This window comes from Camarhynchus parvulus, chromosome 5, assembly GCF_901933205.1.
Source record: "Camarhynchus parvulus chromosome 5, STF_HiC, whole genome shotgun sequence".
NCBI lineage: Eukaryota > Metazoa > Chordata > Aves > Passeriformes > Thraupidae > Camarhynchus > Camarhynchus parvulus.
The window spans coordinates 18,852,556-18,924,644 of NC_044575.1; the positions used below are offsets into that span (position 1 = coordinate 18,852,556).

The 72,089-nt window shown below is 38.8% G+C and overlaps 3 protein-coding genes across 15 annotated transcripts in view; 2 read left to right on the forward strand and 1 right to left on the reverse strand.

Moving 5' to 3' along the window:
* RAG1 (recombination activating 1) overlaps positions 1 to 634 on the forward strand; it is a 3,123-nt gene extending 2,489 nt beyond the window's left edge. Inside the window, exon 1 of the mRNA XM_030949170.1 lies at positions 1 to 634. This exon is cut by the window's left edge and continues 2,489 nt beyond it. Within this exon, the coding sequence (XP_030805030.1) occupies positions 1 to 634 (634 nt within the window).
* An 8,039-nt stretch (positions 635 to 8,673) lies between these two features.
* RAG2 (recombination activating 2) lies at positions 8,674 to 10,281 on the reverse strand. The gene has a single exon (XM_030950123.1). It carries the CDS (start codon positions 10,279 to 10,281, stop codon positions 8,674 to 8,676), a length of 1,608 nt encoding a protein of 535 aa, XP_030805983.1.
* Positions 10,282 to 10,531: 250 nt separating this feature from the next.
* C5H11orf74 (chromosome 5 C11orf74 homolog) lies at positions 10,532 to 50,350 on the forward strand. 13 transcript variants are annotated; one of them, XM_030950453.1, is made up of 11 exons: positions 10,532 to 10,701; positions 13,594 to 13,643; positions 14,743 to 14,817; positions 19,248 to 19,343; positions 21,683 to 21,838; positions 33,484 to 33,641; positions 35,182 to 35,253; positions 36,178 to 36,232; positions 42,464 to 42,594; positions 49,119 to 49,245; positions 49,428 to 50,350. In XM_030950453.1, exons 5-11 carry the CDS (start codon positions 21,730 to 21,732, stop codon positions 49,481 to 49,483), a joined length of 708 nt encoding a protein of 235 aa, XP_030806313.1. In that variant the 5' UTR covers positions 10,532 to 10,701; positions 13,594 to 13,643; positions 14,743 to 14,817; positions 19,248 to 19,343; positions 21,683 to 21,729; the 3' UTR covers positions 49,484 to 50,350. The 13 variants fall into 13 exon arrangements, with proteins under 13 accessions (XP_030806313.1, XP_030806316.1, XP_030806317.1 ...); XM_030950454.1 differs by lacking the exon at positions 10,532 to 10,701 and adding an exon at positions 10,874 to 11,007; XM_030950456.1 differs by lacking the exon at positions 13,594 to 13,643 and having other exon boundaries at positions 14,667 to 14,828.
* Positions 50,351 to 72,089: the final 21,739 nt, after the last annotated feature.

The following is a 72,089-nucleotide window of genomic DNA, read 5'->3' on the forward strand; positions in this document are numbered from 1 at the left end:
GCAGTTGACTCTTGACAAACACCTCAGGAAGAAGATGAACTTGAAGCCTATGCTGAAGATGAGTGGAAATTTTGCTAGAAAGCTCATGTCCAAAGAGACTGTAGAGGCAGTATGTGAATTAATTAAGTGTGAGGAAAGGCATGAAGCCTTAAAAGAACTAATGGACCTTTATCTGAAGATGAAGCCAGTGTGGCGATCCTCATGCCCTGCCAAGGAGTGCCCAGAACTGCTGTGCCAGTATAGTTTCAATTCACAGCGTTTTGCAGAGCTCTTATCTACAAAGTTCAAGTACAGATATGAGGGCAAGATTACAAATTATTTCCACAAAACACTTGCTCATGTCCCTGAAATCATTGAAAGAGATGGGTCCATTGGGGCCTGGGCAAGCGAAGGAAATGAGTCTGGAAACAAACTGTTTAGGAGGTTCCGAAAAATGAATGCCAGGCAGTCCAAGGTCTATGAGATGGAGGATGTCTTGAAGCACCACTGGCTATATACCTCCAAGTACCTCCAGAAGTTCATGGATGCTCATAAAACATTAAAAAGCCAGAACTTCACCATTGATTCAGGGGGTAGTTTAGGTGACTCCTTGCCACTGGAGGTCTTGGAAAACAATGATTCAGCAGAACTCTAAAGGTACAGCACCTTTGGTATTGGGTTTGTGATGGTGTCTCCCTGCAAGGAATCAGATTCTTCTTCAAACCTGTAGAGGTACAGAGAAGTCTGAAATTTACACTCCCTCCCAAGGTGCTGAGAGGAGTTCATTTAATAAACACCGTGTGTGTCGGGCATCTCCAAGAGCCAATGCACTGGTGCATTTACCAGTTGTTATATGAGATGAAAGCAGAAAAAATCACAAAGAAGGGTCTTTGTTTTGCTCTGATCATATTGTTTCTAAGGGATAAAATCAAAGTAAACAAGGTTTTATAGCAAGTTTTAGCTGGGAGGGAATATGATTGTGGAGAGTTGTGACAGTTGTTGCAAAGGAGCATTGCTGTTTGTTTTGTTTGCATTTCGTTGAATACTTAGCTATTTACTTTTTAAGAGGGCTTGATTATTTTCGTGATGGTTCTTTGGGTTTTGTAAGTAAAGATTCATCAGTGAGACAGTTGGATAATTGTTTTGAATAAAGTTCAGTTATTTTTGTAGAAAATACTAAAGATGCAAACTTTGATGTCACATACTCTAGAAATATTATTATTTAACATATATATTGTAGTACTGTTTAGGAGCAGATGATGGTATCATCATGCTAATTTACTATATGAAGATATAGGAAAGGTAGCTGAAGTTTTTAGAAGATATTTTTATCATAGCCTGTTTACTCTGAAAGGCAAACTTGTGCTCCTAAATCAGGATTTACAGTACCTTGTGGTTATCTCATTATGTAAAGTACATTCAAGCTCTGCTGTGTAGCTTGTTGCTTCATGAGCATTTTAGACTTCTATGGTAACTTCAGTATATAGTACAATTTGCATCTGTACAGTTTTATTGAATGGATTCCTGGCCTTACTGGAGTCACCAGTAAATCCTCATAAATACCAGTAGGTGCACATTTTCACCAAGTGACTTTAGTCACAGCAGTCCCATTTCTCAGGAGATGGTTATTACCTTGATCAGATACATGCCAGCAGGGTATTTCCCCTGACTGCTGCTGCTGTACTCCAGTTGTATCTGATACCAAACTTTTTCTCACCTGAGATATACCACATGCACAGCCTCATTTTCCAAATCTGTAAAAGAGGGATAATATTTATTAACCTCAAAGATAGTTGCTTACATGACTAGTTAAAAAGCAATAAACCCTCTTGAAATTTCTGCATGCCATATTTTTCACTATTACAGCAGTGTTTAGTTGGTATTTGTCTTTCTGAATTGATATTTAGTATATTCATAATTCATAAAATTATGACTTTAATTCATTGACATATTCATGAAACATACTCAAGTACCTGAAATGCCTCCAAACCATCCAGCCTTTCAGATCTGCATCTGTGGCTAGGGTGTTACCGTGTTTGCAGTAATGTTTCTGAAACAAGATTAAATGTGGAAACAATCAAAGCACAGATCTAAAAGAATTCACTTTTTTTTTTCATTTTGATGTGGCAGAAGTTGGTTTCTGAGTGTAAGTGAACAATGAATTTAAAAGAATTAATGGTCTGAGGTTTGTTTTGTGGTATCTTGTTCATGTTGTTTACTTTATCTTTAAGGGTCTGGCATTTACCATTTATGGACAATTAAAAAATAAAATTAAAAGCTAATTATGCCTTTCTTTTGGTTTCAACTAATTAAATCACTATTTAAAAATAGTCTAACTTAGGATTTTAGTTTAACATGATTTCTTAAACATAGTTTAACTCAATGTCAAAATCTGCAGTTGGAAATAGTGTCTTTTTTCTAAGCAGTCATGAGGGCTACAGAATTTTCTGTATCATTTATATCTGCGCTTCCTGAGTGTTCATTTCTAGATGATTTTTTTTTAATTTCTTTGAAAACAAGTATTTCCTATATAGCATAAAAATAGTTTTGCATAACTATAATTCTTTACTAATAAATGCAGATCACCAATAGATCTGTTTCCTAGGGAGTATAAACAGCAGGTATAAAGAACATTCTCTAGCAGTTCAAGTTTTGCAGATATAGTTTTCATATTTGGTCAGCATATATTTAATTATGCACACTTTCATTTTTTTCTCTTTATGTGTATTTGGGACAGCTGTTTTACCTTGTGTTGTATCCTTGAGTTTGCTTTAATGAATTAGGGGTTTGTTTAACAATCTTGACTCATCTCATGGTGATTTTCACTCCATTTAAGTGGTATATACAGTTTTCAATGCCTTTTGCACAGGAGTGGATTTCAAGTAATCCCAAGTCATTCATGGTAATGCATTATTACCAATATGCATTAGTGGCATGGAGTGAGGGACCAGACTTTGTTTATTTTCCACATGTCATTTCAGTGACTGAAACATGGTCAAATTCCAAATTCAATTTAACAGACTGCTGATATAACAGCAAGTGATTGGTCTCCCTGTCTGTGAAACAGCTGAGTCAGTTTGATCCTTGCATACATGGTTTCTTAAGACACGCCTTACATCTTGGGGTAACTCATCAAAGTGAACAAAATGAGAGTGGGGACAGAGGAATGCAGAGCCATGTGGCAATACTCTTTTGTGAGATATTTTAAGCTATAAAGTCACATTTCACACTCTGCCAGCTCTGAGCAGGATAACTGACACAGGGAGGTACTACTATTTTTTTTCTCTTTTCTGTTTTTTCAGACTTGAATCTAGTTTAATCTTCTATTTCCCCATTGTTGACATCTTTCTGTAAGTGAGTTGAGAATTTTGAGCTCATTAGAACAAACACTGAAGGGTAGGTACCTGCAAGTGAAGATTTTGTAAACAGAGCTGAAATAATGATGCTGCATGCACACAGCCATGCACTGGAAGGCCAACAAATCCTGACTGCAGGCAGGTGCAGCATTTGGATATGCAGCCTGCTGTTAAGCCTTCTGACTTAGAAGAGGCTTTAGAAATATGGAGAGACTTCTATTCATGGTACTCTTTCAAACCTTTACATTCTGTTTTTTACTGGTGCAAATCCTTCAGTAATTACAGTAAATAACTACCACCTTGTTCTGAAATTGTATTGACTGTAGTTTTCATACAATCACATTATGTAACTTGTTTTGCTTGGTTTTGTTTTGTTTTGTTTTGTTTTGTTTTCTTCCAGGGTTTGGTATTGTGAATTGCCATGTTATAAATGATGTGAACCATGTTAGAAGCCACGATTCTGCTATCACATGTTTTTCTTCCTCACAGGAATAATTATATTGTCTTTACACAAATTAGCTTTGATTTTTAATCAGGTAGCTCAGAAACAAACTAGATATTTACAGGATCTTAATTTCTGACTACACTGAGTTGTTTGCTTTGTTTCACTGCATGGCTTCATAATTTTACTTTTTCTTACTGTATGACAGTTTCTTATTTCATTAAACTACTTTAAAATAAAAGTCTTATAAATATTTAAGTTTCTGACTTTTTATTTCTTACAGTTTTTCAATGATGCACATAATTTCCTAGTGGTAGTCTTAGTTTTCATTTAAATTGTGGATGATTTTCACAGTTAGGGTGCTCTTATACCCAGAGGCAGCTGTAATTCCATCCCTCTTCTGGAAGTCACTAATTTAACACAAATGAAGATTACTCTGTGAATCTCAGCAGTACTTTCAGCACCCCTCCTCACACACAACTTTTTGACAGAACAATAAACTGTTATAAAACCAGTTTTATTTAGTCTGTAAATGTCTTTTGGTTAATTTACAAATACCATCCCAGATTTTATGTAAAATCAGCCTTGCACTTTTATCACCATGCTAATACATTAAGTATCTTTTGCATCAAAGTTTGGCTCCTCACTAGAGGTTAAGCTGTAAAGATTAGTTCCAATCTACCATTATTTGTAGCTTAGCTTTATTTTACTCCAGAAAAATCTTTCTTTCTTCCTTACAATGATAGCTACAGGTTAAGAGATTTATGTGAACCAACGGGTTTGAATGGAACCAGTGATGAGCAAATTAAGCTACGTGATTTCCTGTGTAATCAGACAACCAGACATCTAATATCTGGACTTATATCACCAACTTAGCTTTTCCATCTGGCCTCAAGTAAAAAAATTGTTGGATGGAAAAAATAAGAGCCCATATAAAGCAAAGACCTAAGCCTCACACAGTTTTCTGGTAAATGAGGATGATGTAACTCCTTAACTCCTAAATCTGTAGTAACTGACTGAATTTTACTTTCCATGTAATCCCATGGAGATAAGATGAAGAATAATGAGGCCTGTCACATCTCTTCAGAGTGCTGCTTTAGGGGACTGAATATGGTGTAATGGTCAAGCAGCTAACCAGCTACAGCTACGAAGTGTTTCCTTAAGTATTTAAGGAGCTTTTGTACCTTTTTCATCAAGCTTAAGATTGTCCATGATACAAAAAGACACATTAGAGAGGATTTAATTAGCAGCTTTTCTAGCAGCATCAGGAGAAGGTCAAGAGAGGCATTTTTAATACTCCTCCTCTGGAGACAGGCATTCTGAGCAAGTGGGCAAGTAACTATCACCTCTACAAAGGTGTCCTGCACATCTGTGGAATGGCCAGAGCCCAGTGCTTCCTGTACATGTTTATGCATTGAGAAACTGCAGAGTTTATAAGGTTAACCTCTTGCTTTTTTTTTCCAAAGTAAACATGTACTCCACAGTGCCACAGTTTTCAAAGTAGAGAGAACAAACTGGAGTTTGATTTTCAAAGGCTCAAGCCTTTCCCAAAAGTTAGTCATGTTTGAAATGGAATAGGGTAGGAAATTAAATATAGAGGGAGCTCAAGCCACCAATCATGAAAAAGAAGTAAGCCAATCTTTCTGTCTTTAATACATAGGGTCCAGCATTAAATAACTTAAGAAATTCCTTTTCAATCTGAATTCAATATTTTCCTTTTGCTTTTGGCTCCCACTTGCATTATTTCCACTCCTTTCAAAGGTCCATTGGTACAATGAGTCACTCTGAGCTACAACACATGCTTTAGTGCTACCAGTAAAATTTGTGCTGTGCTTTTCCTGTAAATTAATCAGGTACTTCATGGTCCAAGCACCTTTCAATAGCAGTAAAATCCATATATTCTTCTCATAGAAGCTGATAATAGCAATACAATGTTACTAAAATGTGTCTGGGAACCATGATGCTGCTTACTGTGGTTACAAAACACACAGGTCAATTGGATGCAGATACAATAGAGATTTACTTCTGCACTTAAATCTACTTCATCTTATCTGTTAATTCTAACCTGCCTGAGCAAGAAACATCTTGTATTGATTAGCTGGTTTTGAAGACAATGAATGCTTTTGGAGTACCTGACTCAGGAAATTAGGTGCTTTCTGCAGTCTTGAGTGCTATGTCAAGTGTCTTCTTCACAGGCTGAATTTTGTATATCTCTTTATGTTCAAGTCCTTTCAAATATTTTCTGTTGTACTTACAACTTCTTTCTCCTGCAGTAGCTACAGCCTCTGAGATGTGATACAATGCTGCTTGTACAGCCTTTCACTGTGAAGCTGGGACATGCTTTAACCAAGCAATTTTCCCCTCCTACTCAAATAAACCATACATTTTAAAAAACCAGTTCAAATACACAGTACCCTTACGTTATGGGCCCAGTGAGATATAACATAAAGTCTGACTGTGAATTGCTTTTTTCATAGCCACAGTGTTAAGTAAAGAACAACAGCTCAGGTAAGAACTGGAAGGGACCACAATGTGTGCTTGTGCTCCCAGGGATTCAGGGAGTCACTGCAGCTGCAGGAGTCAGCTCTGGAAATTCAGAGCTGCTCCCAGCATGCTGCAGCCACACCACCAGTGCCTGAGCCACAAGGCTTTATCTCAGGCGACATGTCACTTTTGCTAGGCCAGTGTCAAGCTTTCCCATTACAAAATATTTCCATTTCTTTATTTGTCTGCACTAGTAGACAAATTTGTCATACAGTGTGCTGTCCAAGGAACTTGAGATAATGACAGTAACTGAGAGAGGTAATGGGCAAAAACTCAGACTGGGTACTGCTAGGGAATTCAATAATTATGGGCAGCTCAGTAATTGTGGGGATCCCTTTGTTGTTCCAAAATGGCAAAGTGGCAAGGGAGGAGTTTTGTTGTGTGAGTATATTGTCCCTTTTTGCTGGTGTTGAGATGATGTGGCTTTACTGTAGGTGTGGATTTTTTTTGGCTGATGTAAATAAGTGCATGATGAAGAAATATTTTAATGACAATTCAGCTCTCTAAGACCTATGACTAATCTACAAAAGGGGACATTGACTATTTAATTTCATCAGTTTGAAGGGACTTTGGATGATATTAGCTTACTCTTTGGAAAAACATATAGCACTATATACTCTGAGCTAACATAAAGTAACATAACAAAGGAAATGGGAAGCTGGCATTGAAATCTATGAATTTATACCCATATACAGGCTGTGGAGAGGGCAGTCAGGGTGATATACTTCCCCTTTAGAAGCTCAATCCAAAATTTAAGCTCCCTCAGCACATGAAAAGTTTGTAAAAGAAAACTTTGTACAGTTGCCCTTTACTCTTTTTCGCCGTTCACTTGGGGTGGTAAGGTTTTAAGGGGAGTACTGTGCAGATGCGTCTGTGCTGGCGGGAATACTGCGCTTCACACACTGCTTTGTAAAGGAGTGGCTGCTCAGGGTCTGCACATAGTGATCAAATAGCTGACAGCTGCTCCTGTTTTTCTTTTTTATTCAGGGATCCAGCATGAGATTTGGATTGTGAATACTGAGCTATTATTGTTGGCTCACAAATGTTGAGCTGCTGGTATTGATTTTCTGAAAAGCTGTTTAGAGCAGAAACAAAAATAAAAAATAACGTCAAGAATGATGAGGCTTCACAAATAGCCAATAAAAGAATCCACAAAAATCTTAGTAAACTCTTGGGCTATTCAACCTTGACACTGTCCTTTCCAATCTGAATCCAATCTTCTCCTCATGTTTTGAGAAGCCAACCGCATTTGTTTCTACCCTCACAATGCTCCACTGGCTCAATGAATCCCTCTGAGCTACAGTTTGCACTTCTAAGCTTTCACACTCTACACAGTCACCCTGGGAAAGCTGAGAAAGAAATGGGCAGTGAAGGACCTGGAGTCCTGGATAAAAGTCCTGTTCATCAGAAGGAATTTTTTCTGAAGTCAATGGGAGCTCACAGCATGGGGTGGCTGTCCAGCTAGACCCCTCATCAGGCCTCATATGGACCTCCCAAGCATACATGCTGTCCTTTTGTAAACTTTAGGATTTACAGTATTTGATTTACCCATGAATACATGAAAAAAAACCCCACAGTAATTTTTATTATAAACTTTATTATGTTACTAAATTTTAAAAAATACAAAGAGCAGTTGATGATCACAGTGGTTTAAAAAAAGCAATTTAATTTTTACTGTGAGATGATATTCCTCAACTGTATCCAAAACTGGCATATAATCATTCCATAACTCTCAAAATAAAAAATTAATTATCCAGAATTAAATGCTCCATATGTAAGCTTTCCATAATGGAAGTCCCTGAAGAAAACTGACCCTCACTATCTGAATATTTCATTATTTCTGACACAAGGGACTTAAAACCACTACTTTTGTTTAAACCAGAATAATTAGTCTCATTTTATTTTATTACATCAACATAAAACTAGAGTAATGCAGCTATAAATTAGGTCAAATATTGCTAGAACTACTGACTAAGATAAAAAATTTAAATGGGCAATATAATGTTCTTAAGGGACAGATGGTAACAGCACTGACTACATGGGACAATGTCTTACCCTACCAGCAGTTCCATTAAACTTACTGGGGAGTAAGTTATAGCATAAAATACAGTTATAGCATAAAATTCTGCACACAGTTTACCAGTGTCTGTCTGTGCTCTCTAAGATGGGATATTACAAAAATACACATCAGAGACAGAAAAAATTCATGTGCTTTGAAATGTAACAAAAACATTGAGATAACTGAAACAATAAGATCTCTTCAAGCTCCAATAACCCATATTGCTTCAACCATTGTTGCCTTTGCCTGTGATTTCATTTCCTCCCAGGTGCATACAAATCAGCAGTGTAAATCTATTCAAAGAGTCTCCGAAGAAAGGACTTTTTCGCTGATGTTGATAACTTCATGGTTTTCTTTTTGCGCAATGGTTTCATGGGTGGCTTTTTCAGACACACCACCTTTTGGGGAGTTTGTAGCCCTTTATTAAGGTCAATGTGCTTGTTGCAGAAATACTTGACATTTGCTTCTGAAAGACGTAGAAGCACGGTCTCTGAGAGATCCATACACTGTGCATGGACCCAGTGGCCAGCCCCACTGGAGCACAGGATCATTGCAGGCTTGTTGAGTTCTGTCGAATAGAAAGGGACCCAGGTGTTGATGTCAATATTGCAACTGGCACAGCAGGTGATCCAGTAGCCTGTTTCTGACTCATCTTCTTCATCATCTTCATTGTAAGTATCAGCATCGTCAGCATCAAAGCTATTGGCTTCAGCACTAAAACAAAACTCCTCCGAATCTTCAAATGGAGTGGAGTCTCCAGGGTCTTCACTGGATGTCTGACTGCAAGTTTGTGTTATCAGTTCTTCTTCCTTGTCCTCTTCTGCTCCTTTGCATCTCAAAATGTAAAAGTAGTTTGCATCTGGGATTATTTGTTTGTTGGCCCCTGGAATGCCTAGCAAAACAGACCCTTTACCCATATCACAGCCAAACCACATTCTGCAGTGTTTAATATCTGGTGTCCACTCTGGGCCCACACTTTCAACAATCTCTATCTTATTATCTTCCAGAACTATGGTGTTACACGCCAGCCGTTTCTGGTTGTCTGAGAGGTAGCCACCGACAAGGACAAACTCAGTGTCACTGATCTGGGTCACTATAGCACTTGACACTGATATCCCCCCTGGCAGGATGGTGCAGGTCACAGCCGGGCTGCCCAGGGGCAGATCAACTTTTAGCTTGTACAAGCTGGGGGGCCTGGTGTTATTTTGAAGTGAGTGGCCTCCCAAGATGTAGATTGTATCATCTTTGGCAATTGAAACGTGGAAAGAAAGTCCATCTTGAAGCTCAGGAAGCATGTATGATGTACAGCATCCAAACTCAAAATCAATGAGAAACACAGATGGCAAACAGTCGACTACACTGTTCCATGTTTCAGTGGTTCTCTGTGCAAGAGGAGTATACGACCTCCCTCCAAACAGAACACTCATGCTTTTTCCCCGGCTGTGAACTATGTTAATTGTATGCCCATATCTAGCTTCAGGCACATCTCCACCCAGGTCTTTCTCAATGCATTGGAATGTCATTTTCTTGCTAGTTTTGCTTACCAAACTGATAAAGTAAATCTTATCAGAAAGGTCATTGTTAGGTGTTTTACCACCATGGATGATGTACTGGTACTCATCAGCCCTTGCATCGCTTCTGAGCATGCAAAGAGCAGGGTAGCGGAGAGGGGGAAGGTAACACGAGTCTTTGGAGAAGAAGACAGGTTTCATTTTGAGCTCATTCTGCTTTATATCGAGAAGGAAAACACCAGTGGGGCAGGATCTCTTTGGCCATCCTTTCTGACCAAAAAAGAAAACATGCCCATCAAAATTCAGGAGAGAGAAGCCTGGCTGAATCAAGGATGAGTTACTGACAGTGGATACCATCTGCAGGGACATTCTGTCTGTTGACTGGGCCATACCGTGGCTGAGAAAAAAAAAAAACAAAACAAACAGATCAAATGAATTCTATCACAATTATTGTGATTAGATCCTATTAACACAATTTGAATAAATCCTATGGAAGTTGTGCTGCAGTTCACTTCTGAAACCCACACAGACATGCTTTTCTGCGTCTCAAGACGTGAGTCAAGCACGAGGTGTGCATCATTTCCGCGGTATTTTGGGGATTTTGTGCACACCATAGGCCGCTGGGCCCGCACACGGCGCTGCGCTGCGGCGGCTTCCCGGGGCGGGCGCGGCCGCTCCCATGGGTCGCGGGCCCGCGGGCTGCTGGGGCCGGTAGTTCCCGCTGGGTGCCTGGCCCGGCCCGGCCAGGCCGCCGCTTCCTTGTCCCGGCCGTGGGGAATCGGGACCCGCGGGCTCAGCGAGCCGGCGGCGGTGAGTGCGGCCGCGGGGCCGGGCCGGTCTGCTGCCGGCGGGGCTCGGCCCGGGCACGCCCGGGGCGGAGGGAGCGGCGCCGGAGATGCCGCAAGCCGGGATTTCCTGCCCGTTGTCGCCCCGAGGCGGCCGGGGATGCCAGGCTGGAGCCTCCCGGCTGCTGCACGCCCGGGGCCCCGAGTGCGGGAGCCTTGTCCGGCGGGGCTCGGGCCCGCCCGGGGCGGCAGGAGGCTCCGGGCCGGGAGCCTGCCCCAGGGCCCCGCAGGCAGCGGGCTGGAGGAGCGGCGTGCACGGAAACCGGGGATTGTGCGTTTTGTTTACAAGGAAAACGTCAGGATTTGTTGATTGCATTAGAGGGGGGAGGTGCCCGCTGTCTGTGCAGCCATGCAGGGCTGGCTGGGGCGGCAGGGCCCGAGGTGAATCTCAGCTTGTGCTGAGCAGCCCCGTCGGGGTCTCGGGCTTGCGGGTGCCGCTGGGGCTCCGGGGGGCGCATCCTCTGCCTTTCATCTGTGCGCTTTGCTCAGGCTTTCATGAGTAGGTTTCAATGGGTGTCTCTTGCTCTCATAAACTTGTTTGTTTAGACTGAAGGAGTTTATGTAATCAGCCTGGATATTGATTGCGAAAGAGCTTTGGAGAGCACAGACACTAGGAAGGGAAATAACTGGCTGATTCATTGGCAGTGTCCTTTTGTGGCAGCAGACTGATGCTCTTTAGTAAATGTTCAAGTTCTCTGTCCCAGCCTTTGCCAAATCCCCAGAATTTAAAGGTGTGAACGAAATCTAAGAAAAAAATAACTAAATCCTACATTTAAATATGTAATTCCTCTTTTTTTTGGAAAGTTTTAGGTTTTGTATTTTCCTTGCTGCTTTTCATTTTTCTGTGACACCAAAACCAAGACACATAGGGTTTCTTTTTTAAGGAAGGATTGGTATCTTCTAGTTATGTGTCGTCAAAACCTGGGGGGATCTGAACAACGTTGTGTTTGCTGTAAAAAGATGGGAAATGATGATGCTGACTGCATCAATTGCCATATTGTACCATACTGCTGCACTGCCTGCCTGCAGACTGGTATGGGAACTGTTGTGCTAAAATAGGGATCTGCCATGGAATGTTTTTCAAAGGTGAGGTGTTTTCAGGCCAGAGCACACAGACAGGGTAGACATAGCCATTACTGAGTCTGTTTTGAAAAACAATCCGTGGAATGGCTGGCTTACCTTGTGGAATCATCCAAAGATCATGGTTGAGTTCTGTTCACTGTATAGCCTAATGCCTCTGCCCTGAAGGTGCTAGTTTTTCTACATTTAGATTTCTTTTTAGAAGTACTACACTGTGGGTGAAGTTCGGTTATAAGTTAATTAAATTAGTGAACCCTTTTCCGAGCATGTTGGTATACACAGCAGGTTGTGTCCTTATTATGCATGAAGAAAGACTTATGAATTTATTTACCTTCAGGTGATATGCTAAACAGGAATCTGCTGCTTGTTTCTTACAAGCATTCAAAAATGGCATCATCGGAGGAGCTTGCACTAAGCTAGACTTACTTGATTAGATGTCATTTGTCTCTTCTTTTGTATTGTCTGGTTACCTAGCTTTGGTTTTACAGGATCTTTAGAAAAGTAAAATGTCTTCCATACTGAAGATGCCATAAGAAAATTTCTGTTTTACATGAGAAAATTAGACTTTATCTTCTACCTCTCCTGTTCTATATTTGACTGCTGGTTTATATTTGAAGTCTAACGGGAGTATTAAAAGTGGCAAACAATTTAATTGACATATTGTTACGCATCTTACATTTTTACATATACTTAAAGAATCTCCAAGTAGGGCAATTATTAGTGTCTACAATGTCACAAACTATTTCCCAGATATTGAGCAGTACTCACGTCTGAAGAGCTCTCTATCTGAAGAGTCTGCAGATACAGAGTGGAGAAAAGATCAGTGAAAATTATTTGATTGATAGACATACAGAACATACTGGTTAAGAGACTTAAACACATTTCCTTGTTGTCTCTTAATATTTCTTGAACTTTATATAAGCAAACAGTTCAGTATGTAATGGAAGGAATGTTTATCTGAGATTATTGGACAGAAGTAGCTCTTAGGCACTGGCTGGAATTGCTTTAGCTTTCCATGTATTTTCCTGCTAATTACAGTGTGTCAATACAGTGTGGTTGCTCTCTGGCTATGCTGACCTCCAACTCTAACCTTCCAATACCACTGATTCCTCTGGGCCATGGCTCTACTAACCCTGAACAGCTTTGGGGAACCCAAAAGATCTAACCTTATAAACAAAGAGTTTAAAGTGCCTTTTTGTGGCTTTATGCTCAAAACTGAAGTTGGATTAGCATTACAGCTGATGCAGAGATAAACAGACAAATGCCTTTGTTGTGGTGCAACACAGGATACCGGGAGAGAGACACTACAAGGAGTAAAGACAAATAAGAAAGAAGGGGGAGTTACATAAACAATTGCCAGTTATGATGACTTGAGTCATGCTTCATCATATTTGGTGTTTTTATAGAAGGTTAAGCTTGTAAGGATTATACAAATAAATGAGAATCTCAGCATTACTTTTATAAGCCCCCTATCTGGGAAGCAGTAGACACCTGAGCTAGAAACTAAGCAAACAGAAAGAAAAAAACTAATATTCTCCCTGTTTATTTTAAAATCAAACAGTATTTTGAGCAGGTTTTTCAGATAAGAGTTGTTTATGTGGCAAGAAGAGATTATAAGGAATTCAGATTTTGATGGATGCATTGGGAGATACATTTATAGAAGGATCAGATGAAGACAGGAGGTGTTTTTTAAAAACAGTAGCTAATGTAATTTGAAATGTGCTTACTATGGAAATAGATGGACATAGTTACGATTTTGGGTGATGTACCATTTCAGAAACCCTATGAGGTGCTCACAGAGAAGTACAGGATGAACATCTTTTAAAGGTAAGGGGTAGTGTGAGTGACCTAAACAGCAGCTAACATTTCATATACCTTTGGATAGTCTTCCTTGTCTTCAGGCTTTTCCTATGGAAGCAAGTCTGCCATTGTTCTGTGTCCTAGATCCTAGTAAATCTAGGCTTCATGAAATGTCACTAGATGACAGTGTTTAGGCACTGAGTCACTCACAGGCTGTGTTTATTAGTTACTGTCCTCTTTGACCCTATGTAGAAATGGTTTGTTCACCTATGTGCTTTGCCTGTTACCTGTTAGTTAGGCAACAAAAACATTCTAATCAGGAGAACAATGACTAATCAGTGCTGCTGTTTAGTGTGACATCTCATATTTTCAGCATTGAAAGTATTATTTATAGTAATTTCACAGTAATTTGAATGCTGCAAAATAATGAATGACTAATGAGTTGATCTTATGAACTGTAGCAAACACAAAGAACCTTTTTTCATTTATACAAAAATAAGATATTTGAGCTGTACTGATTGGACACTGAGAGAATGAAATGCAGGATATAATGGAGTCTTAGCTGGTAAACACCCATTGCTGACCGTTAATTAGTTTGCAGTTATTTTGATGAGAACATAGATACCTAGTATAGGATTAAATTGATTTTGCAGTATTGTGGGTTTTTTTCCTTTGATAGATCTGTTTTTTCATTTCCAAAATGAAAAAACGTCCCCCTGAAAAGCAAGTGCTGTTTCCAAATTGTTCACAATCAAAATCATATCCAGACACACACAGAGGTTTGAAGTCCTCCATAAAGAAGCTTAAGGAAGGAAATTTTTTACACAGTATTTCTCAAAACATTTTCTAAGTGTATCAACCAAGTTTGCTTTGGGCAAAGCAGTAATTCAGACGTACCTGGCTGACAGCAGTTTTTTGCGTCCTCCGTAATCTTTCTGTGTAATTGGGATTCAAATGTGAGCAATGTGAGGAATCTTCTGTGACAGCCCAGGGGGCTTGTGGCATGGAGAGACAGCCTGATGGAGGGGATTCTATCTGCTTAATTTGCAGATGTGCTCCTGAGAACTCGATCTACTGTGGCTAACTGGCTGTGACTGGTTTGTTTCCTTTCCTCTCTTCTCTTCAGATGGCACAACAAGAAACCCACCAGTCTCCAGAAGCTTTAACTCTTTGCTGTGGAAGAAGCTCAGAGTGACAGCAGGTGCCTTTTAGGTTGTAAATATCGGCAGCATATGCTTCTTTATGGTTGAGTTTTTTTACACTGTTACACCTGTCAACCTTGTGATCATCTTCAGAATTTTTTAATGCTACTTTAAAATGTAATTTAAAATAAATGTTGAGTTGAAAAATAATTTCAATAGGTAGTAAAAGAAAACAACTCTTGCTGGTTGGCATACTACTTTCCCCAGGAGCGCTCTGCTGCAAGCAGGCAATGACATTGAAACAGAGCAAAGGAAATGACAAATGCATGCAGTGCACTGAGTGAAGGCTGACTAAAAAGTCCAACTCAAAGTCCACTGAAGTAATTAGAAATGTCTTTTTTTCTCCTTTGGTGGCCTTCTGATCAGACCTTGAAAGACCAATAAAACTTTGCACCCTTCTGTGGCATTTTTCATCAGTTTCACAGTGCTTTTCTCCAACACCAAATAAATAATGAGATGCTGGGAAGTCCACTGGGAACATATCCTTTAACAGCTAGCAGTGCTGGGGCACAGAGGATAAGCCACTTGCATAACACAGCACAACAAATAAACAGAAAAACCTGGAAAACAATTTACTCTTCATAGCTCCCTGCTTTTGTTTTCCTGGCCCTACTTCACCCACTCCTGAGTTACAACATCTGCTGCACAGTATTTTAGAAATATCTCAACTCCCATTTGAAACTGCTGTGAGAATAGAAATAGAAGGAACTTGAAATGGAATTTGATTAGTACAGCAAAGCAAACACACCAAATGTTTGCGAAAATTGTCTTGAGACACTGAATAACTGTAATGCAGATAGGATGTGGTGATGTTTTTCATCTGAAGTAGGAGTGCTAAGGCAGTGCTAAGGCACTGTGCCCTGTAGCATCCATATGGGCCTTTTCTTCTGAAACAAAGATGAAAGGAAATTGTAGTGCAGAGTTGAATGCTGAAGAACTTTCCCCAAAGTTGAGGGCTTTCAGATCACATTTGTTTGTATTTTCAGTAGGGCCTAGATGATACTCAACAGCTTTTTATCTAAGTGTTTGATATATTTTGACCCTTGTTTGGGTCTGTGGCCAGAGATCTAACAGCAAAAAAACCCCAAAACCCAACAAATACTTAAGGGAAAAATCTAGCCCCCAGTTGTGTCACTTTAATATTTTACATTAATTTTAGACTTTTTCTACCAGTTGACATGCTTTATCTTTAGAAATTCTTTTTCCAGTTACTGTGGTTGAGAAGATGGAGAAATTAAATTTTTTTGGTAACAACAGCATGTTCATTTTTGGATGAGGACATGGTCTGTCCATGCTGGTCTCTAACTGTCAGTGACAAAGTGCTTTGGAGAAGCTGCAGCAAATAGCTTCAGATTAATGTATCTACATGGTAGGCAAATTATGTTGAAAACTGTCCTGGTCATAGCAAGAAGACTTCCATCCAGAATTTAACTGGCAGACAACCCATGTGAAAAGGAATAAATAGACTTTTCCTTCACAATTTCTATTTTAATAACATAGACAGAGCTAGTATGTTTTCAGCAGATTGCTCACTGTTATGAAAATGCTTTATTTCACTTGATTTTCTTCTTCTACAATTAATTTCTTAAAATAATACGTTGTTTGTGTCTTCTTCATCCCAAATAATTCCAAATTGCATTGATATATTTCCAGGCTTTTCAGCATATTTTCTGCCAGTAAAACACAGTCATCTCTGAGCTGAAATGTAGCTGGCTTCCTGTGGGTTGCAGTAATGCACTCCAGCTCAGCAGGGAAAGGGAAGGCTGCCTTACTCATTTGTGTAGGGTTTGCCAGCCAGAATGCAAATGTGCTGGATACTTAGCCAGGACCCACAGGCTGAAACCTGTAAAAAAGGGCACAGGGAGTCCAGCATCCTACAGTCTTCAATTTTCTGTCTCATCTAAAACTGACAGTAAACAGTATTTAACTTGTGAGGGAGAAGGCTTTATTTGGAGGGCTTATCTGAAATATCTGATTGAATCCAGCTGTGCTTTGACTGTCAGATCCTGGACAATCACATTCCAGGGGGCAGTGGCTGCTGCAGTTTGGATGAAGCGTTACCTTTGCCATGGGCTTCCAGGTTTTCTTTAAAGGGAGCAGTACTCTTGAAGCCATTGGAAATTCTTAAAAAAAATTCTGCTCAGGTATGTGACTGGCATAATAGCACTGAAATCCAAAAGGATCAATATGCTTGCTTGCAATTAAAGCCCATGGATATATCCTTTAAATGCTCATATGAGCTGGGCATGAGAGGCACATGTTTTTGTCCATCTAGAGGTCAGCGCTCAGGCTCAGTAATGTACTCAGGCAAGCAGATGCAGCTCCCATCCCCACAAATTGCTGATGCATTAAGTGTGTGCCCTTAAGGCCTCCTGCTGAAGGCAATGGCAAACATCCAGTTGATTTTAACAGGATTATCTGTGTAGATCACATTGAATTGAGAGATGGAAGGAACTTCATCTGAAAGTTTTTGACCTTTGTAACTTTTAGTTTTTTTCTCCAGCTGGGTTGACCCGCACCTGCTTGTGGCCAGAACTTGGTGCCTCTGTGTTTGCTCCTGGAGCTCTGCCTCCCCACAGGTGGTGGTAGCAGGGAGGAGGAGGGAGAAAAGTAGGGCAGGACAGTAGAGCAGGGAGGGCTTTCTTCTGCAAGTGTAGATTTGCAGATGTCTAGACAAGAAGGAGGCAGTTTTCTGCCTGCAGGAAAATGGGTAACTGCTTGACTCAAAATGTTTTATGTCTTTCTCGAGCAGGAATTCCCAGAATCACACCTTTCACCTGGCCTACTTTTAAAGCACCATCCTGGGATGTTAAGGCAGCAACCACGGTGCATAGCTAACAACAAGCATTTGTTAAGGACAGGCTTGAGTTCCAGCTTTGCCTGCCTCTTTGTACCGTGGGGGCTGATGATCTGCACTGCAGGCTCCAGCTCGGCGTGGTGGGTGTAGGAGTGCCCTGCTGGCATCTGCTTTTGCAGCATGGAGGAGGCACAGCTTTCTGGGCCATTTGTGAGGGTGTTTCTGATGAGGCTGTGCTTTCAGGGTTGCATAAGCAACTATGACAGGCTGCCAAAGGGGCAATCCTGCATCCTTCCCTTGCTCACACTGTCCCCTCATATAGGCAATCATGATCGTACAGCTGAAAGGCAGATTGGAAAATATATCTTTAAAACAGAATATTATATGCATTTGCTCTGTTTACTCTCAGGTTTTGTGTTGGTGGTTTATTTTGTCTGCCCAAGAGATGGACTGGAGAGGTAGACCATAAGGTGAAGAGGAAGTGGAGATGGTGGCCTTTTTGGGAGCAGCCAGAACCTAGATAGACTTAAATTGATTCTGAGTGCACTTGTCTGCTAAAATCTCATTCTTTTTGCAATGCTGCTACCTCACTATTCATTGCTGCAACAATTTTGTTAAAAGTGTAGTTACTGTGATAGCTCTGTAGGGAAAAAAGATGGGGCATTGTCCAGTGGCAACAGAGTATAAGATTTAAAAATAGTGTATTTATGTTCAATCTGATTTTTGCAGCCATAATTATAAAATCCTGATAACAGGTGTACCTAGTGGATATTTTTCCTGAAACTATGGGTGAACTATTAAAAATACCATTTATTAATCAGCCTTTTTTAAAAATTGAGAATGACTTCTAGGAGGGCAGATCCGTAGTGTGAAAACCTGACTTGAACCTATGCCAGAAGTGCTAGTGAAGTTGGTTTTTTTCCCCCTGAAAAATTAAATTACATAAGATTTTATTGTGTTTGTAGAGACAATTAGCTTTACTGCTCTTCCCTTAAAAAAATTCATAATCTTGATTTTTCTTTCATTGCCTCTATTGTATTTTAAACAAACAAAAACCACTTAAAAATGCAACATAAACCAGCAAGTTTATATTCCACCATATTTGGTGTTGTTTAATAGAATTAATAACTGTATAATTGAAATCATGCTAATACTCACTTGACCTTCCTCTTTGATTCAATGCAGAGATTTCTGATTTGTCTTAAACTGCTTGGAAGAAGACTGTGTTTTGAGAAATATAATTGATTTTGCACAATCTGCTGATGATCAGCAAGGCTTAATGAGTGATCGCCTCAAGAAACCTCATTAAAGTCATTTGGATGGATGAGCAGGAATGAAATGCAAAAAGAAGAAAGCATAGTTGCTGCTTGAATGCATCACTTACTGATATTTGATTCTAAAAGTATCCAAAGCCAGCACAAGGAAAGGATCAGATACCCTTGCTTTACTTTCCTTGACACTTCCAAGTTAGTTTGATTCCTTTGGGGAAAAAAGAAGATAAGTTTTTGATTTTAGTAGTATCTATTCTTTACCAGAACAATGCAGTAGTTTCATTCCTTGAAGTGTCATTGTATCAACTTTTTAAATTGTGGAGGATTCCAATCCATTACTGTGTATTTTTTGTTTTTTCAGGATAGTTTAAAGAAGCCATTGCCTTGAGGCTGTGAATTGGGTGTTTGCTGAAGCCTTTTAATTGTGTAGAATCTACTGGTTAGCTCCTTAGCAAAGGTGAGAGTCTTCTGGTCAGCCTGGTTTCAGCTGTTCACCTCACAAAACTTTTCTGTGGCTGACACAGTGTGGTAGTCATTTAAGAGAGACTCTGGAATAAAGTAGGTGGGAAGGAGCAGAAAACAAAGTGGAATGAAAATGAAAAAAATACCAAAGCCTTGATGGGTTGAGATAAATTTTTGAACACCCTTCTTGTACCATCCATCCTAAGCACGTGTTCAGTTTCAGGGATGGTACATATTCCCCACAAACCATCATCGGCACTTGCTTTTATTTAGGGCCGTGCTACAGCGCCAGGCAGTTCTGGAAAATGATTGCAAACAGGGAACAGGTAGTTCTGGCTGCCAGTCTCTCCTCTGTTGTCTGGGAAAGTGGCTGTTTTTCTGACAGAACCTAGGCTTTCATTAGGACCTGGCTGGTTTTTCCTCTCTGTGAGGAGATGATTCTGTAGACCTCAATAATGGCTGTGCAAGGGAATATCTGAAGTGCAGTTTCCCATGTTCTGTAGGAAGTAGAAGCTGCACAGCAGAATAAGAATTGAAATACATGATTTTTGGTACCACCTGGTCTGGATGCTGAATCTCAGGCTGGTGGTCTGGTGGCTGTAGAGCATGGCTTTCACAGAGAAAGCTGTCATGCAGATGGTTAAGGATATGATTATGCCCCCAAAATGCATATTAATTTTCTAGTTTCCTAGAGCATTTTAGAGTGAATTAATGTAAGCTTGGCTGGCAGCCCTCCACTAACTTGTTTTTAAATCATTTAAATTCCTGGTGACTCATTTTTTTAATCTGTTATTGGGAATAGTACTTGTTTTCTCTTCCTTATGGGACTGTTTTTAAGTTTATTTTGTTAGTGTTTGTAAGGGAGCTGGAGATCCTAGACACCAGACTTAAAAGAAGAACAAAGTTATTAACTTTTTATTGATTAGATATATACATTTTTTCTTTTACAATAGCCTTACAAATCACAGCACTATTTCAGGTAATGATTTTAATAACCATAATGAGGAATAGAAGGCGCTGCTTACCTCTCAAAGCCTTGTAATAGACATAAACAACTCTGAGAGTCTGCTGAGTTATATTCTGCTTTGTTAGTCCACAGAGAGATTAATAATGGTTGGATTTTGTAAAATATTAGAAAACTTAAACTTTAGGTCATGTGGGTGTGTGTGTATTTTGATATCTTCAGAACATTAGTCTTCCTTGGAAGCAGGCAGTGCAACAAAATTAGAGCTTTATGTTAGAAGTCATGCTTTATTTTCTTTCTGGTCTCCAAACAATTACTTTTCAATCTTATTTAACTTCAGTATCAGGTTGGCAGCCTTTCCTTAGTACTGTTGAAGTTTTGCTGAAGAATTAAGCTTTCATTCCCAAAATCCACCTCTTAGTGTTGTGGTAAATCAGGAGAGGAGACAGAGGAGCACATGCAAATCAAGCATTTTGTGTATAATGCGCTCCTGCATCTTGATCAGTTTGTGTGCAAACTGATTCTATTAGTGTGGACCTATGTGTATGAAAAATAAGTAATATGGGTGAGTGCTTAGCGTCATGCAGCTGTTAAAATGCATTTACACAGATTTTATGAGTTAGGAGCAAGGTTAACTTCAACATGCTTCACCGAGGGCAGTTCAGGACCCGCAGAGTCTGGTTAAGTGATGAAGGTGGGCTGCAAAGTTGTTGCTGTGTGACTGGAGAGTGGAGCTCCCTTCCTTCAGTTCTCAGCATTTGTTCCATTCTCAAGAGTAATCCTCATATTCCTGCATGGCTGTCTGGCTCCAGCATGCTCTCCCTGTCCTGTGTCCTGCCTCAGCATACACACACACACACACACACACACACACACACACACAAATGTGTGTCATTGGGATTTAACATGTGGTCCAAAATCTGAGTTTGTGGCTTTGATGGTTCAGTGAGCAGTGCACCTGAAGGTGATGGATTCAGTCCAAAATTTCAATGTACAGCTGTGTCCTGGCTGTTAAATACAACATGCTGGTGAGGGATGTCACTGTTTCTGCAAAGAAGGCAGGGTTTGAAAGACTGAACAACTTAAGGGAGTGAACAACACCAAGAGAAGCTGGCTCTTCTGTGGCCCATATTACCCAAGGTCATAAATTTCAAGCATAAATGATCACAGTTTCTCCTTTTGTACTTAAAATTTCTATGTCCATGTGAATTTTGGGAGAAATGCTGAGTAAAGTTCCACTGACAAGATAGAACTACACAAGGAGAGAAGAAAAAGTATACTTGCTAGTGCCCATCTATGTGAACTAGGGACTTTTCTGTTGATTTGTTTTCTGCCTGCACGTATATATAGCTCTTTTCTTTCTATTGCAGGAGCAGCCTACAAAACCAGATATACCTATTCGACTCTCAAGGTGTGCATGATCATGGGAGAACAACTGTTAAAGAACAGCATCCTTGATCAATTTATTAATAGCCATGAGCAGTCATATGAGGAGTTTCTAAATACATTCACATATCTTTTGAAAGGTATGTAATTTCGCAAATCTCCTGTTAGATACCACAGACAGAAGGAAAGATAAAAAAATAAGCAGTGGTATTTAGTGTCGTCGTGTTACTCACCTGCTTTGTGACTTTAGGCAAATCCTTGTGATGCTTTTGTTTTTCCACTCAGCAGTGGGAACCCTAAGGACAACTTTCTACAGATTGTTTCCCAGGCTGCTGTGTCTCTACAGGTGGTTAGCCATTTATGCTTGCTTTGTGGAGGAGTGGGGAACATGCACTGTTTGGAAGGATAGATGTTTCCTTAGTACATCTTGCATTGTTTTACTTGAGAAGTCTCCATAAAAGAAGAGCCTGAGGAAAGTACTTAATAGTGTGAGATGGTGATTTGGGTACTTTTACAGCTTTACTGACACTGGATGACTGTGCTGTGCCTGTGTGTGTGCCTTCTAAAGAGTGATTGCATTCTGTGATGAAACAATTACCTGGAGGGATGTGGATATTGTCTAAATTGATTTCAGCAAGGCTTTCAACACTGTCCTTCACAAGAGCCTTGTAGGCAAACTCAGGAATTGTGAGCTGGATTAATGGACAGTAGGGTGGGTTGAGAACTGTCTGAGTGGCAGATCCCTGCGGGTCATGATCAGCAGCACAGGGTCTGGTTGGGGCCCTGTCACTGGTGGTGTCCCCCAGGGTTCAATACTGGGCCCAGTCTGGTTTACCTAATTCATCAGTGACTTGGAGGAAGGGGCAGAGGCCTCCTCAGCAAGTTCCTGCAGACACAAAGCCAGGAGGAGTGGCCCATACACCAGAGAGCTGTGCAACCCTTCAGAAGGGCCTGGATGGGCTGGAGAGATGGGCAGAGAGGGACCTTCTGAAACTAAACAAAGGCAGGTGCAGGTCCTGCTCCTGGGGAGGAACAACCAGCTGCAGCAGCACAGGCTGGGGCTGAGCTCTTGGAAAGCAGCTCTTGGAGAAGGACCTGGGGGTCCTGGTGGAACACAAGCTGTCCATGGCCAGCAGTGGCCAAGAAGGCCAATGGGATCCTGGGGTGCATTTGGAGCAGCATTGCCAGCAGGCTGAGGGAAATGATCCTGCCCCTCTGCTCAGCCCTGGTGAGGCACATCTGGAGTGCTGTGTCCAGTTCTGGGCTCCTCAGGACAAGAGAGATTTGGAGCTCCTGGAGCAGGTCCGGCAGGGCTACAGAGATTATTAAGGAGCTGGAGCATCTCACTTATGAGGAAAGGCTGAGGCAGTCTGGCCTGTTCAGCCTCGAGAAGAGATGAATGAGAGGGGACCTTATCAATGTCTGTAGGTGTGTGACAGGAGGATGTCAGAGGATGGAGCCAGGCCTTTCTCAGTGGTGCCAAGCAATAGGAAAAGAGGCAGTGGGCAGAAACTGATGCACAGGAGTTCCACCTGAACATGAGAAAGAACATCTTTGCTGTACAGGTGACCAAGCACTGGAAGAGATTGCCCAGAGAGGGTGTGGAGTCTCCCTCAGTAGACATTCTCAAGATCTCTCTGGATACAATCCTGTGCAAGGTGCTCTGGGATGACCCTGCTTAAGCAGGGAGGTTGGACCAGGTGACCCACTGTAGTCACTTCCAACCTGGCCCATCCTGTGCCAAGCTAACAGGTAACTTGGATGAAGGTACAGCAGGACATCAGGTAATGATTAGGCTGAAAGGATCTCATGCTCTGCAGATGAAATAAAAAGTGGAGCTTAACCTTGATCTGAGCATTGCTGAGTTACAGAATTCCAATTCTGTAGCTCGGGTTCACATTTTTAACCATGTTCAGACAGGTGCCATAAAAATACGTGCAAGCTACATATTACTCACAATTCTCTTTACCACTGCTTTGCACTAGAAGTGATGTCCTCATACTATTGCAGAAGCACTGTATATTTCAATTACAGCATGTGGCATGCCCCATTGATTGGTACTCAGAAGTCTGTCCTGTCCTTATCCTTCAGGCAGAACTAAGTGTCAGTCACAAGCATTGAGCAGGAAACCAGTGGGGGAGCTGAAGCTGCCACAGGAATAATCTTGTGGCAACTTTCTGTCTCTTCTGCCTATAAAATATAGAAGAGAAAGGAGACACTGGGGGATGAGATAAGAGGATTGAAAGTCCGGTTCTGGTCTTCTTATGTATGATTGATACACTGGGGATAGCTCCTATCATAGAAGCATGCTGCGTATCATGATGCTACTTGCAAAAAGCCTCAGCCTGTATTTCAGTCACTTTCACTGTCACTGTAGGCATTTGCCACTAAAATAATATAAAAGGTAGAGCTTTACCTGAATCAAATGCTTAGAAATGCAGGTTCTTACGATGGTATGAACTGAACAGCTCAACTTGTTTTGCCCCCACTTTCAATTTCCTTTAAAGGTACCCAGCCTGCTGGTTTGCATTATAAACTAGTGACCTGCAAAGATTCTACTTAAAGCATAAAACATACATTGTCATCTGATAGATTTTTGTCTGTCATAACATTGGAAACAGAAAACACACAAAACTAATTGAATCCCATTGATTTCACAGAGTAACATATTTACAGAAGGTGATTTTCACTTGTGAATGAATTTATCCTAGGTGTGCAGTTGGCATTGCAAGGATATTTTCAGCTGAAGTTTCTGTGTTATTCTTGAAAGCATCTCATAAGAATCTGATACTCTAGTGTTTTTAAAATTTTTATTCATACGTTAAATTTACACACAGTGAGGCTGTAGAGCATATACCTTGAGTAGAAGGATCCAAACATCCTTGGCTGTTCTAGCCTAGCTAAAAAGAACCTTTTCAGGCTATAAATGGCCTGGAGTCACTCCCTGTGGACACATTAGGACCTTCTGCTTAGAGTATAGTTTCATTCTTATGAATGTGGGAAACAGGATTAATGAACTTTTACATTCTTGACTTCAATTTGGCTTTTTGAGCATTGCTTATATCCTAATCAAGAAAATCACATTTTTAGAATGTTGTCTTTTTATTGTATCTGAATATGTGATATTACCTTTGACTACTTCTCTTCTTCCTTCTGCTATTTGGAAAGATAATCTCGTAGTTCACATAGAACAAGATCTGGAGTCAAAATAAGTCTTTCTAAATAATGTGTAATTGGTTTCATGATGTGTGTTTGGTTTAACTAGCACAGAGATATGTTATAACTTACCTGGACCATAAAACTACATCTTTGATATGGAATTTTAATCTTCCCGATTTAAGTATTCCTAAAAATCTCAGTGGTTCTGTTTTTTAAAATGTGTTTGATGCAGTGAGAATATGAGCGTTCATAGACTAACTGGCAAGTAAATCCTACAGTAAGACTATTTATTCACATCTACAAATGTGAATAAAATTCAGACTCTACAAATCTGATGGAAAATGAATAAACATATGTGAATATATTTTTAAAACCCTGACCTCAGCATATAAAACATACTGCTCCAACAGAACATGACCTATATAGGTTAAATAAAGAAAATTTTAAAATTATAGGAGTACTTCCTTCATAAGTAGATTTTTTAAAAACTTTTTTTATTGATTCTGTAATGGATGGGCATTTGAGGGCTAGGTCAAGATTCTAGTTAAGCCTCTTTATTTTTCCTGTTTAGAGCATCCAAAGTGTGCTTTTTGTCATAGGGATAATATTAAGAAGATGAATATATGGGCAAAAGGACGGGTGAACCCATGGGAATGTAATTTAGTAAATTAGAGCATGAGTCCAGGAAAATGAAATCTTTCATACTCGCTGTAAAGCTTTGCAGTTGAAGGAGCCTCAGAAGAGATGAATTTACAAAGGAGTGGAGATTTCTGCAGATGTGGTCAATGAGTGGTGTATACAAAACTACACAATTTCTAGAAAAACTTTGGACAAAATCTCATGGAAATCCATCCAACTCTGCTTTTGAAAAAATTGCCACAGAGGACAAAAGCCTCTTTCAAATCTTAGGGAGTGTTTGAAATCTGGTGCAGAGCTATGATGCTCAAAATCAGAAGGCAGCATCTGCTCATATTTTAAAACTCAGAGGAAGAATGGAAAATTCACTGGAACATTAAATATCTCACTTGACCTTGTACAAAAAATACAGAAAAAAACCCCAAATGGTCCAAGCTTCAAAGTTGTAATATAGATTTTAAATTACTCCTCTCCCACTTCTAAAAATACAGGATTGGGGGTCATTCAGCTGGATAGGAAAATGCTGCCATGAACAAAATTCTTACCCAAATCCAAGTTAAGATTTGCATTTTTTCTATGGTTCTGGACATTTGACCACTAGGATTAAATTAATTCCATTCCTGCTGATAATTTTGCTCCCACTGCCCAGCAGTGTGTTGAAGTCCAGAGAACTTGATTAGACCCATCTAAGCAAGCCACAGCTTGGATTGAAACTTCTTAGCCCTGGTGCTGTTGTTTTGATGCTTCTGTGCTGAACAAACTGTCAAGTGGAGGAAGTTTGGAAGTTACTGATCACTTCTGTGCTTACAGGTGGCATGCCAGGGCCATATTCTGTGTTATGCTCAGATTAACTTAATTCCCCAGTGAAAGCTGGGCAAGATATTCAGTTCACAGTCCATTTGACTGTAGCTGTCTACTTCCTTTTTACATTAACTACATATAGGAAAAACAACAACTTTAAACTTCCCATATAAGTGTCAGTGGGGGCACTTTACAAATGTCAGTCTTCACAGCAGAAAGCATAGCAGAGAACTATATGAGAAGTGACAGTGAATGCACTTTTATTTTAAAAATGGACCAGTAGGACAATGCTAACCCCAAGAGAAATTTCAACCTAGGAGTAGATTTGCCAATAAAAGCAACTAGACAGTTCAGTAAAACGAATTAAATTAATCTGTCATCCCCAGGGAACTTAAACAGGGCATGAAATAGGGAAACAGCGTCAATTCAGAGCTTTTTATTGATGTGTTGTGCTGGATCATTTGATAGAATTGGCTGGGAGACAAAATTTGCAGTTTTCTATTGATCATAAATTCAGTAGCTATCTCTGTGTAGCCTTTATTCAATATAGTATAAAATCAAATACCATACAGAGCCCCTAAATGTAGAAAAAATACCAGACATAGAAATGCAAATGTAATAGATTATTTTTGAAATAATAATAACTGATCTGTTTTATGGATATTTGTTGGCCTGGTATTTGCTCTGCAAGATACTTCATCTCAATTGTACAGATAGAAAAAATAGGCCGAAAGAAGGGAGATGACTTGTACATTTGCACAATAGCTCAGTGGCAGCACCAGATAAGTACAGGGGCACTCAGATCCTGGAAACTTGAACAGCTCTTGAACAGTAGTGTTTCCCTAATAGCAATTCTTTGTTTTCTGTGATGCCTTTATTACTAAAGAATTTCTGAATTTCTAAAAATTAAAAAAAAAATCATTCTCTTTCATAACTGAGATTTTTTAGAACATAGAAAGGGAAGTATTTAGTAATTTTGCTGTTGATACTTTGGTAGAGGTTCTATCCTGTAGTGGCATATTGGCAGTGATTGAATTCTGGTAATATGAAAAGCAGTAACACAGAGTGAATTCTGCTGTACCTCATCACCTTGTCTAGAAAGGCATCAAAGTGCACTAAATGCAGCTGTTGGCTTAGTTTCATGTATTACAGTGAGCTGAGAAAGCCCACGTGGAAACATGTGGAAATGACACAAAGCAAATAATGTCAGAGATCAGAGCTGTGTATGAGTAACTCAACAGGACAATCAGAAGTCGAGTGACCTCACTTCCAATTTAGTGCTGAACTCTTTGTAGAATTGGGTACTTTTCAGTGTTCAGTAGAAAATTAAATAGAAGTGCCTAATTTCAAGAAAGCAGGCTTTTGCCTTAAAAAAATAAATCAGGCCTTTTAGGGATGCCTTATTGTTGTGATAATAATATCCAAATATCAGCATTTTCAAAACTCTTGGGTCTTCTGACATTTTATTTTGTTCCCACCTGCTGTCATCTTTTTTTATACTATTTGTTAAGAAATGAATACTTTGTGTGAAAATGTCAGATCCTTTAATTATATACAATTTGCTTGTTTCTTTCAGCGCTTACCTATTCACCTATTAGTGCTGAATTCTTCTAGGATGCAAGCACACTGAAAGACTTCAAGATTGATCCTGCCTTGATTTATTAGTACATCACATTCTTTTAAAAGTACATTCTTTAAAAGTACATCACTGTTCTTTTAAAGTGCTCCCAACATATGTATTTAATGTAGTTTCCTTGTGCTGAGGAGATCTTTAAACATATTTGCAGTTTCTTTGACTGTAAAAAAAAAACAAAACAAAACCAAAAAACCCAAGTATTTAAGAAATAGGTTCAAAGTATGGCTTAGTATAACCCAAACTCAGAAAGAAGTCTGGAGTTCTTGTACATCTGTTGAAAGAAATAGGATTTTGCTTATACAAGGTACTGAAATGCTGTAGGGCACATTTGCCTTGTTATTTAACTGACAGCATTAGTATTCAAATGGAGAAGGTATCCAGCAACAACATTGCTGAGCTGTGAAAGAATCATATGAATTTTTAAATGATCAGATGGGGTAAATGAGGAATAAACAGGAAATACTGCCCTTTTTCTAACACAGACTATCAAAAGCACAACAGAGACATATATATTGATACAGATAAACACTACATAAAATCAGAACACATATGTTCCATTAAGTACAAAGGAAGAGATACTGATACAATAAAAAACCAGCTAAATTTTTGAAAATTAGGAGCTCATTTGGTTTTAGAGAAGTGTTGCTGTACATTAAGCTAGAGCAGGTCAGTGAGAGCAGCTGAAAATATACTTGATAGCAGCAGTCATTCATCTGTCCCCTAAAGGAACACATAAAAAAGTCCTTTCCTGACTTACTTTTAAACATACTACATTAAGTATCCAAAAATGGCAGTCAAAAGTAACTATCAGGACTTAAGAGTTTACCCTTTTAGGTTAGAGTTAGTCCCACTGAAATTACTTGTCCCAGTCCACGGAATAGGTATTATCCTAGCTCAGGAAATAATACAGTGGAATTTCCTTAAGAAATGGGTAAATTTAAATTAAAAAATCAAGCCCATATTACTGATTATAGTAAAACCTGACCTTTTCTGAAAGGGGAAGAAAAAAAAGTCTAGACAATACTTTGTGCTGACTGTTTGTCATTTAATCAGGATAAGATCAAAGATGTTAGGGGAAAAGGCTGCACCAGCTGAATTTTTGTGTTACAAATATTAATTTCCACACTGAGGTAAATGTTTTAGGCAGGGTCTTTGCTGTAAAGGAGTTGTGCTTGCTCAGTACTGCTGTGAGATCACTGCCATTGAAATTAGTGCAGATTTTGATGGAGTGAGATTTGAATGGACCTTACATGAGCTCAGATAGTAATGGGATAGACACTGCAGATGCTGAGTGTGGGCAGATATGGTACAATACCTGTAAAACATCCACTGCCTAAGCCCTTAGACTCCTAAAGCAGCACTACATGATGAAGTTTAGGTGCCTGAATTACACCTGAATTGCTCTTAATTTTAGACAGGCATGTAGGACTCAAGTACTGAAATCTTCCAGGTACATACTATATGGGATAATTCTTCTGTTGAAAAGTCAGTCGAACTGCATTGATATACAGCAATTTATACATAAAAATACATGGAAACAGAAAGGTATCTGGTTAGCATAAATCAGAATGGCTTTTTTAGGCTAAGTAACTTTAAAACACTGTGTTCTGTTCCCAGCAGGACAATATATAAGCATAGGAAGGCTGCAGATTTTGGTAGGATTATTGTGTCATAGGATTACTGCAGAAGATGTGGGAGCTGCTTTGATTGAGTTAACAAAAATTAAGAAAAGTTTCTAAAATTATCTTCTCAGCAAACTGGGTTTTTAACCTTGAAATTTCTTCCTCTTACAGCTTGTAATTTAGGGTAAACAAATGCAGTGCTGTACAATGGTTTACATGGTTACAAGTAGTTAAATACAGGTAGTTCTAGAGTGTGTTACCACCTTGTGAAATGTCAAAGTGGTATTTTATGGAAACATTTCAGTGACAGCCTTTGTTTCTTGTTTTAAAATGTTTGCTGATGGTGTGTTTGAAGAATGGAGAAAGTGAATGAACATGACATTTGTATTTGTTATCTCTGCTCAAGACAGTTATTATAGTACTGTGAGTAAAATTGTTTTTTTTTGGTTTTTTAGTTCAGGAGTCCTGCAAAAAGTCACTGTAATATTTGAATTCCAGGTTTTCCATCCAAGCATAACTTAGAAGAGATTTAAGGAATTCGTAGGCCTTCTGCTGGCCCTCAGTCCAGGATTTGAGGACAAAAAAGTAAATTTGAACTAAAATAGTAGCTTTGCTGTATGAGTTTTTGTGGTTGTTGTTGTTGCTGTTTTATAGCTAAAGGGGCCTGTTTCTAAATCTCAACAAGTTTTTGTTTTTGAAATGATTTAATCCAGTTGAAAAAAGTGGGAAGTACCTGTTAGTTTGAATTGTTTTGTCCAGTGTATTCTGTGGTATGTTATTGATTGCTCTGTCTGGTCTGGCTTTGAAATGCTGCAGACCATGAGAATTTTATCATTCTTCTGGGGCTACTATGTCATCTGAGAGATTTCACTGACAGTAAGTTTTTCCGGATAATACAGGTAGCTCTCTTCTCTGGTTTTGTGATAAGTGACTCCATTATTCTTTGAAATATGTGGGTAATCACTAGACATTCTCAAAAAATTCCTGTCCAGATTGGAAGACAAAGAGAATTTTAGGCAATATAGAGGATAGATAGCAGGAGAGAAAAAAATTTATAAAGTTGGATATCCTTTTTGATTGAAACATGTTTCTGAAGTCTGCACCATACTCATAGTGACACACAATTATGATGGATACTGCTCTTGAGAGACTGAGATGTACTTTTCTAGAGATCTAAGTTGGCTTGTTATTTCATTTTTAAGATACTGACAGTGAAATGACTAAAAAGTGAGACAGAATCTGTCTGCAGAATAAATATGTGGATCTTTATATAATTTCAACTTTCTTCCTCTGCTACATTTTGTTGTGTTTGTATCCCTTATTTTTGATTTTCATCACATATTGTGAAGGCCACTCTTCTACAACAGGATCTTGGCAGGTTGAGAGCTGTGACTGTGAATAATGAGTCAATTATCACTTAGTCAGGGGAAAGGCAGTGATCCTCTTGCTGGCTTGAATGCCATCCTTCCTTCTTCCCCTTCTCTTCAAAAAGTAAGAACAGAAATGGTTGAAATTCAGAACACTATCAAAGAAATACACCTGTGATGCTTGTCTTCAGATTGTAGTTTCTTTAACTTCAAAACAACTTTTGTGTGGCTTTTTAAATAATATTTTTTAAGTTCATTACAGTTACTGCTTCAAAGGGGCCAGTTATGTGGTGCATGCATTGGGAGGCTGTAGGTGTCAGGAGTTGCTTTAGGCAGCTGAAGTTGGCTCTTACTGGTCCTGAGGGACTGTGCTCAAGGCTGGCAACATAATGTTTATATCACCTGCCCCCCCTTTAATTTATATGGCATGGCCTCATTATACGCATGGTTGCATAGTAGATACTCTGTCCACAGAATTGCATTTAACAACTTTGGGTTGCTTGGACATTTTTCTTCTGAATTTTTCTTCACAAGCAGTCATGAATCTAGTATCACATTGCAGTGCTGAATGTTTCATCAAATGTATTGTTTAATATTCTCTAACCCAATAACTTTGCAATGGTCTTAACCAGAAAAAAGTTTCTGTCAAGAGTTTATGGCTGATCTCTTAGGAAAAGGGAGAGTGCTTCTAAGCTGTAGTCTGGGGTTGGTAAATGGCACATAAATACTCTAAATGTACTTGATTTCTTACTAGCTCATTTAATCTATCTAGCTTTTTAGCTGTGACAATAGTTCAGGTGTCCAGAAAAAATATAACCTAATAAAACAAGTTTGTCAGCTCATATGTGTGCCTAATTATAACTGCCCAACTATGTGTCATAGATCTTTTGATGCTAAAAGTGGTATTATTTTCTCTGGAGAACTCAGAACCTATATTTTTGAGAAGGATGATCCGATTTATAGCCCAGAAGAATGACCACAGTGGTATGCAAGAAAAGCATGGGCTAGTGCAGGAATGTCATGTTTACTCTGAGTCTGTTGGCTCTATGAATTATGCTTCTGATCTTTCCAGTGATGATTTCTTTTGTCTCTCTGTTGGTCTGGTGAGAAAAGTGTATGGCTTCCAGAATCTTTTTATCGCTTTTCATACAGAAATGCTCCTGATGTGCACAGGGAGGACCCTGGTTGGTCCTCAGGCCCTGTTGGTACTCTGCTGGTCTGCAGATGTTCAGCTGCATTATTTGCCCATACACATTTGCCCCAAAATACATTAATATTCTTTTGTGGCTTGTCAGTCTTTAAGATAAAACTGGCAAGTTCTTAGGATAAAACAGGAAGCCCATCCTGTTTTACTGCTAAAGTAAAAAAAGAAGGAAGTTTTTTGAGCTAGCCATCTAGTTCTTCTTGTAAAGTAGGGTGACAGTAAAATTATCTTCAAATAGTGGGTGACCATTTTGCCAGTCAAGAATTTCAAATAGAGTTTCATGTCTAATACTGCTTCATTTCTATGGCTTAAAAAGAGATTGTTGAAAACGTGATGGCTCATGTGTACTGCTGTATCCAAATACTGTTTTAGGAAAGTTCTTGCAAAAGAAGCAGGGAGAAGCAAGATGTTACAGAGACCTGGGATTAGGGAATTATTCACGGGATCCATCTGTTATTTCAATAAATATTGAAACCTGTTTACTAGATTTCTCTGGTGTGGTGCAGTTTGCTTTCTATGAGCCCTGACTCTTGTAAGGGTGGACTTCAGGTTATGCCCAGCTGCCAGCCCTTTCTGCGTGTCACAGTAACTGCAGCAGAGAGCTGTCCCAGGGGATTAATAATTCTTTGCTGTATGGCTCAACGTAGCAACCCCAAAGGCATCATTAAAACTCTCCACAAGAGTTACTTCAATGCTTATAATACATAATTATGCTTTAGAAATGCAGTGCAGTGTTTCTTATTGTTGCAAAGTAAATTTTTCAAACTAAACCCAAAAAGCTTAATTAAATGAGCATTTATTTTTCATTAGGAACATGTGGTGTGAAGTTCATTTAAATTGATTTACCTATAACTGCTCCTTATTTGATAATGGGACTTTTAAAATAAAAAGTACTGCATTTTTATTTTGGCTGTGATTACTTTATTTTTTGCCAGGTTGAAGAAAAAAAACCAGCTATTCAGTGTGGGTTTGGAAATCCATACTTCCATGCACATAGTAGTCAGCTTCTAGATGCAGTAAGGTGTAACCTTACTGTCTTGCTTTTTGGGGTATTTATTTTCTTGGTTGATTTTATGAAGTTTTCTGTATCTTGCATAAGCTTTTGTGATAATGAATTCTTCAGTATTGAGGAATAGGTGGGACTCTGTGCAATTGAAGTTCAAACTGCATATTCAGTTTTATGGTAAAGTCTGGTAAGGTTTTATGCTAAAGTTTTATTTTATACTTAAAATACATGGAAGCTTTTGTGAGAGGAAAAGTGAATGTGTAAAAAAGTCACTATTAAATGTAATTAAATACATGCTTTTTTTTTCTTGGATAATGCATTATGTTATCTGATCTGGTGTAATTCTGCTTGCAGAGAGAGAGGGAAAGACAATTCAGGGAAGTAAAGTGGACTCCTTAAGAAAAAAATGTTCTACTTCTGAATTACCAAACAGAAATAAACAGGATGGCTCACCTGAAAGAAGCAAAGAAATGTGGGTGTCATTTCCACCACGGATGCCAAATGAGAATGAGGTAATGAGTTAACATTTGTCCATGTGGACAAGCACCACATTTAAACAGATGAAAATATGGAGAGATACACTGTCCAAATGTTAGAGGCTAGTGGTATTTATCCTATGTGAGGCAAATATTTAAAATACTACCTAAGTGTTAAATGCTTAGAGAGGCACCTGCAGAGATCGTGTTTGGCAGTGGCATTTGCCCTGCTGAAGAGCTGCCATAATCTGACTAACAAATAAGGCACCCTGCAAAGAGCTAAGTAATGCTTTCACTGAGGACTGCAGTTTGTGGTAGAGGTTGGCAAAAAGGAAAAAAAATCCTGAGAGTATGGATGCCACCAGCATGGACAGATTTATTTTGTTTCTTGTAGAATTTAGGAAGTACAGAGTTTTGTGTTCCTGAAGCTGTGTTATTGCCTGAGGTAAACAGTAGGCAGACCATGGGTATTTTTGATCTTCTGAAACATAAGGGATTAGGGATTTAATGTGTAGGGACAAGAAAACAACAGACATCATCTGGAAGAGAGGGAGATGGAAATTGGAGTCAACTTGTTAAGAACTTCTGCCTTCCTGCCTGAATAACAAATAATTAGGCTGTGATCTAGTCTGTAAAAATCTCAAAATTGCCCTTCATTAAATTTTATTAAAAAAGAAGTAGCAGGTCCTTTTGTGTCTGTTGAGTAACACACTAAAGTGCTTTCAAATGATGGGCCTACCAGGCCTCAGAGCAGAAGCTGCCACTTTCCTCCTTGCTAGGACATGTCTTTGAAGTAGAATCAAGCAAGGCTTTTAAAACAATTATGTTCTGTCAGTTGATTGTGCAATAATAATGACAATATTTTCTGCCATTTTTTTCATAAGAAGTATTGTTTCCTCATTGGTATAATTTGTCTTTATGTTTCTTACTTTAGCCACATTGAATTGTCTTTCTGCCACATAAAGCAATATACAACTTCCATTATCCTTTATGTAATGGAACTTCCATAAACCTTTATGTATGCTTTTGTTTCTAAAAAAGAAAAAGGTTCAGACATGCCTGCACATTTTTGTCACATTAGCAGTTTAAGAAACACATACAATAATAGTAGAATGCAGCAGAAAAATTGCAGTGTAGTAGCAGGAAGAGGCCGTAATACATTAAGTTGACCACTGTAACCTTTAAGCCTGCCCTGAGAAAGGAAAATGGGGAAAACACTGCTACTGAAAACAGTGCTACTGTTCTAAATGCTGCTTTTTAGGCATGCTATGATTACTTGCACTGTTGTTCCATTTGATTCAATCTGGTCCCGTGTAGGTTTTCAGAGAATCACCTGTACCTGTTCTATTTTCAGGAGCATTCCATTCACTTCTTAAAAGTTTTTATATACAACATCTATAAAGCTGAGTAATGTGTGCTAGGGGAGCCTTCTTTCTTTTTCAAGGTGACCTGCAGTGGTGCCTTCCAACCTTACCTATTCTGTGATTCTGTAAACTATGTATAAGTCAGTAGGAGCTTTGGTTGTGATTTTGATTCTGTTTCATGCATGTAAGTATTTCTGCCTATCTGTCTACAGGCAGTGATGAGTGAGAGCTCAACAGCTGGTGTCTCTGATGGAAATAATCTCAGTCTGTCTGAAAAAGTGAAGGTGAGGTTTTCTTCAAAATGGGGATTATGAGCAGAACATGACTGATTTTTCCTGTATTAATTTACAAATTACTTGCGGTTTGCTGATGTATTTCCCATCTATGGGAAAGAAGAATGAGACCAGTCCAAAATTTTTTCTGATGTTAGTATGTACTTTTAAAGTGTAAAGGTTATGTAAGTCTTGAGACTGTTTCAAACCACGTTGGAAAAAATTATCTGAGAACATCTTTACTTACTTCATGGAAACATAGAAGAAAATCCAGGACATGTAGTCAATCCCGTGGTAACACTATTTGCGGATAGGCTGGGAAAAACCTTTCATTCTCACCCTGTGCATCTATTCAGAGCGGTACCTGAAATGAGAAATGTCTTGTCTTTGAGTATGTTTTAAATAGTTTAGATTGTTCAAGGGACATTAGCTTGAGAAAACAGTAGAGTAAAGCCCCAGGTGAAATACTAGAAATGTAATAATTCTTAGGGGTTTTTTTTCCTAATCAATTTACCATTAGTGTCAAAACAGAAGGATCAAGCTCTAGTTTGCCTACAGCATGTATTCTCTTTGTGTCATATGAAATGAGCTTGCAAAATTGCATAGTAACTTATCATGCATCATTTTCCTATGATAATATTTTACTTCTCCATCTTCCCACTAAGTTTCTGAGAAACTTACTGTACAGCTTGAGCTTCCTTTCCATCACTTAAGTTACGTGGCAATTTTGGCAGTAAATCTTTGACTATACCTAAAACTACTTCCTTTGGGTTGCACATTTCAAAGAAAACTCATATGCTTTCTTGGAAAAACGCAGGGGAAAATGGAGAAGATGAAGTAGACAATTTAATGCATTTTTGCTTTGCTCTAGATTGTACTATGAGGAGTAGAACTGATATATTTTTATCTATTTTCTGATTTGTGTTTTCATGGCAGGTGGACAAGTACTTACACTTGGAAGATGTAGACACAGATGAGGAGACATGCAGTGGTAGGTTTTCCCCCTTCGTATTCACCATTGTTTTCCGTCTTTGAATGCAAGTGTGTTAACATTGATTAAAGAACTGCTTCTCCCCTAAAAGCAATGATCTTACTCAGTTCTTCTATTGCTAGAAAATTCCCCGCAGTGCCCCAGTTCCCCAAACTGAAGTACTAATTTCCCCACTCTAAGAGGTAATGAAATAATAAATTAACAGGAATATTTATTGTACTTTGTCCTGGTGAAGTTTTTTTTTTTTCCAAGCTTTCCTAGAAGTGCAGAGCGCTTCTTGTTAGCAACATGTCTCCATGTTCATGCATTTCTATTTTGTATTGGAATTACAGTCATTACAAGAGGTTTTTTTGTAAAGTAATGTGGGTGCTACGAGACAGTGCTATAAAGTGGAAATATTTAATGAAAATGCTGTCCATACCTATTAAAATGATATCATCCTGGGCTTATAATAGATTAGACTAATTCCGAATTCACAGTGAACTTCTTTAAACATCCCAATTAGGAGCATTTTGAGTTGTGTTGAACTCTTCTGTACGTCTATAATAATTTTAACTCTCCCACCTCCAAAAAGTAAATGGAATGCTTATGTCTGTAGATAGTTGTCTGTCATAGGTCCTTCTTTGGTCTTTACAGACAGAAGTGACAACATTTTAGTGTTTGAATTAATTTTCCTCATCTATACCTGTGACTGTACAAGGAAACCAGGCCACACAGATTAAGGGATTTGCCTGAGGTCACAGACAGAAGCTGCAGGGCTTTGATGCTTGGTTTCTTAGTTATTGCTACTTGATTGATCTCTCCACTCTTACAGTGAAGTTTTGATTAGTCTTTCCTTTCTGTGTGTCCTGAATTCCTGTGAAGTCTGAGGGCTTAGAGACTTCCCGTATCTCACAAGAAAATAATAAACCAATGTAAGTGGTTCACGGCAACCTTTCAGAAAGGAAGGAGTAAATGAGCAGTCCCAGATCAGGTACAAATGTCAAAGATTTTTTTTGAGTGCAGTGTTCATATGTGCCCATTTTTCCCTTTGTAGAGCCTTGTTCTATGTTTATGTCTTAAATTCTGGCATTATCTATTAAAAAGGCCCTGGAGTTTACTGGTGGAAGCACAAACCCACATTTCACTTGTGTTATAATGAAAGGAGAAATGCCTATAGCCAGTTCATTAAAGTATTGTTAGATATCTGTAGTTCCAAACAGGCCACAAAGTGGTTGATGAGAATTAAGCCCAATGTTAAAATACGAAGCAGAACAGTGAGAAAAAGAGCTCTGCTTAAACTTGGGGATAACTCCGTGTGTTCAGTACTGTGACAGACCTTGCCTCTCTCCGGCTTTTGGGTCATTTCTGTGTATTTGTGTGTGTCCAAGAGTAAATATTAATCACATACATATGGAAAACCCTGGTAAAACACGTTTCATTTGAGGCAGATTGCCTCAGTGAAGATTGAGAATGTATCAACAATGCTCAGTAACAACATTAGGCTTTTAGATTTTATTTTATAACATTGAAATGCTGCCTAGCCAGAAATTAATTGTTCCTTCTAAATGCTGCAAGGAAAGTGAACAACATCCAAATTTATACCTGGGGAACCCTGATCTTTGAAGATAGTTGTTGAGTCAGGCTACAAAATTTCTTCTTGACTCCTAAGTGCAGAAAATAGCACTTATGGTTTGATAGCTGTCTTACACATCGAAATCCACTCAATAGCTTCATAGTAAGAGAGATAAAATCTTAGTCCTGTAGAAACCATAGCAACAAAATGCAATTTAAAATATAAAATTATGTCCCTTCTATTGCTTGTAATGTTAAAGTAATCTAGAATAATATCACTAGTGAATACCTTAATGAAAGATTAATTCTGTAGAATTACAGTTAGTTTATAAATGAGGTAAATTGTGACACAAATGAGGCATTCTGTTGTTGACCTTTTTAAGTCCTGCCACCTTACATCAGAACAAATGATTGATTTAAGACTTCATATTGTCAAAACAAGCTTAAAAATATCGTAGCTTATTTTACCCAGTAAAAAATACCATCCCTTGCTAGTAATTGCAACAAGCCTTTATCTCTCCTTGTAATTGGCAGCAGTTCAATATCTCTGTGCTTCACTTAGCTTTAAAGGGCATATCAGTTAGCTGAGTTAGCAATTGTACATTAATACAGTAAATATTCACACTTAAGGGCAACTGATTTAAAGCTGACAGTATGAGAAGCACGATAGAAAATAGGTGTTAAAACATCCCATCTAACCAGTGCTGTTTGGCAGATGTCCTGGAAGAGTCATTCTAGTGAAGGTTTTTTTTTTTTTTTTTTTTTTTTTTTTTTTTTTGTTTTTTTTTTTTTTGTTTTTTTTTTACCAATTTATCTGGTAAAGTTCAATGTCTTTTAAGGTGTGAATGAATGTGACTGCTTCTTAGAAGTAGGAAAAGCAGCCCACAGATTTGGCCAGTATGCAAATTCATTGTAGCTGCTTTTGTTTGACAGCAATGGGCTGAGAGCTTGAAACAGGGGCAATGCTTTGCATTGTGTAACTTTGGCACCATAAGCCATGATTGGCAAAGTGAAATTGCTGCCCTAAACCATAGCCTTAATGCATTGTGTAGAGACAGCATGGACACGGTGTACTGTAATCACTCTTTCTCCCTGAATTTAATCTCTAACTGTAAGGAGCTTAAGGCAACAATAGAGATGATCAGGCTTTCTCCAGGGATGGATGGATGCTGCCTATGTTTTGGCAACAGGACTTTCCAGGACTGCTTACAAATTTCTTGATGTAGAGTTTGGGGGATATCTTGGTAATAAGTAATAATAGGTAATATTTGAATAAAGTACCAAACATGTTAAAGAATATCTGGAGATTTTGAGTGTGCTATTGTTTAAATGCAAGAGAAAATTGAAACAGGACTAATTAAATGTGTGGGTGAGGCTTCATAGGCAAGGTTATAATTGTCTCATCCTGATCCAGCTTGGAGCACTGAAGTGCTGCAAACTTGTCTTTTCAAGGTCCCAGTTGTCTGTAACACTGCAGAGGCTGAGGAGAACCTGATTGACTCAGTTACTTTGAAGCTGAGGCCAAGCATAACTATTGATTAGTTCAATAATTTTTTGGCAAATTATATCAACATCTGTTATTTTTCATAATCTGTGCCTCTCCATTTATATTTTGAGCCTATCCTTACATCCAGAAAAATCATGTTGAGAAAGAGGATTCAGAGTTAAATGAAGTGGATTTTTGAAAGTATGGGGCTCCCCCCCAGCTGGTGAATCCCTTTCTTGTTTTTCTTCTCCAGTCTCTGCAATCCATTTAACACTGCCTTGAGATGATTTCACACTAGGCAGCTCTTTGGGACTAACAGCCTGAAGCATGAGAATTAGAGGAGACTGCAAAATTTAGCTTTTAAGCTTTTTTTGTTATCACTCTCTTCTCAACTCCCCATCAACAGCATTTTTGTGAAATGTAGTGTCTGAAAGTGGTAAAACCTGTGTCAGTGTGTATATAGCTGTCAGTGTATATATAGCTGGGCATCATTTGGCTACAGTAAAGTTATAGACAAAACTTTGAACTTCCTCACTCTTGAAAGTTAGAAGCAGACTTGTGCCAGTAGATTATTTTTTTCTATACTCACAATTGATGTCTATGGTACAGAATAAGCAAAAAACTCCCAACTCAGCAGTGTTGACAGATTTAGTAATCACTTTCTGGGATGTGGTAGGGAGGGACTAAAGAGTATTATTGTTCACCTTCCAAATATGCTGTTATTAAATTATGCTGGACTTCAGTAAAACTGTCAGCCATTTCATCCAGGGAGTTGATTCTTCATGCTACGAGAGGTGCATTTCAAAATGTCTTCTCAGTTTTTTTGGTATCACTGCCTGTTCAGCTATCTCTATATATGGTGCTGTTGGCAGTATCCAAGGCTTTCCTGTTGCTAATTAATCACCTCCACAGAGAACATAATTAGCAGCTTAATTAGGATCATCATCCAGTAGTGCTGTAGCAGCAGCTTAAACAAGCTGTGAGGTACTGGCTAGAACTTACAATGGCCTGGAGTTCCTTTGGGTGCTCCCACTGAGAAGGACGACTGTCAAAACTCTCTAATTTTTCCTCTCTGAAGGGGTTTCTTTATTAAACATTATCAGGGAAAACAGCGTTTACCAATTAGACTTTCATATGCTGTCACACAGCCAGGATAGAGAGAGACAAAGCTCATTTCTGGCATGTCTACTGGCAAACAAAGGTTGATTACATTCTTACAGGGTGATTGAAGGGAATTTGAAACATTGTTTGCATTACTAACAAGCCTTAAAAAGTGGAATTGACATTCTGAGTATGACAAGCACTTCTTGCTAAAAGCAAAAAATAAATTTCCTTCTGTTGTCCCAATTCTTAAGAGTTATCTTTCTGAGCCATTGCCAGGCTGTTGCATAACAGTGCTTCCTCCTCATCTTCTCTCTGCAGATTGGTCTGTTGAGGGGGAGAAGCTCTTAGTGCAGAAATAATCAGTGTTTATATCAGGTGATAAAAACCTCCTGGTGTCCAGACTTCCCTTGCTTTAGTAAGGCTATAGAGCTAGGTTGCAATTTAAAACAATAGTGGAAGATGCCATTGTCTTTAAATGAGCATTCACATCTTCCTTCTGTTCTATAAATACTTTTGACCCAAATGATGAAAAAAGCAGCTGCAGAGCATGTGTAGACATAGCCTAGATACCTGTGGACTGTGCTGTCCTTTTCAGAAAGTTTTCTCATATAACTGGTGCAGAATCAGAACAGATGCTATGCTGAGAACAAGGACTGAAAGCACTTACATGGCTGGAGATAGACATAAGCAACTGAAAGAATAGGGATGAAAACAAACTCACTTATCACGAAACAGGAGACAAAAATCCAGAAATGTAATACCCAAGGGAATTAATGCAACTCTTTCTAAAACAATATTCTACTTTCCAATTTGAAGCCCTGCTGGCTTTTAAATAGTACACTATTCCCACAAGAAAACTAAATGAAGAATTTGATCATAGATTTTTTATAGAGACCTAGGAAATCTTTATTTCCAAATGCAGGTTCACGGGGGAATGAGAGGTCTGGAACTCCACTACTGTGGTAAAATGGTGCAGGTAGAGATAAGCAGACACTTCATCCGTTTTACCCTGGATCTATGTACTCTCTTGTTGCTTTCATTAAGTAACATTTAAGCAGTGCTTTGAAAATTTATTCTGAGATTACAAGATAAATGTAAATGTAGTATAAAACTGTAAAGAAACTTGTGTATCAGCTGAAAAAATAGTAGGTAGATTTACATAATCCTTTGACTAAATTGCAAGACATATGGTCCCCTTAAGTTCTTTCATAAAAACATTACTGAGACACGATGGACACATCTGTGCTGTGGCAGAGCTGAGATTGATTCATGTTAGAAGATATTTCTAAACCTAAGGCATATTCTTCTGATCTATCACAGAATGCAAACCCACTGGTCCTGGTATGAATGTTTTGCTGAAGTTTGTAAAAGAAAAGTGATTCAGAAAAGCTGTTCATTTGTGAACTGTGGAACAGATCTTGCCTGTATGGAAAGGTTACATGTCACTCCATCCCAGATAGGGGGAGGTCCTCTCAAGTACCTCTTTTTGGAAAGCTCAGGGAGAAACAAACATCTGTGAAATACCCTTAGACAAGAGAGTAATCTGGCACTGCAGTGGGGAATATTAGTAGTTCTACCAGGTATTTTTACTTAATGTTCTGTGACAGTCATACTAAGGATGCTTTACAATGATTCTTTATGCCCAATGTACATAGGTGGTGAAGCTCTACCTAAAGAGAAATGAATGACCCTGCTCAGCTCATCAGTGGCAAACAAGGTGTTTTATAACTTCTACTGCAGATGTCTCTGCTGAGGACCTTCATCTTTGTTCTGAAAGAAAGGAATGTAATACCAGGTGCTCTCTGAATTTAAAAGCATCTGCATCCGGATTTTAATTCAGCACCCTTAGGAAAGAAGAGCAACCTATCTGTTTTCAGACAAGTTTGATTTTTCCTTAGTTCAGTATTACTACCTAGATTTTAGATCAGGACTGCGTGGCTCTGTTTTAATGATAGCTTATGCAACAATAACTGCATCACACTCTGACTAACAAGCTACTGCCCATGTCTGAGCACTACAGGATTTTAGCAGGATTTTGCTAATTTATGCATCGAGTGGAAGGTTAATGTTCACTCTTTTTTATTCAGCAGGGTCATTAGTTCTTCCAGGAGAGGTGGAAGAGACAGTGAGTTGCTGTACACCCTTCTTTGATAAGCCTGTTCAGCCGAAGTTCAGAGCCTGGTCAGTTCCCCAGCCATCACACAGCAAAGCCCAAGAGGTATGAGGTCAGATGTATTCATTCAGACTTTGGGGGTTTGGAGTATTTTTATTTTTCCTGTTAGCTTCTACTGTGATTTCCACAAGAACAGAGGGATATAGATGTACTATGTGAAACTGCAGTGAGTTAACAAGTCATATTATTAATTTTTAAATGAATAATGAATTCTTAAATATGTTAAGAATTGAAATAAACACTATTTTATCTTGCACACTGCTGCTATATAATCTTACATTTTCAAAATGTGCACTTCAATACTTCAAGTGGTATGTGGGCTTTTTAATATTTAATTTGTGTAACTCACAGAATATTCAAGTAAGCCTTTGCACTTTAAGCCTTTTAGCTACCCTTGCTTATGTAGAATGATGGACCATTTAATTTTCCAGTGATCTCATGATCTTATAGCATACTCATTGGCTTAATATAGGAGCCATTTTTTTGCAGCAGGGAGGTAGGGAATGAGCCCTTTAACACGACACTTAAAAGGAAAAAAAAAGATTTTAGAATATATTGTGGTCAGAATTAAGATCTGGTCCCTTGGAAATGAGTAGTAGCAAGATGCTGCTGAGAAACTGCATTGTCAGGGTCTGGTGTGGAGAGGTTTGCTTTATGGCCTCTGAGCCTTTTAATCAGACACAGTCAGTGCAGACTTTAATTTAGAATTGCTGTCTTCCTTCAGAAATTCAGTTCTTCTCAAACTGCAACAGAAGGTGTGGATTGCTCACAGGCTTATTTTAAGTCATTAAGCTTCCTATCCAAACAGTCAGCATGAGCATTAACTTTGGGGGTGTTTCTATTGCAGAGAATTCCTCACTGCTCTTTTCCCCTGCCTGATCATTGCAATAGAAGCTGAAGTTAGCTTCCAGCTAAAGTGGGCCAGTTTTGATAGCTTCATATGCTTATTGATGCTCCCATGAGGCTTAAATCAAGTTTATAAATGACGCGTGACCAATGAAGGTTTGGTGTTATAGCACTGCATATGGTGCCTCCTTTCCTGGGCTCAGTTTGTTTAGTTCCTTGCAATAAACTCTTTACTATAAGGAACAAGTCTGCTTTGGGAAAAAGTAGACGTTCTAAAATGACCTTTCAAGCTTTAATACCTCCCATTCTGTATATAAATACTCACTCTTTTCCCTAAGGATTGACATAATTCAAGGTTTTGCCTTTAGATATATCTGTTGGACATAAAATAACACCCAAAAAACTAGAATGAGGCTTTATAACTTTCTTATTTCATAACTTCTGTAGAGAAGAAGGAGGGCTGTAGCAGCCTGCAGTGTTCATAAAGGACTGCATATGATTCTTTAAACTATAGTTCATGAAAAATAGATAAAGATCCGACTGCATGCAAAATTCATTTCCATTTGAGGGAAATTTGGGCTGTGAAAGAAACTGAGTATTATTACATTGGCTATGAGTTGCTGCATTTTTCAAGAAGAAAGACAATTTCCACAACCATTTGGTTGGTGCCAGGCTTCTTAAAATGAAGGCAGCCTTTCCCCTAAATTATAAACATATTTTTGCCTTCATTTAGATAATATAACTGTGGCCTGATTTTTAGAACTGTCAAGACTGAACAGGTCCATTTTAAAGTCCCTCAGTGCTTCAAATTGTCATTGCCTTCAAAATTAATTCTTGCATTGCTTATGGCAGGACTAGTTTAGAAAAAGATTTTCCCTGGAGACATCTCTGCTTTAAAATGAGACTGTTCTCTGTCCATCAAAACAAATCTGTTAGGGAAGGGCAACATAATGTGGCTGCCTAATTGGTTTTCTTAGAGAATGGAAGACCATTCTGTATGAAAAATAGCAGGATGAGAAATGTCTATGCTATGGAAACAATTGTGAGGCACTTTAGGGTAAATTGTGTATCTTTCAACATATTGCTAGGGAAAGTTTAAAAAAAGAAGCTCTGCTAAGACCCAGTTTATAACTTGGATAATTGTTAAAGAACATCTTGTCTCCCTGAAAATGTTTTTCTGTCAAAAGGTGTTAGGAAGTGGCTTAGTGAATGACACAGCAAATTATTTGTATTGTCCACCAGTGTTGCTTCATCTTTCTTTCCTCCTTTAGACATAAATGTATTTCAGGATTTCAGTATCAACAGTGGAGCATACATGACCTCCCACAGGCCACTGCAAATTGAACCAGCATTCATTCTGTCTTTGAAGTACATAATCACAGAACATTTCCCTCCCCTACCCAGAAATTTATTTTCTCCTTTATTTCTACTTAATATATTTTTCCATATAAGATATGGATTTTTATTAATATCTTCATGTATTTTTATGTCTTAATTTCTGCTTCCTTGTGTCTTAATTAATTCTTATTTCCTTCTCTGAGTACACGAGTGCAGTTGCATAGTTTTCATCCACTTGCTACAGTCATGCATTCAAAGTGGGATTCGTCTCACCTAACTTCAGTTTTAAATGTAGTTTTAATCCTCCAGTCACCAAGAGGCAGAAATAAGCAACTGCAGAAAGTGATTAATCCCACTTGCTGTAGGAATTTGTTGCAAAATGTAATATATTTCCATCCACAAGCTTGGCCTGGGCTATTTTTGGCTAATTGACTACCTTAGTCTAGAAACCTAATTTTTGTAAGGCTGGGATTAAGAAAGAAGAAATCTGCCATTCTATTCTCATTTATTTGTCTGTAGTTTGAGCATTCAAAAAAGTATGTAGCATGTCTGTCATTTCATCTTAATCTGTGGCATGGCAGCATTTATCCCCTAAAATACAACTTCACTGAGTTCCTTTGGTTAAAGTTTTACTGCTCGGCCTCAGCTGAGGTTTGTTTCTGCTACGTGCTATGCATAAATGCAACAGGAGCACGGAAGAACTTAAAGACAGGGTTGACTAAGTCAAAGAAGATGGAAGAGTTATATCTTCTCAGAGGCCAGTAAAGATACAGAGATTGAGTGACTTGTCCAGAATGATGAAGCAGAAGTGGAAAACTGGCCAAGATTTATTGACTTCTAGTCCAGTGCCCCAAGCTCAAACAAGCTTTTTTCTCCCAGGTACTCCAGGCTATACTAAGCTTATGTGAGATCATAGTATATATGCCTTCCCCCCACTTCTTTTTTTTTTTTTAATTTATTGTTAGTGAACTAGTAAGTTTTCCCTTGAGTATGCAATGAAATCACTGGTGAGTGTATGTGCAAGCTTTACATAATTTGAACAAGTGAATCATAGAGTGCCATAATTACATAGAAATACAAGTTTTAGAAGGACAGAGACAAGCTGTTCAGCTAAGTTTAACTCCTCACAGATTACTAAAAGAACTGAGTTGCCAATTATTAATAGACTTCTGAAAATGTCAACTTCAAGGTATTTTATTTACAATATTACTTGGTAAACCAACCTCTAGCAAAATATTTCAGTTAATAGGAATATTACATTCTTTCCTTCCTTTAATTTGGATATGCGGGAACTGTAAATGAAAGTGATTTTTTTTCTTCAGAGAGTAAATCACAGAAGCAATCTTAAGCAAACTGGCAGTTTTCTAATAGAGCAGGAGTCTATTCCCAGAGAGCTCTCAGAAAGATTTCAATTAGATGTTAAATTAGACACCTGAAATTCACATATTTCTCTCAGTTCCTTAGGCAAAAATAACAAGGTAATAACTTGATCAGCTCAGAGAATTCAGTGTTCTATTGTAAAATGTCCTCCTTTTGACACAGAACAAAATTGCAGTTTGCAGTTTATAAGTTTTAGATTGCTTGTCTTCATAGAAGTTTGAAGTCAATGGCTTCTTGGAAGAAGAAGAAAAAAAGGAGTCCCTAATTTGAGTATTCATTTGAGAGATGAAGCACACTGATAAATATGCAGTGTGAATAAACTTTTCAAATGTGTAATGAGTGGGTAACAGAGAAATCATTAACAGAGTGAAGGTGGGGTATGTTTTATTTTGGCATCTTATTTCAGTTAGCATTGTGGGGTCAAGTTTTGTAAACAAAAGTTTTTCCAGTATTATGCTGTGTCTGCATAAAGTGTTCCTGGAATGACATGAATGCCAAGACAAGGTCAGAGTGGATGTGTATACTTTCTGTAACTCTGTTGGCAGGGGAAAATAGATTTGCTTTTGTAAAATCCCTGTAAAGGCTTACTGTAGTTTGAACTCTTCTTAGCTCAGTTACCTTAGATGTGTGTCGTGGTTTAACCCTGGCAGACACCAAGCCCCACAGCCGCTCACTTGCTCTCCACCAGCAGGACTGGGAGAGAATCACAAGGGTAAACTGAAAAACTCATGGGTTGAAATAAAGACAGTTTAATAGGCAAAGTAAAAGCCTCACACACAAGCAAAGGAGTTAATTCATTGCTTCCCGTGGGTGGTGCTCAGCCACCTCCAGGAGAGCAGGGCCCCATCACATGTGACAGTCACTTGGGAAGACAAAGGACATCCCTCCAAAGTCCCCTTTTCTCCTTCTTCCTGCCACTTTATGCACTGATGATTCTGCACACATGTGGTGTGGAATATCCCTTTGGTCAGTTGAGATCACCTGTCCCAGCTGTGTCTCCTTGCCTGCACCCCCAGCTCCCTCACCACCATGGCAGCATGGAAAGCAGAAAATGCCTTGGCTCTGTGTGAGCCCTGCTCAGCGATAACAAAAACATCTCTGCATTATCAACCCTGTGCTCAGCACAAATCCAAAACACAGCCCCGTGCCAGCCACTGTGAAGGAAATGAATTCTACTCCAGCCAAAACCAGCACAAGGTTGTAAAAAATATTGTTACAACCAAAATAACTGAAAAATATTCATGCCTTGCATTGTATTTTAGAAGAGTGCTTTGGATTTCTGCAAATGAAAGACAGGTAGTAGAACCCTGGTTGCTGCTACCATTTGTTACACAGTTGCTGGTAATCTTACTGATGAGGAATTCTACAAGGCTCTGGTTGTGGAGAAGATGGAAATGAACATGAATATGCTGAGGAGGTCAAGGAGTTGGCTTTATCTCTAATGGGAATGAGAGTTTGTGTGCGGGCTTTGTCTCCTGTTAACATCTTTCAAGTGGGCTATTTATAAAAGTTCATGATTGTTTACCTGAAGTAGTCTATGGACATAAGCAAGATAATCTTTGTGTACAGAATGAATAGTGCTTTCTAGACCAACTCTATCTACAAGGTTTTCCCCATTTATAAATGCCCATGGTCTACTCATCTGTATCCAGGATTATTTGGCAGCTCCAGCATGTAAGCCAGATCCCTAGAAAACTGAGCAGTAGAGATGACTAATAGAATTATATAACCCCAGAAAAACTATTTCCTGATTATTCATGCAGATTACAGTTTATAAAGAAAGGATGTAGATACTACCCAGATGCTCTCTGCCACGTCTATCACATACTCGGCCACCAGAGAGGAATCCAGCTACCAATCCTCTGACTTATTAGATGGCATTAACTGTGTCAATGCTTCTTCTTATGAAAATGTCGCATCAAATTGTGCAGGATTGTGTCTCCTAAACTGAGCAGTGAACATAGGATGCTGAGTGTTCTTCCTGCTTTTCAGCAAGTACATGTGTATTCTTAATTTCATATACATCAGTAGTCATGGGATTCATTGAGGACTTGTCAAAAGCTTGAAAAAATAAGCATGTGTTTAAACATTTTGCTGATTTGGTGCTGAAGTACTTAAATCTTTGAAACACATTTCTAGACAATTTAAATTAACTTCTCAAGGGATAGGGAGCATTCCTGCATTGTTTTAATACTGAAGATGTGTCTCCTGTGTTGCCCTGGAATTCATTTTATGTAACTGCTTAGCATAAACCTTTCTTGTCATGGCCCCCTGCAGTTTCTTATCAGCATGGAGCCTGCCATAGTTATTTGTTTTCATTATTTTATTTTATAGGCAGAGTGTTTATTCTAAGATATTTCAACCAGAAACAATGCAGAAATGCAATACAGTATGTCAACAAAGCACATATTGGCAAATGCAGTAAGATTCTTATTTTCATCATGCAAGAAATGCAAACTCACATATCTCTGAGATGGTGGAAAAAATTATTGGAGTCTGAAAATTGATTAAGGTGTCATTTTGCTCTTTGCAGACCTCTCCTTCACTGAAACTGTGTTCTGGGAAGCATGTTACATTAGTATCAGATGCATGTATGCTGCGGCTTTATGTAATACTAACCCAAATTTTGACAATATGGAATTTGTCTTTGAAATTTAGCATAGGTGCATATAACATGTCCATATCTCCCCAGCCTTGCTGCTACAAGTGGCAGGAATATAATAGATGTGTGCAAGGGAAGTTTTTAGATTCCTTGCCTTGAGCAAAATTAGTTAATGATATTCATTCAGATACAGTACAGTACAAATGGGGCACATTAAATGGCTTAAATTAGGTCAAATTGAATAATTGAATTTATTCTTTTACTTAAAAAGAGCTTAATCAGCTGAGAGTGTTAGAGTCAGAAAAAATAGTTTAATTAAATATTAATTAGAAGTTTATATTTTGAGCTTCCTTATTATCACCTTCAGCAATATTATTTATGTATCTGTTTTTCTTCATTACAGCTACTGGGCGATGATGTTCAACCATTCTCCCTTGATGAAGAATTTGATTATGACAATGTGGCACTGACCCCTAAGTTCTCTGAAGCTGAGCTGAAGGCCATTACAGAGTTGTCTGAAGAGAAAAGCGGTACAGATGTCAAATCAGCACCAGCTGAAGACTGAGTCAGACTGAGCACCCTGTTCTGTGCAGGGCTGTTGGAATGAACTTTTCATGGGATGAATGTAGTTCCTTGTTGTACCCTTATTTAGTGTTCTTATCTGCGTGGCCAGTAAATGGCATCCCTGAGATTTGTCATTTATTCTGTCCAGGTGCCTTGGATCCTGCGCTGGCTCAGGGTAAATGTGCTGGAGTGACTTCTCCATAGGAGCAAAACAAGCTGGTGGATTTCAGAATAACATCGTGGCTACTCTTGCTTATATCTGGTACTGATTCAGTTCCTGAGTAGTACAAAGCTGGTCCTAAAGCTGCCTTTTACCTCGTTCTTTCAGTAATGCAATTAAGAGCTTTTTAACAGCTGACAAATCAGTCTATGGACTCTTTAAATGTATAGAGATACATGAGTTAATAAATCTGGGAATATGTTTTTTTCTCTGTCTTTTGAGTTACTTCAGTTCTGCAAAAAATAAATATTCCTGTTTCCAACAAACTTTTTGTGTTGATCAAAATTGACATAGTACAACTCCTAAAATTAAAACAGTAACTGCTCAAACCACCCCCCCCCACCTTCCACACAGAGGAAAAAATAGCAATCTCATCCATTAAAGGAATTGGCATTGAAAAGCTGTCAGATTTTAGATTTTTTCACAGGAGATGATTCCAAATAACAGCTTATAGCTTACACTCTGCATCACTGAAATACAGCAAGCTGGAGTTGAGTAAAGGTTAGCTATATGGGTGGGAGAGAAGAGAGTGCACCTCTGACACAAGGCAGTATGTACTCCTTCTCTGAAGAGTTCAGAATCCTTTGTTTTCAGTAACTGTAGAAGCTTTGCCATTGAGGTTTGGTTTAACATCACAATGCTGCATTGTATTTTTGGTCGTTTTCTGGTATAACTGCATTCACTAAACCTTGCTGACCAACATTTTGTCCTTGACCACTCTCTGTTATTTCTGAAGTGGGTGATTAGCATGATAAATGCTAATTTATCTGCCTGAGCAGGCTGACAGGGCACCGAACCATAGGTTTGTGTAAAGGCTGTGGATGAATTTTCTGGGGCCGGTTGGCTGCTTCATTGCCAGTAATTTATAAAGGCAAAGAAAGGTCTTCTGATGTTCCAAAGGAGATTTTCTGGATTAGTGATTTTGTAAACCATAATCATGCTCCACCGAAATCTGAGTAGCATTGGTTTTGAGGAATGGTATTTATCTTGATTAGGGGATATAATTTAAGAGTGAGATTCAAAAAAAAAAAAAAAAACCAAACCACCAGAAAAGAAAAAGCTCTCACAGAAGATATTTAAGGAGACTGATACAAGTAAGGAGAAGATTACAAGTATGTCCTATAGAAAATCTGGTTTTTACAGGACCTTGCTTGTAGAAGGTAATGAGAATTTTTTTAACACCCACACTCAAAAAAATGCCTGTTCTGTAGTTAAAATGTTTTTTAAAATGTAATTGGCTGTGTAGCAGATTCTGCTGGGTTTTCTGAAACTTTTTAAAATGTGTAATTCAATAAACTGTTTTGTTGGACCCAAGGTATTTTAAATTAAGTAGTTTAGATCTAACTGGAGTTTTCCACTGAAATCTTAAACATTTCTGAACAAATCTGATTATTAATTCATCTTCTTCTGAAGGATACAGATAATGTGTATAAATCAGAAGGATAAGAAGTAAGTTCTGGAAGAGCTCCATAACAAATCTGGGAAAATGAAATGGAGAAGTGCTGCACAGTGATAGCAAGGTCAGCCTTTGAAAGCTTCAACAGAAGAAAAAGGGAGACAACCTTATTAACATATGTATGTATAGGAAAGATAAAGTAAGGAGCCTTCTGTCTGAGAGACCTCTCTGTACAGGGTTTGAGAATCAGCCATAAAGGTGAACATTTGTGGCTTTGTGGAATGGTGAATTAGGTACTTCTTGTGTGTGGTTTTTTAGAAAGGCATGAGTCACACAAACTAGAGATCAGTCCTGTGGGAATCCTATTGCCTGTACAGTCGATGAGAAAACTTGTTGAGGGGTTTATAATATTCTTCAGACCACATCGGCTCTGGAATCTCTTAAGTGCCTTTTCTATTCATTTCATTATCAATTTTTCACTGTACATTAGGGATACATCCAGCCATTCAGTTCCTTTTCTCATAAGCAGATGATTCTTACCAAATGTTCAGTGTGCCTACTATGCTCCATAAGTGTCATTCAGTATACTCATTATATGGTTTCCTTTGATATAAAGAAACACTTTGCTGCAGAATACCCAACAAAATTGGAACTCTTTAGTGACATTCATCTTACACAGAGAAATGGGAATAATTCACTTACATTTACACCACTCATGAGTTAGATTTTTACTCTTTGTTAACAGGCATGAATATCACAGTGAAGATTAGGCAATATAGGCTATTTTCTGTACATGACATTTTATTGGCCTGCCCCTGTGGTTGTTTTTGGCTTGTACCTTTCGTTTGATTGCCTTTCACAGAGGAGGCATATTTTCCTCTTAGCCATTACTAGGCTGTCATTTTTAAGAACATACTTTATGTGCATGTTAAATTTTATACTTGCTCATGGAGTTAGTTACCTGAAATTGTTTTACTGTTTGTGAGGTGGTTTGAAGTCTGAATAATATATATCTTTTCCTCTTGGTAGCTTGTATTCTGTTTAATATTTAATATTCTCAGCAGAGGTTGGCAAGGGACATTAATCTTTTCTATTTATGGCCTTTTCTAAACATTTTTCCTGTTTTCCCAAAGAATTAAAGGTAAAACTCTCACATGGAGCAGGAAATTTGGAGTGCTGCTTGGGATTGACTTAGGGGCTGCTGCAGTAGGGAACAGCTTTCTCCCTACCACACTGACAATGATTTTGAACTGCAAAATCTCTGACATTGAGTGAACCCGTGGGAGGTGAAGGCTGTGTGATGCATCTCCCCAGTCCCTTTGTATTAATGATTTCATTGATGTCTAAACTGCAGCAGAGATGTGCATCCTTATCAGTCAGTGAGCTTATCTGTGTTGAACTTGTGACTGCCTTTGGTGTTGCCAGAAGGATGCTGAGTGTTTCTCTCCACAGTCTTGATGGATCCTCAGTTGTAGGGAGGGACTATTTGTTTTAGGAACTCTTAGATTTTTGTGAGGAGTAAAATAGTTCTTCCACTGGGGATGGAAACTGAAGGGTTGTTTCCTTGGCTGGCTGAGGTGAAAGCTTGGATATTGCTGATGTTCAGGGTTAATGTTCACTTCTCATGACTGTGAAGGGAACAGTAAATATCTGTTGAGATAATGGTTGTGGAAGAATGAGATGAAGACTGAAGAAATGAAAAGATATGCTGGCAAATCTGACTCAGACAGTTATGGGTATATTTCTATTCATGCCCAGAGGTATCCTGATATACACTTGTATACACACAATGCCACTGAAGGAAAATAATTTTGGTGTGGAGAGTACCCACCAGATAATTCAGAACCTTATGAAGAAGATGGCATGGAAACAAATCCTTGCACTTATGGAAAAGACTGATCCTCTGGCCTTCATTTTCTGCTCCTATAAACTGGCAGAACTCCACTGAGGCCATTTGTATTCATAGAGAGCAGACAGAAGTCTGGTATTTACAGTCTTAGCTGAAGGAATATGGAGCCAAATCAATTCCTGATTTAACTTCACTGAATATATAGTTATGTATATGACCCATTATCATTATGGGAGAAGATTTAAATGAAGAACCAATGCAAATGAAATGTAAAAAGCATATCTTGTAACTGCTCAAACACTGCACAAGTTCTTTTGAAGTTTCTGTAGTTGTGTGTGCTTAGAACATTGCTTTTTGCTTTAACAAAAACATCACATATATTTTCAAGTCCTGTGCAAATCGTGAAACTTGTTTACACACCTAACTACTAAAGATTCTGATCTCCATTAACGTGGTTTCTTTTTTTGCCCTCTGCATATTAACAAGGATTGGAAGTGGACTTTGCTTTATCTTTTAAAATATCTGATGATATTTTAAATATCCTTTGTGAAAACATACACTTTCGTATAAAGGTAGACTCTGAGTTAGTGATGCTACTCTAAATGCAGAAGTAAAAATAGGACCAAATTCCTGGTTGCTCAGCAACTTCATTACAACATAGTGTGGGTAAATACACATTTGGTGCAAAAGTGTCTGCTTGGATAGCAGGCTGATTTATATCCTGTTGTCCTCTGTCTTGAACTTTCCTTAGGAGTCTCAGCAGTATGTCGGTCCCAGCAGGGTCTCAGTGTTTACAGCCCTACAAGGACACTGCGAGACAGGTCAGTCACACTGACCGAAGCAGCTGAAGCACAGCCTTGTGCTGGGGCTCCATGCACACTCTAGCCAAGTGTGGCTGTTCTCTCCTGCTCAGCAGAGATTTGTGCTACTGCAGCAGTGGATGTGCTGTTCCTGAGGACAAGGCTTGGCACAGGGATTCCTTGGGCTCCCTTCCCCTTCTGGGCCGTGCTGAGCAGGCAGCTCGCTGCCCTCCATCCCGGGCTGCAGCTCAGCCCCTGCCTTTCCAAACACCCGAGTGGAGCTGAGCAGCCCCTGCTCAGGGTTCTGCTGGCCTCAGGAAGGGGCTCCTTGCCCGCAGAGCCAGCGCTGCTGGCAACCCAGGGCATTCCCACCGTGCAGCGCTTTCTTGTGGCAGCTGTCAGTTGGCACAGCTGGGCCCGAGGGCCACATCTGTCCCGGGCTCCCCTGGCTGGGAGCCGGCTGCCTCTGCCCATCCCGGGCACACAGAGCGCTCCCAGGTGCTCCATGTCTGCACATCCCTGGGGAAAACAAGGCAGACAGTTTTCTCTGCCGTGGTGCTAAGTTGTAGAACATCTCAAAAGATGGGGAGTTTGGTGAGTTGTGATTGCTGGTGGCACCTTGTGTTTTGCTGGCAAGATACTGTAAGCCAGTGTTGCAGGTGTATGGGCTGGGAAATACTGAAAATTAGACTGAAAATGGTTTTAGTGCTTGTCTGTGACAAGTTTCTAAGAAGAACAGCAAGTGCTAAAAGGTACTGTCATTTTTATAGACAAGCTGCTTTGTTTGCAATTGCAGTGCCCCACAGTTAAAATGAAAATCAATTTTAATCCCTTATGAAAATGCAGAAATATTTGTCTCATTTACAGCACTTCCAAAAAGGACAGATAATAAAATTCCCCTGATTTATGATCTATAATTTTGTGTATTCTGTGGTATCTTGTTCAGTACGTCTCTCCACATAAACAGTCCAAAAGAATGAGGAAAGATAGATCTGAACAACATTCCTGAATCTAACTTCACACTGAATTTCACATTGTGGAAACTCTATATTCGAAGCTCTCTTTGATCTGAATATTCCCAAACTTTGGGAAAGTAGATGCTTAATTTTAAAAATCACTAATCAAACATTTCTTTAGCAACCACATAGTACTGATCTAGACTAAAAAACCCAAAGCAGTAAGGGACCTGCCTATATAAAAAGAACCAATGAAATGTGAAAATTGGCATAATGCACTCTGTATGAAGATAGTGGATAAAAGGACTCTAAAGAGACTAGAATTAAATGAAAAATGTCATTTATCTGGAGAGTGAACTATACTAAAATATTCTGTTGACTTCATGCAATTCTTGAAAGCCTTTGAATGCCCGACTGAAAAATTAGTGTAAACATTTTGTAATTCATGTGGATATACAGCAGTTATCTCCTGAGCCATTAAAATGAGATTAAAATTTGTGTGAGATTCTTCAGTATATTTTGTGCCAGTGCTGGCACCATAAATTAAGGCTTTAGCCTCATTCTATCATATGTTACAACAAAGTTTGTTCTTCTGTGGCTGTTGTGGTTGAGGATTCTTGTGGCAGTTTCTGAAGAGCAGGTGTGAACTTGTAGCAAGTAAGCCCTGTTTTCTTGAATCCATCTGCTTTTATGTTCAGGTGTATAAAAACTTGAAAGGTGCAATATGATGTGCCTATTTCTTAGAAAGAAGCAAGTGTCATTTATGATCTTGCTTATGCTCCTCAGAATAACTTAGCAAGAGGAAAAATTCTACTGATTACCTAAAGTCTTGATTCTGCCATTTAGGTTTGCTGCAGATTGTACGTTTGGTGTTTGAGAGAAAAATGCTGGAGTGCATTTTTCATCCTCTTTTCCTTATATTTGATTTTGTCTTTCCTATGTCAGTTTTGCTACTAGCTGTCCAGAAGTTGACATTACATTAATCCAATGAGCTACTCTCCTGCTGGATAAAATTTTAAAGTAAAAAAGATGGAAGGCTGGTGTGTGGGCCAGGAAACATCAAAGCATGGTTAGCATTTCATGCTCATGCTTAGAATTTGCAAAGCTGTCAAAACAATCAGAAAAATACAAATAATGGTCAACCTACTTATTGAATGAAAATTTAATTCCAAATTGCCTTTGTTTAAATCAGCTGCTTACACTTCATCTCCTCTGCTCACCAAGGATTCTGTTAACTAATGTATTTCAAAATCCAGACTGCCAAAAATACTGACAGCTTTCATTAGCTGAGCAGCCTTTCCCACAACAAAACTGTGATCTGTTTAAGGCTCTTTGCTTTGGGTTGTGACACATTGCCTGAATCCCATGGATTTATTCCCCATTCATGAACATTAGTGCTGTAAACTGTACAAACCCCCAATGGCCCAGTGGATATCCTTTTGCTGACAGCAGGGAGAAGAGATGCAGTGGGAAGAGGGGCTGGCTGAGCAGCCAAATGTTGCGTGTGCTCCGAATGAGATGCTTGATGCTTTGCTTTTGATTCTTTTGCAATGTGTGTGTGAGAAGCTCGGTTGGCAAAAGCCAGCTGAATAACACCCTCCCCACTGCACCCCTAAGCCCCCTGGTATGAAGGTGCTGGCAAGAAGGCTAACCAAATTCAGCTGGCCACTATTTCAAGAGTAATAGGGTTGCATACATTACAGGGTGTGTTTTACAAGGTGCTGCCAACTGATACCATTTCCCAACTGACAGGGTTGGGCTCTGCTCACAAGCGTGCTAATGTTTATCTGGCATTGCTTGTAATCCCATATTTCCCAAAATTTAATTTTTGAAATGTATATTTTTTTGATACTTTTGACTCACTGCTCGAGAGTCAGCAGATCAAGGACATCCTTCAAAGATGATACTAAAAAATCATGACTTTGAGTGTTCTGAAGTGATGAATTTAAGAATGAAATAAAATTAAGTAATGTTAAATTTAGGAAAAACATCACACTGAAATTCAGATTCACTAAACTCTTCAAGTACCACAAAGAGAAGTTGCTGGAGCTCTTTTGCTAAGGTCGATTAAAAGAAATCTGGAAATAAATATTGGAGAATATGCTATAGGGACACAGTGGTGCATTAGACAGGAGCCTGATTTCAGTAATATTTTTCCTCTAAGATTAAGATACATGAGAATGAATGGTTGAGGTTTGAAGAATTTTGCTTGTTAAGGTTGTTTTGTCTTGAGTTCCAATTCGTGTAATGGAAAAAGGATGGTTCAGTTTAGTGAAGCAGGTTCAGTCTGACTGTTTTAGTTCTGGAGCATCTCTACCAACTCTTGATTTGTACACAGGCTGGCAGCCCATTTGTGAAGCATCACTGCCAGCATTTGCAAAAATGAGCAATGATATATTATTTAAATATTCTGCTTTTTTTGAACAGTCTCGCTGCATTACTATTGCACAGTAAGATAGGAGATGGCCTTTTTATTTATGTTCTTTAAAAGGTAATTTAAATTAGAATTTGGAAATGGAATGCTGGATCACAGTCCCATCAGGGCTTTATGAAAACCTGTGTCTATATGTAATCTTTGGTTCATGAATGCGTGGCTCAGCCTTGAGCTCTTTGCTGAAGTAAATGACATCACATTTGATCTTACTTTGGAATAAATGAAGTTTTGGGTTTTTTTTTTCCCAGAATCCAAAATGTCTGTCAGATCTATATTTGAAGGGCATTCTTCTTTTACTGTTTTCTCTCCTTGCCTTTATTGGCCTCAGCTGCTACTATACAGCAATCAGTATAATATAGGGTACAGAGAACCAGCCATGGCATTGCTACATTTTTCAGTAGGAAAAGGGAATCTTCTCCACATTGAGAGCTGAAGAAGCTGTTGAAACCCTTTGGCTGACCATCTGTAAATTTGAATAGATGCATATTGGGCTAAGCTGGTATTTTTGTGAAGCATTTGTTCTGCCCAAATCAGGGAGGTGCTGCTGGTTGAAGTAATTCAGAGCAAAATTCAAGTCTGTCAGCTTCAAAATTGTCATTTGGCCATTACAAATTCCTCTTGGTACTCCCATCCCACTCTAGCTCTATCAGAATCAACACAGCAAACACATGGACACTCCCTGTCTTTTCCAGTTGGGCTCTTGTATAATGCTGCTAATTCTCTGCAAGCTGCAGCTTACCAAGACACTCCCCAAAGGAGCATGGAGTTTTTATTTATTTTCTGTTTCAAAAAGCTTCCATGTAATCCTGCCTCACCCTGCCCTCCCTGAAGGAATGACTAGGGGAGAATACCAACATCTGGATTGATTACTACTTGTTGGTGTAACAGTGTTCAATTTTGCTTTTCAGTTCACCTTCCCCAACCTTTCCATTCCAGATAGAATTTTTCCTCTGGTGCCAAGTACCGAGGAAACAAAAATGTGTATTTCTTCAAACCACCCCTCTGTTAAGATTCAGAAAGATGTTTGCTGATGTATTCAACGGTAGAGGAAACTGATTGCTACCTCACAGTAAAGTTTCTCTGCTATAAATGTTAATCGTTTTAAGCACTCTGGAGTTTTCTGTGACCTCTAGGCAATTTTTTTTTAGATGATTGTTGATACAATGTCTCAGAAGAAGGGGAGAAAAGAAGTACTTTGCTGGCCTAGTTTCAGGTAAGCTCTAAAAGTTCAAGTGGACCAATTACACGTAGAAGAGCAACAACTTTTGTAAAGCTTCATTTGAATCCCAAAGGGGAAAAATTATAGAAAATCAATTAAATTTCCACATGAAAAAATAGCTCATATTGCAAAGCTTTCCTTGCATAGTTTTCTGATTATGTTTGGAAGCAAATTGCCTTGATTATACCTTTGACGGGAAGGAAAGTCTTTTAATTAATTTAATATATGCTATAGCAGTACTGAATTGTATCATGGAACAATGAAGTGGGTCTACACTGATATTTTTTCCCTGTTGAAAATGGATATTGCTCACTTAGTGAGTCATGCTCTTGCTGGGTTGACGCAATTATCCATTCATCGCAGAGCATGTGACTAAAAAGTTATTAGACCCTTTTATACAGGAGAGAGGCTGAATGGAGTAAACAAAAATCCATTTCAGTGAAGAGTCAGTGAAAGTTCAGAGCCTGTACCCCCAGCAGAGGCTGAACCCAAACCCTCAAACCCTAAGACAGCTCCTACTTTGGGAATGCTTCAGATGTATTTTCTGTCTTATTTTCTGTCAATTTGTCTTCTCTGAAATGAGGAGTGGAAGTGATTGTCTGTTAGCCATGTACTGACATGATCCTCAAAATCATGTGCAGCTATGAACAATTGATAGCAAATTTGTAGTAGCATCTAGAGTGGTTGCTGCACTAGCTGCTTCTGCAACCAATTTTTGCCTCAAGCTGAAAAAAATTATATTTGTTGTGTTTGCTGAGAATAGGATTTTTAAGTGACAATTTTAATTTAAATGTTCTAAATGTGACACGAAACAACAAACATGTTTTTTTTGCAAATCATGCATATTCTTGTAATGATGTTACATTATATAGTTGAAATAAAATAGCATTAGGAATCTTTTTGATGTGTCTGTTTGATATTGGGCATGTTCTTGTCTTGGTGAACTAGTACAGCTGGGTCACATCACTTTCCCTGATGGATCTTGTCTGCTGGAAGTGTATTTGCCTGCATCCTGCTTTTCATGCTGAGGTGGGCTAGGTCTTTTCTGGTGAGCTGTAGAACCAAATATCCAAGAGCTGCATAATAAACAAAAGACTCCATCACCAGAGACTGTCTCATGAACTAACTCATAACTGTCTAAATTCAGAAAAAATATTATTACAGATTTTTCTAATGTCTCAAGGCCATAAACAATGAAAAATATAAAGCTGCACAAAAGAGGAACAGTACTGTCATTGCATGCTCTCTGATCTTTCTGAGTTCTTCGAGAAGGGCCAGCTGAACAGGGATTTGTTTATAAAAGGAAGCTAGTAACTGTGGTTATGGAAAGACTTGAGACGGGATATGAAGATTTCCAGCAGCAGTGTGAAGGAGAATCTCTACTAGAAATTAATTTCAGAGGTGCAAAATTGTGGCTGTGAGCACTGTACCACAGGGCTGGTAAGTTCTGATTTAGAATGTTCGTCATTATTTAGAGATTTAATTTAATTAGAAGTCTTAGATTTCATAATTAACATTTTGAATTGTGATAGAATTGGGCTGGAAAAGAACAGTAAGCAAGGAGTGCTGTCAGATGCACTTTCTAGTCTTGTGTACCAATAAAAATATTTAGTGTTGACTAGAATGGCAAAGCCAGGAACCACTATGGCTGCATGACATGCCTGGCGTTAGGTAGAGAGGGGCAATTTGTGCCAGTTGATTCAGTAAAGATTCACTTCCTCGAGGATACATTTCAAATTTGGTTGTGGCTCACTGAGGGTGTCCTCAGGGTCTCCTCAGGGTGAAAGGGCCAGCTCAGTACCTGCCCCTTCCTGGTTCCAGCAGGTTTGCTGCCCATCCTCTGGAGCAGCTGAGGACTGTGGCTTCAGTGACCTTGAGTGTGGTGGTCAAGCTTAATTGACTGTGTGTAGTCAGTAAATGTATCCACACTGCTGATACAATCACATATTGGCCTTTTCCGACTGCTGCATGAATGGTTCAATGTAGCCGTCCACCTCCCCATCAAATGAGATTATGAAACAAAAAAATCTTGTTTCTTCTTTGTTATTTAAATTTGCCTTTCCTACCATTGCAGACACTATACATTTATGTGCTTCTCCAGTTCTCCCAAGTGAAAAATACCAAAAATATAGCATGCCTTCACTCTACTGTAGCTTGATTGCACTAAGGTTCTATGTTTAATGTTAAGCCTTTTTAATCAAGAGGAAAAAAATTACATTCTAGCAAAGATTCAGGCAAAGATTGTTTGTGAATTCTATTTGTGCTGAGATCAGCATCACACTTACTCAAGACCTAGTCCCTCTGAAAAAGAGCAAGGTTATGTCAAAGGTGATTGAAAATGTCAGTGACCCTGAAAGGCAATCATGTATGGCTAATCATTCCCAGTGTAACTAGAATGTGATTTTCATTGGCTTACTCTAGGAAAGATGCTGCTTGGCAGTTTCAGCAAAAATGTTAAAGAACTGTGGTATTTTTAGAAAAAACCACTCCCTCCTGATCTATTTCAGTTCTTGAATTTTCCACTTAAGCCTGGGATCATTAATTCCTAATGCAATTCGTGTGCCCCACGAGAACAACAGACCAAAAGGAGACTCCCAGGTGTGCTGCCTGCTGGCTGACTCTGTAAAGAGACTGGTGGCTGATGGCCAATGCTCCAGACATAGTTTCCTAGTGCCTAAGTCCACAGTAAAACAAAAATTTTTGTTGAGGAGAAATTACTTACCCTTACTTTTTTTTTTTTTTTTTACTTTTTCTCTAACTCAGAAAGAAAGGTAACTGCATTGACTCCATAAAACCAGTTCTCGGTGCAGAGCACATGGTGGCAATGTTGCACTGCTCCTGAGCAGCTCTCATGTGGCACTTACCCAACCCATATTCATCTACTGTGTAATAAATAGATAGATGCAGTAGAGTGCTGCTTTACCCAGGGAATATCATACTCATACATGGTAGCACTGATTGTGTTTTCTGGTAAAATAAAGAGTAAGGTATAGGAAAAATAATTTTTCTTCCTTTCTTTTTACCACTTCTGTATTATTTGCATGCATCCTAGGCACAGAGATACAGTTTAAGTTCTGCAGAAATAATGTAGCTGGTATTGGAAAAAGATAGTACAATTTAGTTTTGTTCCATAAACCAAGTACACCTGCCTTAGAGGAGCACTTAGGATAATAAAACCCTCTGCCCATCAGGCACGCAGAGAAATTGGAAACTGAAGGTTTCTCGCTTTCAAAAGAAGGCTTCTCTATTCAAACAAGTAGCCATGATCGCTCTCTTTGAAAAATGTCTCTAGCCTAAATATAAGATTTCCTAAATCTTCGAAGAAGAGGAAGGAAACTTTTCCTTAGCTGGAGAAATTCCAGGCACGTGTGAGTTCCTGGGTTCAGTGGCTGTGGATGGCTCTTAGCACAAACCCCTGAGAGCCTGTGTGGCTTGGCTGAACTCAGTGATCACTGCAGCAGAGCAGCCAAGGATTCATGTACCTATGGCTTTCTTCTCTGTTCAGCCTGACAGGAGGCCCTTCAGAGGCACACAGAGTAGGAGAGCACTTGCATTACAAAGGCAACACTGCTGAGTATTTCAGGTCCCTGGGGCTGTTGTCTTTCACATTTGTCCTGCTTTTGGTGTGCTGCTGCAGCTCTAGCAACTCAGTTCCCAAGCCACAGTCTTCCCTGGTGTTCCTCTGCTTTTAATGATCTCTATGCCCTGGCAGACAAATCTTTCACTGTGCCTGTCATGGCTACTCTGATTTCCATCCCACCAACACAAGATGAATCAGGTTTTTTCTCCTTCTGTTGTTTTGGCTTTTTAGATGTAGACATGGTATCAGCCACTGCCTCGTTATTCTAATTCTCCTTAAAGGGTCTGGATTCAACTCTAGATCTTGATGGCAGCAGCAATGAAGTCAGCAGGTATCCCCAGACTATTTCCACACTGCTTTCTTGCTCTCTGAGTGGGAGAGGCCAAGAGGAAAAACAAAGCTGCAGGATGCCAAGATGCCTTCTTATAGAGCAAGAAGGAAAATACAGGTTATTTCAGCTAACAAGCAGCACTGTGCTTTGTTCTCTTCTCTAATTCTATCGGGCACAACCACAAACTAAAATTTAAAAAAGCAAATGTCAAAGTGTGGGAGCAAGAGCTCCAAGTAAGCCACGTTCAACCAACTGCTTAGATTCATTTCTTGGGAGACAAGTGCATTTAAACTGGTTGGTATAGGTCGATTTTTGTGAGGAACACATATTCACAAAGACCAGCAAAACCAAAATATTAGGAATAAAACAAGTATTTTTATCATGTTGCTGTTAAGGTTACTGTAAATAAAAACCATCTAAACCACTGAAAATATGTTGAAGTAATTGATGCAGCAATAGCAGAGAAATGAATGGTGCATTTTTTCAGTGTCTAAGACCTTTCTTAGGTGTACGTTTCCAGGATGAAGATCAAGAGTCATACAATTGAGTGTGTTCTTTATTTATTCACAGGAGGGATAGCTTAAGTGGTAGTGGGAAAATTAGAGCGGAAATTGGCCAACAACTGCTAATCAGGATTTTGGTATGACTTGCTTCTCCCTGCATCCAAAAACCGAGGTGGAAACCTTCAGAAATGTATTGAGGAAGGAAACTTAAGTGCCATACAACTATTTTTCAAATGTGTAACATAGCCCATATGTTCTGGTCATTATTTCTACTGTCAATATTTCTTAGAAAGAGAAATAAATAAGAAGAAATAGCCATGGTAATGAATTTTCTCAAAATGTGTTTTCCTTGAGTGATTCAGCTGGAACTGTAAAGGTCCCAGTTCAACCTATGCACACAAACCAGACCTGCTGCCTGTGCCACTGACTCCCTGGGCCAGACTGACACAGTTCCTAATCTTTCAATCCTATTACCCGCCCTCTTTGTGCTGCTGGTGAAGATTCTTGTGACTCGCCATGCTCTCTGCCTCAGAAATGCTATGATAGCTCCCATAGCCAATGCTTATTTTATTTCATTTCATTTCATTTCATTTCTCCCTATTCAGGCTCTGCCAGGTCCCCACTTGCCAACACCTGTCAATAGTGTGTCAGGGTTGTACTACTTTGTGTGATTTTCTGTGCTCTTTGCTTTACAGCCCACACTGCTGGAGATTAACAATGCAGTGAAATTTCATCAGGAGCCCTTGGCCCAGCTGCCTGCACTCACAAGGCAAAGAAATGCATCACCCTGTTTCCCTCAGAGATTTAGTTTACCTTCATCTTTCTGTTTTGGTTTTAAATCGAGTTTGAAAATGACAGAAACAAACTCAAACACTACTAGTAAGAAAATGATAAATCTCTCTGTAAAAATTGTCATCTGTGAAGTGCAGAGAAATAGCTAAGCTAAACATTTGTAATTTAGGAAGAAGAATATTAAGATCCTTTAAAAAAGTCTTGCTGGCTTTTCCTTGTTTTCTCACATGTAAGTAAAATATCTGCTGATCTCAAACAAGTGCTAAAAGCCCAAGCATTTGCCAGTTGCTCTAAAAAATTTGTGCTTTTGCCACTTTGCATTAATGGCATGGTGATCTTCTGCATCATCTTCTGCCAATCTTTTTTAAAAGCCAGTACAAGTGTTATTTTTACAGTCAAGGCCTTAAGTCCCTGGGAGTCTCAGCAAGGCTTCATTGGTGTACAGATTTATTTCCAGAAGTATTTCAGCAAGGGAAAGATGTTGAAGAGAAATGCAGTAGCTATAGATAGTAAAGGCAGATGCTGTGGAGTACTGACTGAGGGCTAGAAAGTTACAGAGATTGTGATATTTAATGCTCATCACTAGTTCAGAGATGGTATAGCTTTACTCTCCTGATAATATTTTACTTGGTCAAAGTTTGATGGTAACAAGCAACAAACTCCATAGTACATCATATATTTTCTCTTCTGTGGGAGCAGCACATGGAAAAAATGTGAACATCATATTTACATGTTGAAATAAGTCCTGCTTCCATGAAATGCACCATAGAAGGGATTAATTGTGTGGGTTTCAGATGTGATATAAGCTCCTTTAGAATTAAAAGCACAGAGTAGTTTAGTCAGGACCATGGAAATACAATTGTCCAGCCTGCCCAGGAACTAAACCCAGTTTGTCCTCATAGGGAGTGACACAGGCTAGAAAATGGTTAGTGGAGACAATGGCTCTGCTATCCTGATTATCTCACTTTATTCTTCTCTACTACCCTGCAATCACTGGGCAATCTGTTTTGTAGCAAACACCATTTGAGATCTCATTGTCTTTGGGGAACTTCCTTTTCATGTTTTATTACTTCTCAGTGGAAGCTACTTGTTTTGGGTGGTCTGGGCTTCTGCAGCAGTACAGGAGAGCTGCAAGATGCTTAAAGTATATTTCCACATTTTCCATGCTGTTCTATGACAGATGTTTTGTCCAGTCGTATTAACCTATTATCTTGAAAATAAGTTCATATTAAAGAAAATGCAGCCATCATTTCCCCCTCCTTACTTCAAAAATCTGTTCTAGTGTGCTATTGAGGTCAGAGTAGTGAAGCAGCTGTAGCATGTAGTAATTTTTACCCCTTCCATAAAGGTATTATCTTTCTGTTTGCAGTAATATAATATTTTCCAAATTGAAAATTTATTAAAATCCTTACTGCTCAGCTTGTGACTCAATCTGTTTTGTTTCTTGCAGTTCTGGGATTAAGTGTATCTGGTTCACTTTACTGCAATCACTGGGGGTTTGTTTCTTCTCCAGAAGTTGTTATTTTGAGATTCTCAGTTCCAGGAGCAATCATGCTTTTGCCCTCATGTTCAACATTGTTGTTGCTACTGAAAAAAATATTAGGTTTTATTTTGTGGGCTATAAAACCAGTGTTTTTGATCTCCCTACCAGATTCTTTACCTACCACATGATGATCCCATTTTTTCTTTGATTAATATCTAATACAAAAGAATGTGTCTGATAGTGACATTTACTGGTGGCAATGCTGGGAAGTGCTTTAAATGTAGAAAAGGGCCAGAACACCACTCAGAGGACAATGTTTTCCCTTGAAAATAGAATCATCGTGAATTAGATGAAATTCAGAAATATAGAGGGAAAGGAAATTCACATGAGGAGGGATTTGCCAGTAACCAGCTCTCCTGAGTGTTCACCAGACTTCTGTCAAGAATGGGGACTTTGACATTATCAACATAACAGAAATTTAGTCCAGCTTGAAGTCAAGCCTTATATGCGATGCCTTTAAAATGTAGGCTTCCTTAACAAATAACATCTTGAACAATAACAAAGAAATAATGTAATTTTTTCCATGATTATATAAAACCACTTAATTTATAAAACCTCTTAATTTAATTTATTAATGCCTTGTTGGTGTCTTTGCAATAGAAGATTTTTGCTGTTCCAAACATTTGAAAAACAGCAAGAGTAGTCTATTGTCTAAGTCTTTGTTTTCTTTAAATGTTATCTCTGAAGGCACATGTATTTGCTTGAAAATAATTGCAAATGGCATAACTCTGATTTAAGTTTATGTGTCACCTGAATTCAGGGATAGGAGCACTTAAGTTGCTGGTAAACTCCAGCCTAGAAATGCTCTGGCCTTTTCAGTTCCTAAAACATATTTCATTAACAGCATTTCCCTTCTAAACTGCAGCAACAAGATTTGACATTTATTTATTGCCCCACACATACATCACATAATTTTGCCAGATTCTTTATGATTGACTGATATAATTGACTTCTAAGGTAAAAAGAAATTTATGTGGGAGAATCCACAGAATCAAACAAAGTTTTGATTGTATTCCAAAGCTGAACCAAGAAAGAGAGGAAGATCTTTGCTGAGGACAGGCATTCCTTCAGGAAAGTGAGTGTAAGAAAAGCCACTGCATCAATACTGGTGAGAAGCAAGGGCATGCCAAATTTATCCCACACCTTGGCAGTGTGGCAGATCGATGTATCACAGAGAATGCAGCAAAATACAGAGTAGACATCAAGAAGGTCACAACAGGTAAGTAGCATTCTCCAACTTGGCAAGAAGTCTTCTGCCCCTGGGAAGGACTGGCTCCTCCTTATTTTTGGGCTCGACTTTCACTGATGGAACATGAAACTTAGCAGTGTCACTCTGTACTACATTGGTCTTACTACACCTGCCTTGCAGATGTGTTCCTTGTATTAAAAAAAAGGCTTGAAAATATACAGAGGATGTGAACATACAAACTTGCACCCAAAACTGCAGCTCTCTCACGACCTTCTTTCACTACCTAATGTGTTGAACAGGTTTTTGTTACTGTTACTACAACTTGATTCCACAGTGAAAGCTTTGAGCCCCACTCCCAGCAAACACTTATAACTTCCTTCGAGCATCTTTCACCTGGGCATCTCTGGACTCACAGCTGCAGATTTCTACAAGAGCTATATTCATTCTACATTTTTGTAGAATTAATTCAAAAAATTGGGGAAGAGAAACAGCAACCTTCAGACAGTGGTGCAAGTGTAGCACACAAGAAATCAGACAGGAGAGGAGTCGTTTGAACATTAAGAATATTTCGGATCCTTTTGCAGCTATGATGAGAAGAAAAGGCTTTTGTTGGTGTCCGGAAGACTTTATGGCTTTGCTTGCCACTCTTGCCTTTTACCACTATATGCCTGAATAAAAGAGTGTCAGGATTAATTCAATTTTCTTGTTTGCTTGATGATGGAAGGTTTTCAAATTAGCCAGAAAATAGCTTTTGTTGAGTAATTTAATTTTTCCACTGGAACATGGTGCGATTCTAGAAAATTTATTTTCCTGATGAGGACAAACTCTGAGATCCCACAACTCCAGAGGGAGGATCAGTGAGGCTGGGGTAATCTGTATCCAGGGAATGGTGTGCTGTGCCTCCAGTTTGAAGGGTAGGAAAAGTCTATCTAACTTGCCTCACTGCATATATTAAAAACTCCTCGTTTTGTTTCATATCGCTGCTGCGGTTTGCAAGGAGTGACAGACACTGTGTGAACCCCCAGCTAGTTAGTTTTTCAACTACAGAACTGAACTTTAGCAAAGAGAGATAAATAAGAATAATTCAAAACCTATAGAAACCTGTTGTTCTTGTGTTAATAAAAGAAAACTGAACAAAGGAAGGAATAAGACAGGGAAGATTAAGTGACTCCTTATCTCATAACACAGTGACATTTTCTTATCCTTCTTAGAATTCGTGGCCAGCTCTAGGAGTTGGGTTAGTAAACTTATATATTAAAATTCCAACTACTTGCTGAACTTCAAAATATTTTCCCTAATGCCCATTAGATTGAAAAGAAATCTTCATTATTCCTCTATTTGTGAATGGCTTCCTTCTGTCAACGTTATTTTGTGAGGCAGCAGTGGCTGAGGCATTGGTTTACCTTTATTTATGGTGGCTGGAAATACAGAGTTATACATACTACAAGCAATAATTTATGACAAGGTGTGCAGTATGCAAAATGTGTAGTTTGCAGAGATTAGTGCACGAGTCAATTGCAAATACATTAACTTAACCAACTATCTGGAAAGCAAGCTTAATGTAAGAGGGAAATGAATGCAAAATATGAAGAAAAAGGCATTGTAGTGACAGAAAACAGCATATAGCAAATGTATTTAATATAGGAGCCCCTACGCATTGATAGCTTGTCTCTGAGTCAGGTATACATGTATTTGTCTTGGTGGGGACAGTTGTATAAATCAGAACAGGCCAGTTATGCCTACAATCAAAAACAGCATGGGAGGCTGAGTTCAGCAAATCTTAGTCTGTTCCTATGTTAGAGGTGTCACACATCAAAGTATAATATTTCAAAGTGAGTTTCTACCACATTTTAAATCATGTCTCATGCTGCTAAGTCCCATTTCTGCAATATGGATTAGTAGAAAAGGTAAAGCAACTCAGTGTCTGAGTCTGTGCATTTCTAATGAATTGCTGCATGTTGTGATCCTTGGGAAAGGCATCTTCATCCCCTCAGGCACACACATGAAACCATGAGCACAAATTTTTTCAATACTTATCTGTGGTCCATCCCCAAGTCAGCTTCAAAAGACTGTAGGTTCCTTGGTTACACTATGAACCTGGTGGGTTTTCTGTGCCCACACTAGAATTTACGCTGTAAAGCTGTTGACCTTCAAGTTAGGTGTTTTCTCTGAAGTCTTCTGTGTTGACACTGCTTGCCTTGCTGTTTGCTGTGACTGGCACACACGAATTTCAGCCTGCACAGACACCAGTAGTAACCTTAGGCTTAATGGAGGCCATCAGAATCCCAAAAATTCCACCATCAGAAATGTGGACCTGCCATCTTACTGTCTCTTCCTATAGCACCTGACTCTGTTTTCACCCCAAGACTTCTGCCTTTGAGTGCTACATCTTGTTAAGCTGCACAGGAAGCCAGTCTGTCTGTATATTCTCATGGCTGCAGGCTCACAAGATGCAGATTTTTATGTGAGAGCAGCAAAGGTGTGACAGAAAGTGGCTGGAAGGCTCAGGTTTAGAGGGAAGCACCCATTCTGGTTGATCCCCTCTCTCTGTCCCAGGAGCTGTGGCAGTCCTGCCCCGTGCACACTGCAGGCTCTGCAGGCTTGGAGCTCATTCCAAATTGCCATGGATGATAAAGATGACTAGCTATGTATTTATTCCTGCAGAGTGGGCTACACTGTGAAATTTAAGAGCCCCTCAATATATAGGAAGTCCAACTAGATGATTGAATGGGCCTTTCTGGCACCATGAATTTCTGTCTATGTATATATATAACCATTAGGATCCTGCCTTCTGTAGGCTGCACCATTAAATTTATGGGACTTGGCAGTCTGCAGAGGTAGCTGCCATTCTGTGAGACAGAACATATGCTGCCTGCTACACTGAAATGCACACTACATTGTTCTGAAAGTGTTGGAAGTTCATATGAGTCTAAAATAACTCATTTATTGAAAACATACTGTGATTTTAGGGGCAAGGAAAAATATAATGCAGTCTTGTTTGACTTCTCTCCGTTTGAATTTGGAGCACAGTAACTGGAAGAAGTGATGAGAAGTCAAGAAAGGATTTCTCACAGGGTCTTTGCTTATGGTTTTATTTCCACATTTTCTATTTAGAGTGAAATCTTATACTTAGCCATTCAAATACAAGCTCTCTTGTCAGATAATATTCTCAAAAACCCTTTTTGGAAAAGACTACCACAATGGCTGTGATAAAATTAAGATGTTCTTAACTTGCATATGAAAAAATAAAAGTATTAAATCTCACTAATCACTTAGACAGTGATTGTTCATGTTTCAGGAAATAATAGAGTTTTAAAATTTTCTATGCTTAATTTAAAAAAAGATGGCAAGAAATAGAAATGTTTTCTATCTTAATTCCTTATTTCAACTGACAATAGCTAGAACTTAGGACAACAGGAACTATTTTCCATGTAATTAGCAGAAAAGTAAGTGCTATATCTGGAATAGGAGTGTATTATACATTGGAAATTCTATATTTTTAGCAAAACATACCTTGGAAACCATTAACTAAAATGATGTATTTCTTAGTCACTAAATATGTGTGTGGTATACTTTTTAATTAGCTTATGCATAATTTTGCCAGATAATTTCTTGGTTAATATGGTAAGAAAAAATAGAAGACATTCTAGCTCCTTTTTTATCCTATCATAGCATGTATCTCTAGCATGCATTGAAAAACACATGAAAAAAAAGCCATGTCTTCTGTTCTGTCTTTGTTTTGGGGACTTAGAGGATTTTAGTAAGGAACAACAGTGGCTGCTAAATTGACTTGCATGTGGATGGACCAAAGTCACCTTGGCCAATGTCAAACACTGGGTCTGAAGTTTATAACCAGCCCCTTTTTGGACTCAAGATTCAAGGAAGTCCCTTCAGTCAAAGTAATTTATGAATTGTTTTTCTCTCCTCACCAATTAAAGAATTCTATATATCCTGCACTCACAGCTGTCACTAAGTTAATATATCTCAAAATATATGTCAAAAGTTTTTGTTCATATTAGATAAAAAGGTCATATTCCTCTTAAATGTACTTTGAAGGCTACCTTTTGTAGGCTACCTCACTTAGAAAATTCATTAATTGGCTTTTTCCTAACAATGCCTTCTCTCATGCCTATTATTGTGTACACTGACTGTTTCAATTGTATCTAATCATAATTTTCAAGCATTGTTCAAGCCACAAGGGAGAAACTGTACTGACAATAGTGCTAAGCGTTGTTTGCTTCTGGCAGTCTGGAGAGATTTGATGGTTCATTTCTTTTCCCCACAGTAACCTCATGATATCCATGCTGCCAGATAGTTCTATAAAGAAGAACATTCAAAAACACCTACTTTTAAACTTTAGGTTGAGCCTGTTTACCTCATTATTTCTGTTTGCATCCTTCTCCTTGGAGTAACTCTTAACCTGTCCTTAAACTCCTTTCAGCTGTTATTGTATATATTCAGGATGCAGAAGGCTCTTTAAGGAATCTGGGCATGATATAGAAAGGGACTTGAGCCATATGTACTTATGGATGAAAATCCATGACATATCTTTCATTAATTTATGCCTATTGATGTTCTGTTTGTTCAATTTTGTCAAACAAACATGGTACACTGACTCCTGCCATTTTAAATTATGCTGCATCCTTACACTTGCTGTGCTTTCCCCTCAGGTTTGGCTCCAGGGCTCTCCCGGAAGAAGCTCTGCTCAGCTGGGGATGCTGTGCTCCTGTCTCAGGAGGCAGTGCTGGTGGAGCAGCTGGGGCCAGCTGCCTTGTGTAGAGCACTAAAGGTGACACTGGGCTGCAGGCAGGGCAGAAGGAGGAGAAAGGAGGCTCACATGGGCAGAAGGACTCAAAGGGAGGAATGGGGGCTCGCTCTGCAGTGAGACATTCCTCCAGTGTCTTGCTCCAAATCATCTTGGGGACGACAAACCCTGCTGTAACCACTTGGGCAAGGTTTGCTGAAGGGACCCCATCCTATTTTGTTTGGATGGGTTCAGTTTTCCTAGTGGCTTATAAACACCCCAAAACCTTATATTCATCTTCAGGGGATGTTTCCTTAGCTCTCCCCAGGTGAGTTAGGGGGAAGAGAGTGGATTAAAGAGCTGCTCTTCATAATAAGCTACAGGGACATGCTAATGGACCCAGCTATGTATGAGATCTCTATCAGCATTAATGAGTTAAGACAGAGCTTTACAGGTGCAGTTTAAAGATCCATTAGGCATTTATACTTGGTAAATTTTGGAACAGCCTCTGGGTTTGGTTACATAGTTACACTTTTTGCTTTTGATATCCATTTGCTTCTTACATGATTTGTGAAATTAGATGTCATTCATAGAGGTGACATTAACAATGAGGAAAAATACTAGTTTCTTTTATCCTCTACTCAGTAAATGCATTGTGATTTTTCCAAATTTAACTGACCAATAAATGATATAGCTAAACTAGTTCTGCTTAATTTTCTGATGTTTAAATTTTTGATCTTATTATGTTTAACTATATCCATTATAAAGTGGATCATCATCTGCAATTGCATCTTTGCACTCTAGACCTGCGTAGTATTTATTCCACAATTTTTGGATCATGTGAATTTTGGTATGTAGTTATCTACCCATTCCTTCTGTTTCTTGAGGAATGATAGTGAAAAATACTGGAAGAGAACTTTATTTCAAGAACTTTTATTTCAATTATCTCTCTTTTGTCTGCTAAGAAAAAGGAAAACTGCTTCAGATAAATATTTTATTACTCGATCCCTTCAACTCTAGTAAAATCAGTCTATGAGAGATAACTACATACCTCAGTCCTTTTTGTTTCTGTTCAAATATATCCAGGGTACCAATACTGTCTCTGTTCCTTCCACTTAGGTTCAGAACTTTTCTTTCATGTCATTTATCTTATAGCCAGAAATTGAGCCATATTCCTTTATTATTTTGAATAGTTCTCAGATTGATTTTGAGAGGATTGAAATATCCTATAAAGCAGCATCCACATGAAAAGGA

Excerpts from the sequence above, each read along its gene's own strand:
- RAG2 (XM_030950123.1), bottom strand. The coding sequence starts at position 10,281 with ATGGCCCAGTCAACAGACAGAATGTCCCTGCAGATGGTATCCACTGTC.
- C5H11orf74 (XM_030950453.1), top strand. The coding sequence starts at position 21,730 with ATGATCATGGGAGAACAACTGTTAAAGAACAGCATCCTTGATCAATTT. Across the intron at positions 36,233-42,463 it reads AGATGAGGAGACATGCAGTG|CAGGGTCATTAGTTCTTCCA; the intron begins GTAGGTTTTCCC and ends TTTTTTATTCAG. Across the intron at positions 49,246-49,427 it reads GTTGTCTGAAGAGAAAAGCG|GTGCCTTGGATCCTGCGCTG; the intron begins GTACAGATGTCA and ends TATTCTGTCCAG.